The sequence below is a fragment of the Brachycentrus maculatus genome, unplaced genomic scaffold (assembly GCF_059751285.1).
Source record: "Brachycentrus maculatus isolate JH-2025_06_01 unplaced genomic scaffold, ASM5975128v1 h1tg000626l, whole genome shotgun sequence".
In the NCBI taxonomy this organism is placed as follows: domain Eukaryota; kingdom Metazoa; phylum Arthropoda; class Insecta; order Trichoptera; family Brachycentridae; genus Brachycentrus; species Brachycentrus maculatus.
In genome coordinates this window covers 401,209-473,297 of record NW_028281363.1, presented here as the reverse complement: position 1 = coordinate 473,297, position 72,089 = coordinate 401,209, and the positions used below count along the sequence as shown (strand labels likewise).

At 32.5% G+C, this 72,089-nt stretch overlaps 2 protein-coding genes across 2 annotated transcripts; both read right to left on the bottom strand.

Annotated features, from left to right (window-relative positions):
* Positions 1-23,099: 23,099 nt before the first annotated feature.
* LOC148300965 (trypsin Blo t 3-like) lies at positions 23,100-26,131 on the bottom strand. Its single transcript, XM_088274040.1, has 4 exons — positions 26,086-26,131; positions 24,948-25,137; positions 24,087-24,342; positions 23,100-23,423 (listed from the first exon to the last, which is right to left on the bottom strand). Exons 1-4 carry the CDS (start codon positions 26,129-26,131, stop codon positions 23,100-23,102), a joined length of 816 nt encoding a protein of 271 aa, XP_088130166.1.
* Positions 26,132-27,437: 1,306 nt separating this feature from the next.
* LOC148300964 (uncharacterized) lies at positions 27,438-69,913 on the bottom strand. The gene is made up of 33 exons (XM_088274039.1): positions 69,868-69,913; positions 69,388-69,574; positions 69,044-69,299; positions 68,348-68,637; positions 62,204-62,337; positions 61,338-61,527; positions 60,991-61,246; positions 60,621-60,910; positions 58,417-58,469; positions 56,939-57,128; positions 55,274-55,529; positions 54,192-54,440; positions 51,996-52,074; positions 50,992-51,181; positions 49,643-49,898; positions 48,196-48,486; positions 46,474-46,502; positions 45,103-45,155; positions 44,442-44,631; positions 44,095-44,350; positions 43,725-44,014; positions 43,219-43,223; positions 42,047-42,228; positions 40,600-40,890; positions 38,878-38,906; positions 37,507-37,559; positions 36,846-37,035; positions 36,499-36,754; positions 36,129-36,418; positions 33,240-33,310; positions 32,547-32,736; positions 28,690-28,945; positions 27,438-27,731 (listed from the first exon to the last, which is right to left on the bottom strand). The coding sequence occupies exons 1-33, from the start codon at positions 69,911-69,913 to the stop codon at positions 27,438-27,440; spliced, it is 6,138 nt and encodes a 2,045-aa protein (XP_088130165.1).
* Positions 69,914-72,089: the final 2,176 nt, after the last annotated feature.

Below are 72,089 nucleotides of genomic sequence, written 5' to 3'. Positions count from 1 at the left end.
ATGATAGTCAAGAGTCAGCCTTCTCCTTAGGAGTTTCCTTCAACCAAGTGAATAATAAGCATGTTAAATACAATCATGAACGCAACTCCCATAAAAAAAAACAAATGTTTACAATTGAAGGTTTTAATAAACTGATAATACCTTTAAAAAGTATTTTTTATAATTGATTAAATTTCAAATCATATAATTGACAAATTATATGATTTGAAATTTAATTCATACAAAATAAAAGACGTTTCAGTGAACGATTTACTTACATTCAGTTTATTGGTTGATACAACCTAAGGGAATATATACCTATTCCTTTCCATAGAGTAGTTTTGGCCACACCTGGTGATAAATAAATCTTTCCGTTCATTTTCAGTTGAGCCGAAACTCGTAAAAGGTTTTTAACGCGTAGCGTAATAAGGAATGTTCCGAAACCTACAGCCTTATTCTGATGTATCCTTGACGTAGCTTTCCTGACACGAGTCAAACAAATTGCAATATATACCTCGTGTATAAAAAATATTTTACAAAATACAACCGCGGAAGAATAGGGCTCAGGTACGATGTTTCATGTGTTTTCGCGACACAAGACGCTCTGTGGAGCGACTGGAAATTTACGTGGTAACAAAATTATATTACTTTTATATACCACCCATAAATATAAATCCTTGAGTGACGTCACCACATTCGTCAAGGGTCTTGAAATCCTCGCTAAGGAAGCATGGTTCGTGTACCTGGGCGGGTATGAGCTTAGATTTACTAATGTCGTAATATGTTAAGGTTAAAAGCTCTTACAAAAAAAGCTAAATTTAGAATGTTGGATACATCGACATAAATGAAAAAGAATATGGACGTCTAGGTATTTACAAGGCTAACGACCTATCAAAGATAAGTTTAAGTGATCACTTTATCTGCCTTTAATATTCATCAATTCTATCCATGGTTGACAACCATATTAATTACCATAACAATTATAGAGAACGTGGCGTTTCGTTATCCTCCACACAAAATCTGCATACTAGGGAGTCATGTAGTTCAATTTTTGTCATGTTATTCCTCAGTCTGCAGTGTCGTGTCAAGGTCCTGGTTAAGATCTTTATTTACGGAGCTTACGACCGTCTTAGGCTAGTTTAAGTGATCACTTTCACACGTGTAACATTCACCAATTCTACATATATTATATTATATTTCTATATATGTGTGATCTAATATTGAAACATTGTGTTTGAATCACTAAAATTTCACTAGAGACATCTATTGGTGAGATAAAAAAAACTTTTTATTAAGAAGAAACTCAAAACGTAAATGCTTAGACTTCCACATTTTTCTAAATCTATGTTTAGATGTCAAAAAAAATATACTCATAAAATATTTAACCTTTTTTATTATTGCTATGCAAAGAAATTCTAACACTGAATTTACTAATTACTGTAAGAGAACTTGCTCACTGCTGGATAAATTGTATTTTCCCTTATTTGGTCCAAAGAAACATAAATGTATCTTTACGAGATCAAATTACATCCAACCCTTAACGATTATTGAAACGCGGGTATGGGGAATCATATAAATGAACGGACATAACGTTAGTAGAGTCTAAGAAAACTCTCTCTAAGGATTCAGAGGAGTTAGTGGATAACCGGGGGAGCAGGGGTGTGTGGAGGTCTGCGGTCAGTAGATAATGCACGTCACGTACATAATAGCATTGTTATTAATCATACCCTTAATAAATGAATTTACTCAAATGAAAGGTCATAGACCGGAGAAATGTGGTCGGGATTCCGACAGTCATTTTCTATGGTGTATTATGTTTAATAAGCGACACGAATGACCTCTTTATGTTGTTTTTTGACATCTCATCAAAGATGAAGAAGAATATGGAAGTCATTTGCGGGGCTGTCGACCGTCATAGGCTGGTTTAAATATTTAAATACCTCTTTATGTGGTCACATATCATTACTAAATTGATAAAATAAATTATCGTATCTACTGTCTGCCTCTATAGTGTAATGGTTAGCGTGTATAGCCACCTTGCTGGAGGTCTCCGGTTCGATTTCCAGGAGGTGATTTTACACACTAATATTTATTTAGTTTTACCCTGGACTGAAGCGCAGGAGTGATCAACTTGCCTTCATCTAAGTCACAATCAAAGTAACACTGCGTAAATACGATGCAGTGCTTTATGCACCATTGGGTGCGGATAAGGGTAAGAAGAGTAATAGCTCGTATCTAAAGCGTAGTGCGTACCACTTGATGTCTCAAATTCGTTTCTTCACAAATTTTAGCAATATTTTATAAACATACAGATTTCTCAACTGATGGCTGCACTATCTGCAATAATATCAAATCTCAATAAAAACTAGTGTATGTAAATAATCCACAAGTATTGCATATGTAATGCATTAAAAAAATGCCATTATGGATATAGTGTTGAACGTTACACAAATGCAGAAAGTGATCACTTGAGCTAGCCAAATGCCGGGTAGAGAGCTCTGAAATTCTCAGACTTCCACATTCTTTCTTATGTTTCATCTCAAGTTGAGACACTTGTCATCTTTTATTTCAATTTCTGGGTAGAACGCTTTAGAAGGGTTAAACGTCATAGAAATATATTTTTACCATAATTTCAATTTATATAGATGCTCAAATTTCTGGATTCATTGGATAATTTTTATAATCCCTCAGATAGAAGCGTAAAGCATAAGACTGATCATTTATTCTTCATTTAATGATTAAAATATCACTGCAAAATTTTGAGTGTGTCCAATTACTTGTTCACAAATCTGGCTTATCTCCAATTATAGGAATTATTTTTTAATATTATTTTTTGACATCTCATCAAAGATAAAGCAGAATAGTGAAATCTGGGCATTTGCGGGGCTGACGACCATCATAGGCTGGTTTAAGTGATAAACCAGCCTATGTCGTCAGCCCCATAAATGCCCAGACTTTCATATTCTACTTCATATTTGATGAGATGTCAAAAAATAATATGAAAATAACTCCTGTAATTGGAGAAAATCCAGATTTTGTGAACAAGTATTTGGACACACTCAAAATGTTGTAAATTATTTTTTATTTTATTTTTTGACATCTCAACATGAAAGAAGTTGAATTGGTGAATTTTACACGATTGTAAAGTGATCACTTAAATGTCCCGTAAATGCCCAAACTTCCATTTTTCTTCATCTATGTTGAGACGTTAAAAAAGAATACACAATGTCACTGTATGGATCCAATGCAGTACTCTATGGACCATTGAGTGGAGATAAAGGAAAGAATAAAAAGTTTTTTAAAGTTTATCCAACAGACTACATAAACTTTTTATTTCTTAAGTTAAACCACAGGTTGTGGGTAAACGTAGCAAAAGTGGATTAGCCACCATATACGTCTGGGTTTATGCAGTTTATCGTGTTACGGTAACTGCAAATGGATAGAAGTAGTGAAGTATGAAACTGGCGATCACGTCGCGAGTTGCTAATGTATCCCCAGACGCCGACCAGCGACTGAGTTCAAGCACAACGATGCTGGATTAAAATCAGGGGAGCTGAGGACGATATATATAAATACTTTACTCGAGATACTCAAGATAGTCTGTGTAGAGGTGTGACTAACGGTTAACGGTTACCTTTCGTTTTCAAAATTATATTCATAACTTTCATCGGATTATATTTCATTCATTACCGTTATGGAGGTCCCGGGTTCGATTCCCAGAAGGAGGATCAAATAAATATTTCATTCTAATATTTATTCAATATTACCTTGGACTGGTACTTGAAGTGGAGGGCTGATCACCTTTCCTTCATGTGTTAACAACGTTCAAGATAACACTGCATTTATATGATGCAGTGCCCTATGCACCATTGGGGTGCGGATAAGGGTTTGAAGAATTGATTCGGCAGTCATTTTATGATAAATCTATCTATTTTAAACTTAAGTTATACTTGGCACTATTTCTCAATACCACTTTTTCTTAAAGTCATTATTTTCAAGTTATTTTACCATAATTGGTATGGTACAAAAACGTTTATCTATTTATTTTTCAATTTATTTATATTTTTCAATTCGATTTATATTTTTGAGATAGAGAGATCATGCAATGTCCACATTCAATCTTTATTCGAGGTTTCTTCGGAAATGAGTAAGAAATTTAAATATAAAATTAAGCGCTTCCATAATACCAATTTTTAAGCTTTAAATAGATATATTAATTTAGACATTACAGTTTTAAAAACTACTTACTGAACTTTGTGACAATTGTTTCGCCTTGTTATGGCATATTCAAACTAGTGTTGTTTCGCTTTTTCATTGCATTTTTAAACCTACTGAACTCATCAGCAAGAAAATTCGGAAAGTTTTTGTATCGAACAAGTGTTTAATTTTTATATTAAAACTATCATATTATTACACAAAATAAATGCCATATTAAAACATATTATGAGAAATAAATAATGTTTTATGTCTGTATTTTATGATTTATAGGTATATTGTAACCACTTTTTTAAACTTTTCTCTAAACGTTTTCGATAAGCACCTTGTCATTTTCAGGGATGAATATATACAAATCCATTCATCCATCCATCCTGAAGATGACAACGTGCTTGTTTAAAGCGGTTAGAAAAAGAACAAAAAATAAAAATGGTTAAAAACAATTTTATTTTGTTTTGGAAAAATTAAATAAGACTTAAATATTATTATCAGATGTACATTTTTCTTTTAATGATATGGCCACATTTAAAAAAAAACTGGTATTTAATGCCATCAGCGCTATAATATTAAACGTGTAATTTTCCTTGAAATATAGGAAGTCTGAAATCCAGTAAGGTCAATCACAATAATTGGATGAGGTGAACATTTCCCTAGGAAATACGAGGATGAGTGACGGCCGAGGGGACTCGGATGGAATATGAACCTTGTGGACCAATATTTATCAACAAGGCGTAATGGAAACACCTCTTTCTCATTGGAAACGTGTGTTTTACCTTAACTAACTTTCGTTATTTCAACAGAAAAACGTAATAATAATTAATATATTATTAGATTAAAACCTATATTTTTAGCTTTTCCACTTTATTGTAATTTGACCAGCGACCGGGTTTCGTCGTTACCGACATCATCAGACTGGTGGGAGGCTATACAAATTGTTATGTTATATATAAAACAAGGCAGGCGTTGATAACCATGATTTGATATAATTTATATATAACATAACATTTTGTATAGCCTCCCACCAGTCTGATGATGTCGGTTACGATGAAACCCGGTCGTTGCTCAAATTAAAATAAAGTGGAAAAGCTAAAAATATTGGTTTTAATCTAATAATATATTAAAAATGCAATTCCATCACGAAGTGTCAGTGGATAATATAAATCTACTAATAATATTTTACAACATTTTGAGTGTGTCACAAATCTAGTTTTCTTCTCTTAAGAGTTATTATATCAATATTGAAGTCAATTTAATGATAAAATGTATATTTTGAATATAAAGAATCACGCAATGTTATAATAATTGAGAATTCTTCGTTCGTGAGTAAGAAATTTAAATTTAAATAATTTTGAGAACTACAGAACTCTACAAACAGGCAATGAATTTAGGCGATCTAAGATTTTGCACAAGCAAACATTCACAAATAAAAATTTTAAGACATCTTTTAAATTTTTTTATACTTGTCTATTTATATTGTTAGAATTTTTTGTTGTTTTTACCGAATTTAAAATAATTTTCACATTTATATAAAACGTTCACTTTCGCATTAAATCGATACTCAGTAAGATGTATAATAAGCCGTAGTGTATGTATTGGTAAGCTTTCCATATTTTTAAAGATTCTTTTGTTTTCATTAGCAGTAAAACTTCTGTATCTTAACTTAAATGACAAAAAATACATCGAAAATCGGATATAATTTTTTCCTCATTCTATGTATGTAAATGGATATAATAATTTCACGATTTAATAAAACTTTACTAGACATAAAGATATAGTTTTTACCGAACCAATATGACTTAATTTCGAATTTTTGAGTAATGATTTTAACAGGCTACATAAAACCCCTTGCTTTAAAAACCCACACTATTTTTGTATAAAGTCATAAAATTGATCACTTATAATAGGTTCTGTGAAAAATGTTTTTCAGCGCAAGACAAATGATAATTTAACAGCCGTCGAGAATTACTTCTACGGTACGTTAGCGGGCTAAGGGTTGTGTTTTGTGCAAATGGCAATAAATCAGAAAATTAATGGTGAGTGTATCTACCAACAAAATAAACTGGTTAAGAGCGAAAGCAGTTTATTTCCATAATATGAAATACTATGACTACGATTAGAACTGAAATTGAAACTGAAATAATCCCAATATGAAAATTAACGATGTTGATAATTGGGAAATTCTGTCAATAATTCATTTAATTTCAAAATTTGTTGACAAAAGAATGAGGTAATTTAGAATGGCTAACAATTGTTATAAATATATCTCGAGTATTATTTTAGAAACATTTTAAGTGTGTCCAAATCGTTGTTCCGAAATTTGGGTATTCTCCACTTCAGAGTTGTTTTAAAATTGACATTATTTTTCTCAACATAGATCAAGTCAATTATATGAAAACGGAGTTATATTATATATTTAAAAAGGGCATCTGTAAATAAAAAGCTTTCTCAATCCAACATAGATAGCTCTCGTGAACTCATATGTACAACGTCATGAGATTAATGACATATGAAGAAATTCCAAAAAAGTTAGTAGTGTGGTTGTGAATCATAGGTAGAATAGTGAATGTGGCAAGTATGTTAAGTGATCACTTAACCAGCTTTTGACAGGTCTTAAGCTCTGTAAATAACTAGGTTTCCATATTATTCTTCAACTTTATTGTAAAAACATTATTATTTTATCGTTTTTTCTTTCTTTTTGCCAAATATAAAGGGTTTTATCTTAATGCTTTATTATGATCATGATTGAATCGTATGGATTTGTTTGTTGTAGTAATATATCTAATTTTATGTAGTTATAAAAGTTATTCGAATTTTTTCAAATATTAAACGATACAGAGTACTTTTAAACTCTTTATATTTGATGAGAACATCACTTGTTCCTTAAACTAGTCGAGTTTATAAACTCAACAGTGGTATTATGCAAGATTGATATTTGAAATATATTTTATCCATATATACTCGTCTTTCATTGAAAAAAAATCTTATCAAGTATTTCAGATGTAAACTAATAACAGCACAAATTTCTTCGCAAATCATTTCCTTAGTATAATCTGGCAAGAATAAAGAGTAATAAGCATTAATTGGTCATAATGAAACCAGTTTATCCAAGATGTTAACTGGTAATGAGGATATAACGGAACATTCATCTCGTCTGGACCAAAAAATATATATTCTTCTTCATAAGTTCTAGTCTCTTGCGATTTCTTGATTAATGTTTACATTCATCTCCACCCCACACTGTTTATACAAGATTTCTCCTGCGGGTAAAAGAGATATAAGTACTACAGATTGTAATACAATTGAAAAATATACCCCATTCATGAAGTTAAAAAACAAAGTTTTTCTCATACAAGCATAGTAAGAAACCAAAAAACACATTAAATAATAAAAACAATGAGCTTTTAATTTTGAATTCCTGTGTATAAGGTAAGGGATTATTAATAATATTTTTTACCATCCAAATATAATATACCTAATATGAACATATATCGATTACTTGATTTCTGTCAAACAGTCAATATTGAATGGATATGTAAATATATACGTACAATATTGTATACAATGAGTGTACATATACATACATACCTGTATATGTATACAATGTCCAAAATCCAAGAGATCAGAAAAAAACTCTTCTAAAGTATACGAAAAATTTCCTGCAACCCTTAAAAAATAGTTTTAAAAATAAACTTTTTAATACATACCCTTTTATTTAATCTATTTTTTGAAGACGTTTTAAGAAAAGGGTTGGAAATAATCTAAATGCCAAAAGTACGTAAGATATAAAGCCGTATTCCAATGAATGGTTTTTTATTAAGAATAAAAGGGTATATAGGAGAATTATTGTGTTCAGGAATATAAAAGGCTTTACTTTGATGGTTTGGACATATGTGAGGAATGATGAATGATGTTCTGACAAATTACGTCAAATTTCCAGAAGTTAGAACGGTCACAAATATCACAAAAAGCTTATATTCAGAGAGCTTTTTACTGTCGAAATTTGGTTATAAATCACCTTCAGATATTGAACGAACAACAAAAATTGCTTGTTATTTGTATAAATACGATCAGACCATAACATTTGTTTGTTATCTGTAAAACAACAATAATTTTTTATTTGTATGCTTATTAATAAACAACAATTAATTATTGTTTTTAAACATTTTGACATTAATTTTTAGGGTATTATGCGAATCGATACCAACAATTATATGATGAAATATTTTGACATATGACATTCACTACATTCAACTATTTTTTTGACAAATCGTCTGATCTCTGCCAAAAAAGCAAAAACGTTGGTCATAAGTTTAAACACAATATCCTTAAAACAAATAACTGAATATCCGACCATAAAATCAAAAAATCTTTTAAATTATATTCATTTACCGCATACACTAATGTTTAGGTACTCTAACATTCTGTATTTTTTAAATTATATGTTTAAATTTTTATTTTATTATTACGTTATAGGTCAAATGAAAGTGATATTTTGTGTTATTTTCATGACAAATAATAAAACAATTTATCAACGTATATGTTATCTTTTTGTCATTTATATGAAACGTGCACTTTTATATCACAAGAAAATATAGAGTTTTACGAATGTTCTAGTAAAGAATAGTGTATTATGTTGAGGAATAGAAGTGTCTCTTTTGAGAAGTCCAATTTGTCGAATTGTCCAACCATAATCGGATTACACACTGTAATTATGAATAATATTGAAGATAAACGAATGGGATTGCAGATTGTGTTAAAAACTAGCTGTTTAATTCATTATGAAATAGGAATTATTAAGTTTAATATGAATAAATCACTGAATTAAAAACATATTTGTGAAGTTCTTTGAAAAAAAATATGTGTGATTTATAGTCAAACTTTGCAAACCATAGCATTCAGTCAGCTTTTCTTTTTTTTCTTTAAAAAAATATAAATACAAAAAAAGATCCCACAAAGGCATGGCCTGTGTTTGGGTATACAATATAATTAAGGCCATAGTAAAAGGTATAACGGTATAGGTATTCTAAGTAGAACTAGAATAATAGTATTAGTATAAAATACAAAAAATACTTGACAATCAGAAAACAATTTTTTTTTCCAAGTTAACTTTTTTTTAATGCTTATTAATATTGAAATATATTAGTGTGATTTAAAAAATTACAGCATATTCACCGTTGAAAAAAGAGAAAAGAAAGTTTATTATTCTCAAGTGTCATATGAAAATAATTTGTTTCCCTCAATGCAGGGGTAACAAATAACTAACAAATCGAGCGCAAACTATTCTCACTCAAATATTTGCTCCTCTACTGAAGGTGCACGAGCAAGTTTATTAAGTCAACTTGGATGGAAGAAGTAAGGGAAGGAGAGTAGTAGTAACAAGTTTACAACTTAAATTTATGAAGCTGAAAACTGTAGTCACAGATTCGTGTATTTCCTTTGTAAATTTATCCTCTCACGGTCGGGCGAATTGGGCGCGAGGCGCGGAGATCGTCCATTGGTGGCGTGAATAAGATTTATTAGGAAAAAAATAAACGGACTGATCTATTTTTTTATCAAAGTGATAACTATTTTACATCATGAATTTCAAAGACCATTTCGATATTAGATTTTTAAAAATATCGCTTTAACCAATACACCTACATATGCCATCTCAATATATTATCTTAATTATAATATATATATATATATATATATATATATAATATATATATATATATATATATATATATATATAAATATATATATATATATATATATATATATATATATATATATATATATATATATATATATATATATATATATATATATATAAATATATATATATATATATATATATATATATATATATATATATATATTTATATATATATATATATATATATATATATATATATATATATATATATATATATATATATATATATATATATATACATATATATGTATATATATATATATATATATATATATATATATATATATATATATATATATATATATATATATATATATATATATATATATATTTATATGTATAAATGTATAAATATATTATTTAAACCAGATATACAAATGTATATACTTGGTAATCGACAATCAGAGTAAAACAAGAGTGAAACATTGTAAAACATAAAAAGATATTTGAAATTCGAGATCCAGTTCATTAGTGGGTGTAATTGCGAATTTTTTATAATGCGTGAAGCAATGATAGTTTATTAGCCCTATAAATGCCAGAAATAGTTACATCCACATTTCTTTACCGTGAAGTTTTTTTTTGTTTTTAATTATGATGAATTTGTTGATTGTGAACAGAACTATAACAATGATAAATTAATGAACCTGGGTAATATAACATATTTCATAATAAAGTAACATATTTCTTAAAAATCTGATACAAGTAAGTCAGTACAAAAAGGGTTCTTAGATTAATCCTTTTAGTCTTTTGTAATTTCTATTCTGATAAAAAAAACTAAAAAAGGATTTGTTTGCATGTACTAAAAGAATCAATTAAAAATATTCAGCTTATAATTAAAATAATTAATGTTGATAATTTATGTAGTGCATTTTTTGTAAAGTACTTCCTCAAGGGCGCTTAATATATCTCGCATTTTTTTTAAAGAGAAATATTTGTGTTTTTATTATTTATATTTCAATTTCATACTATTTCTGTGAGCCTAAGCGGCTCATTATTAGAAATAGGTATCAAATTGTGGTAGAATGGGTTTAAACCGAGATACTCTGAATTAAGAGTCCGCGACACTAACCACAGGATCACAACCCGACACAAAATGAAACAAAATATGTACAAATTTAATTAATGTGAAAACTGGGTATAATTAAAAAAAAGAATATCCCACAACCGCGACTTTTACAAATACGCCACTGTCAGACTAAAATAAGTTTAAAAAATTATATTTTAGACCCAGCAACGAATATTTCTCTTGAATTTGTTAATTTGACTGGCGTTTAACTAACTAACCATCACGCCGCTTCTTCACAAGGGTAAAAAGAGCGATTACAACGCTACACAAATGTCTTTGCTTAAAATCATTCGTTTCTTACACATTCATGTATCTCCTCATACATACCCGCCTATTATTCTGACTTCTGACCAGACTTATTTCAAGTATTTTAAATACTTGATCATGCCAAATTTTCTTCCATCATTCTCTGCCTCCATTCCCATGTATATTATCCTGATATTTTTGTTTAGGCGTTATTTCCTCACTCATTTGTTCCACACGTCCTTTCAACACCCATTTCTAAATTTTAGCGTCAATACACAGGCAAGGACAGGCGCCATGGCGTAGTCGTCTAGACGCTTTACTGTGAAACTAGCGCCACGGGCTCGATCTTCGCCATGTGCACAATAAATTCTAGAAAGTTTTTTTTTCAATTGGTCTGGGTGTTTGTGATGTATTTTTCACATTAACCTTCCCTATCCTCACTATCTTACCTGAAAAGTAGCCTCTAATAGAGGGTTTGCAGGTTATTCCTTTTTAAAATGCTTATCTCAGTTTCCTTATTTTACCATTCGAATATGGTTTTATCATTTTACCGCACATTCGTTTGAGTGCTCGCATTTCGACTGCATTCATTCTGCTTTCGTATTTCTTGTCCCAAACTCTTTGTATCCCTTGTTTGCGTTACGTTTTTTGAATGTTTGAAAAATTTTTGTTGTCTTTTACTAAATAAGTTAAATTTACTACTCACTAAGTTATATTTATTAATCTACGGCAATGCTCAGACGTCCATATATTTGGCAGTATCGCACGGCTGCAACTATGTTGCAATATAAACAGTGAACATATTTCTATAATGAAACTAAGATGTGGTCCCAAATGAAACCTTGTAACTGCTCTCACAAGCTCTCTAAGTGCAGTTGTTAGATTGAGAACGATTTTACGTTGCTTTGATTCGAGAAAGAGCAGTTACAAAACGAGGTCTTAATCTTTCTTGTATTTGGCTACAATGTTTAGGGGGTCGTTTGCGCGATGGACATGCACTGCACTAGACATATGTTAAACACAAAACATGGTCCACTTATTTAGTTGTTTTGATCTATATACCCAGTAATGGGGCATTTACACAGCTTGGAAATTAATTCTACAGCTTGGGTCAGGAGTCGTAATAATCGTCGGGTATGTGTGAAGAGATGCATGAATATAGAAGAGGCGAAGAATGTTTGCAAAGACAGAGTGGTCTGGCGTTCAATTCTCTCTGCCTACCCCTTCGGAGAAGCGGCGTGATGGTTAGTTAGTAGTTAGGAAATTAATTCATGCTGTTAAATTGCCACCTACTACAACAGAAAGCCAATTTATCCTTCAATTAAAAAAAAATATATTTAAGAAAATCATTTTATCCATACCTTACCATCACCATACCATACGATACCATCCCATAACATACCATACCACACCATACCGTACCACACCATCTTCGGACTTTTTTGTTTGCTTACACTTGCGACGAAAATAAAAGATGAATGAAAACTAACCATCGCGCCATTCCCTGTAGGGGAAGACAAAGAGAACGCCACAATAAATTGTTTTTCAAACAATCTTCGCTTCTTCCACATTCATGCCTTTTCATACATACCCGCCGAGTATTCTGTCTCCTGACTGACTTTTATTTTCAAGTATAAGAAATACTTGATTGTGGTAAATTTTCCTCGGTCTTATTCTACTACTATTTCTTACTACATTCAACGCATACATTTTGTTTTACTGTTTTTTTCACACATTCAATTCATATGCCCAAACCAACTGAATAATACACCTTTCTTTATTTGATCGATAATGCTTATCTCAACCCAGCATTTATTTGTTTCATCATCATTCGAACATCTATTATACAACGTTTTGTCGCACATTCTGATATCATATATCCTGAATACAAAGGTAACCCAAAGGTAAGTTTAAACGTACATATAAAATATTTTTAAATCTAGCGAAAGCACACCGTTTATCGCTGAACTTTAAGTGATAGACATTATTTTTCCATTCCGTCAACAAGCAGGCAGCGTTAGAAGTCAAGGTATGCTCACCTAGGAGTAAAATATTTTTAGAGCAGGAATATTGTTATCTTTCTAAAGTGGGAGTATATTGAAAATTTCTTTCAGGTTTTTATTTTTCTGAACACTTTCGTTTCCTGACGCCATTACATTTTTCACGCTAGACCTCCCATCGTAAAAGCTTGTCGTGATCGTTAAAACGAATCGAAAATAAATAAAATCCGAGTTAATAATACAAGTCTGCGATATAAATCGTTTATTGAATGGGGTATTTTAATTTTTTGCAAAAATTGAATTTTTCCGGGTAATTCACGTGTCTATTTAAATTGTCCGCCTCCGTAGTGTAATGGTCAGCACGCTCGGCTACCGTTCTGGAGGTCCCGGTTTTGATTCCCAGGGGGGGTCAAATAAATATAAGTGATTTTTTCACTGTAATATTTATTCAATATTACCCTGGACTGGTACCTGAAGCGGAGGGCTGATCACCTTTCCTTCATGTGTAAATGATCGAGATAACACTGCGTTTATATGAAGCAGTGCCCTATGCACCATTGGTGTGCGGTAAGAGTTTTATTATTATTATTATTTAAAGTACACAAATAATGAGAAATATAAAAATGGAATTAACCTCTTTGTGCGTACCGCCCCAACCGTGGGATAAAGTACCGGGTCAGATAGCGGGTGGCCCCATGTTTGGGGCATAGTCATTATTTAAAATTGACAATATTTAATTATTTTTGTGTGATGTTATTCAATATAAAATTTAGATTTCAAATAAAAAAATAAAATCGTATAAAATAATTCACTCGGCATGGTACAACTTATTCATTTATATCGTGCAATATTTTTTTAAATTAAACGCTTGTATAGTATCACTTAATGAATTTTATTTCATTTCACATGACTAGTTTTAAAAGCTTTAGTAGCTTACATTGACTATTTATTAGTGGTTTTACCATCAGTATTTTTTATTCATTCCACAAAGTTAATGCCGAATCAATAAATAATATCATACTTCTCGCGAGATTAAATTTAAATTTAATATCATAACAATTAAATATAACACATTTAAATTACTAAATCTTGACATCTCAACATGGACGAAGAAGAATATGGAAGACTTCTCTTTAATTCAGGAAGAATTTTACACACACTTCAAAAACGTCTCTTATAAATAAAAAGCTAACTCAACCATGCTTTTCTTTTTTATCACTCATGTTTTTAATTATACATATTAAAAAAAAAAGAAATACAAGTATATATTACTAACATTATCACAAATTTTTCAGTAAGTAGTTTTATTAGCTTATTCAACTGTTCTGAAATATCTTATTTATAAATCCATTTGTGTACTGTCAGATGAAATATATTTACTCGTATATGCATGTAGATAAAGCAAATTAATTTCATTCGTGTTGTTTTTGTTTGTAGCTATTCAGCTGTATATACAAATACACATACTGTCTCCCGTCATGTTTCTAAATCGATCTCTTTCCCCGATTAGCCACTACGCGAGACGTTTGTTTGCTTTTAGCAGAATCGCATTCCTGAGCACTATTTACGATACAAATAGCATAACTTAAATTCGGCGGATCTGCTAAAAGCAAAAGCACGTTTTAGCGAAGTATCAGAAAGTAGATCGAGACATGAGAGCTTATTTAGGAGCTTTGAAAGCCCGGCTGAGTCATTTTGAGTCACGAGTGCAGTTGTTACCAACAAAGTCTCGCCAGTCACTTTGCAAGGTGCATTCGAGGGCTTTTCGAAACAGAATCCAAAATGAGCTCTGCCGCGATGAGTTTAAGCAATAAATCACACTCGTTGAGACAGGTTGCGATTAATCAAGGCAGCTTTTATAATAAAGGAAAATGCAATTTATATTAAGCTTTCCAAAGATACTTAAGACTTTTCGACAGGTGAACGGAGAAAAGTTCTAATAATAATTTACAATATTATTATAAAGCAAAAAAGAGCATTGTTAATATTGTGGTATGGTAATACAAAACTCTCCTTAACATTCATCGTTGATTTTTTAAAATTCATTCATTCAAATTATCCGCGCCCCAATCGTGCATAGGACACTGCACCATATAAACGCAACGTTATCTTGATCGTTAACACATGAAGGAAAGGTAAAATTATAAGATTGAAAAAATCACTTATTTGACACCCCCCTCGTAATCCAACCTGGGGCCTCCAGAACGTTAGCCAAACGTGCTGACCATTACACTACGGAGGCGGAGAATGTAAACGGGCAACGGTGATTTCTTTTATGAATTTTAACTTATTTTTAAATATTATTTTACAGAATATATGTATATAAGCGGGCTAAACAGTTATTTTATCTAATATGACTAAAATAGACTAATGATATTGATCAAAATTTGAGGATTGTGAGAAGTTTTAAATTAGACGGCATTTTTCAAAGGCGATCGTTTTTTTTATTTTTTTATTTTATTAAATTGAAGGTTAGAAAAAATATTTATTTTAGACAGGCAAATTTTATTTAATTTTAAATAGCTAAAAATCTGTTTTACGATTTTCGTGAATAAACAAATTATTTAAATGCATTTTAAATTAGATTTATAAATTAAATGTTTCAGAATAGTCGAATAAGCGAATAAAAGTTATTTATTGTCAGTCTCGTTACAATGTTTGAAACGAAATCAGATATCTTTTTTAGTAAGTAAAAATAAGTATAATAGTTATAAAAAGAAAATCAAGGTTGAGTTTTCTTTTATTTAGCAGAGATCTTACAAAATAGGAAAAAGCCTTACATTCAATCAATTTTCATTATTTTTTCCTTCTTTGCATTAGGGTTGGAATTAGGACTCCGTTGTGTACTACCAGTTTACCATTTGTTGAAAGTATTATATTTGCTAAAACTGATTTCAGTGCACCATTCACTCTGTTCCCAGCATTCATTATTTTCTACGTCTTAATCAATCTTTCCATCCCTAGAAACATACTTCCTAAATGTAATCATCGAACTGTTGAATAATTTCCTTATTCACCAATATTTTATCCCCAGATCTACATTCATCTCTTAAAATAAACGTGATTTTGGATTAGCTAACATTCATCAGTTAATCACATTCCTTTCACACATTATACACTTTTGTCACCAACGCCCTACACGCATACATGTAAATATAGAACATTGTTTTATGTTGTGCAATAGATAGATACATATGTACAAACAGGATAATATTGTACAAATTAAGGCACACATTATTGTGAATTTGTATAGAATTGTTTTTGCTGAAGTTATGAAACTCAGGGGTGGAAGCATGATGAATTATATCAAAATACACTCTGAAAATAATATGGGTACTTACTCTACCTACATTGTAAATTGAAAAGGGAGCTAATTTTCCGTATGATCCGAGCTGAGCTTTTATATAATGTTGGTAAAGTGAGCTTTTGGTAGTGTGAGCGAGAAGGGTGCAATCCCTTCCGCTCCGTCCCTAAGCAATTTCCGGGATATGTATGTCGACAATACATTACGGCAATTACTCTCACTTCGTATTATTTATTCTGACCGTGTCTCGAGTACGTACAATATAGGACACTGGACAGATCCGTTCATATAGTAATATCATTTTACTTCATTCAAGTAACAAATTTGTATGAACGGTGAGTTACATCGGGAGTAAATATCGAATTTAATGTGAAGTACATTTTATTGCTTCGACGTATAATTTCCCCTACAAATATTTTCAAATCAGCGTCTTACTGAAAAATGATGTTCTAATACTGATTTTTCCCCACGTAATATGTTGTAATCTTTATTTAATAAATGACATGAGAAATTCTCACGATTAACACCTAAACACATCAAAAGTATGTTTACTTAAAAAACTACGGGATGATTCCAGTAAAATGTTTAGAATGTTGATCTACAAATTAACTTGAATTTAAAATATGTAACCAATATTTATATGGTGTTTACATTAAAGGTTTATACTCTTTATTTATAGGGCTTAGAATAAATAAAAATAAGTGTAAATATATTTTTCCCTAGTGTAATGGTCAGCACGCTCAGCTACCATTCTGGAGGTCCCGGTTTCGATTCCCACGGGGGGAAGTCAAATAAATATAAGCGATTTTTTCATCCTAATATTTATTCAATATTACCCTGGACTAGTACCTGAAGCGTAGGGCTGATAACCTTTCCTTCATGTGTTAACGAACAAAATAACAATGCGTTTATATGATGCAGTGCCCTTTGCACTATTGGGATGCGGATAATGCTTTGAAGAAGAAGAATATATATATTTTTTATATCATCTATAATTCAACTTCATTGAACTTTAAGTATGTATACTGGTATACTTTATGATGATTAATTTTATGTAATATTTTTTAATTGAATTTAAAAAAAAAACATTTATACCATACGAAGCTTGTCTATGCTGCAATTTCCACGGGTTTCTGTTTAAAACAAGGTTTTTTAAATCGGTATACGTTTCGACGTCTGCCTTTTCTTTTAATTGCTCCACGTAGCTTTTTTTATTTAACTCCTTCTTTTGATTAAGAAAATGATAAGGTCTCGAGTTGCAGGATATTCCCTATCGTCTTCTATTATTCATTGTCTATTGTTTCTATTTTTTCTTCGCTTTTTTAAAACGTCTTCAATTGTCTCACTTTTCATTCAGCCAACTCTTTATGTTCTTCTTCATCACCACAACTCAAACACTTCTAACTGTTTTCTATCCCTCTCAGTCTCTCTCAAGGTTACGCTATCATAGAGAGTTGTACTTTAGATATACATTTTAAATAAATTTATTTGTGAATACCGTAAAACGTATTAAGGCAGTAAAATTTAGTTATTTTTTATTGATTGCCTATTAAAATATACTTTTTCTAGTATTTCTGTATTTCAAATTCTTAAATTTTTGTAAAAATTACAGTGGTACTAGATAATCGATAAAAGTTAACGAAAAATCAATTGACTAACTTTAGTAAGAAGGAGTTAAAAAATAATGTAAACTTGTAACATATATAAAAGTATTTTTAAAACTCTTGTCCACATCCGATGGTGTATAGGGCACTACATCATATAAATGCAGAGTTATCTTAATCATTAACGCATGAAGGAAAGGTGATCAGCCCTCCGCTTCAGGTACCAATCCAGGGTAATATTGAATAAGTATTAGAGGTAAAAAATTACTTGTATTTATTTGAACCCCCCTGGGAATCGATCCTGGGACCTCCAGTGCTCTAGTCGAGCATGCTGACCATTACAATAGAGAGGCGGAAATTAATTAATTTAGTAATATTTAATTTTATTTAAAAATGAAATACATGTAATTCATAATTATAATACCTTACCATTTGATTACATCCTTTGACCCATTTAATTCTTTTGATATGTCTCTATTTTTTTGGTTTATTTTTTAACTCAGAAAAAAAATATTCAGAACTTGTTCAGTAGCAGAAGTCGGTAGAGTGGGATGTACTCGTGAATGTTGAAAGCTAAAAAAAACTGAAAAAGACAAAATTTTAATACGAACGACCCTCAATTAAAACGTCGCTAGAGGCAATACAGCCTTCGCTTTCCCTGGCTACCTGACACCCCACTCTCTACGTTCAATCTTGTACTCGGTGGTGAGCGACTGCAAAGATTTATTTTTATTTATTTTTATTAAAGAGAAATATTTGTGTTTTTATTATTTACAAAAATACTTAATTTTTCATACTATTTTTGTGAGCCTAAGCGGCTCATTATTAGAAACAGGTATCAAATTGTGGTAGAGTGGGTTTGAACCCAGAAACTCTGACTCAAGAGTCCGCGACACAAACCACGGGACCACAACCCAACACACATCATGTTTTTTTTTTTATAATTACTATCATTGTGATTTAACTTTTTTTAAATTATTATTTTTTCATTTTATGTTTATGTGTGAAAGATCATCTAAAAAGAAGCATCTTATAAAATACTCATTAGTGCCTTAGTTCATAACCAAAGTTAATAAAAACAACTCGTGAGATTTAATATATTTTGATCTGTGCAAACATTCTTCAGTTTTTTACATTCATGCATCTCTATATACATAATCGTCGATTATTCTGACTTCTGAACCAACCGTTTGCAAGTATTTGATATACCTGATGTATAATTATTTTTTACTCATTCGTTTCACATACCTAAACCATCTCAACACACCCTTCTCAATTTTTTTTTTTGAAAAAGGTTTTATCAGACTTGTATTCTTTATTTTTAATTTCACAGTTCGAATATCTAAAATACATTGTTTTACCATATATTTATCTGAAAAATCACAAATGACTGCATTCACTTAACACTTGTATAATAGCACTTTTGAGTTTATTATTCTAAGCGCAACTAATTTCGAGAATTACGGATGTTTTCATCAACGGGTCAAAATACAAACTGTTGATAAGAATTTCTGTAGGTCTCAAAACTTGTCGTGTTAACAATTATAAACTTCAAAGTGATACAACATTTTGAGTGTGTCCAAATACTTGTTCACAGAATCTAGATTATCTCCAATTACAATTTATTATCTCAAATTATAAGCTTAAATAATAAAAATTAAAATGATATTTTCTGGCGTTTCTCATATCTGTGATTATAATCCAGGATTCGGACCTCACATACTAATAGAAGAGTTTCTGCTCAATAAAAAGCTTCTTTTCATCTCACCAATAGATGTCTTCAATGAAGTTAGTCTAGTTATTCAAGAATGATGTTTCAAAATTGGTTCATGTATATATATAGGGCTTCCAAAAATTTGAGTAGAGTGGTTGTCAATAATGGGTAAAATTAGTGAATATAACACGTGTGTAAAGTGATCACTTAAACCAGCCTATGACGGTCGTCAGCCCCGTAAATGCCCAGACTTCCATATTCCTCTTCATATTTGATGAGATGTCATTTTTTTTAATAAAAGTGATATTTCAAAAGTAGTTTTAAAATATAACTAGTTGATTGCAAAATAATTTTATGACTTCTTGGCTACCGTGAAGATGAAGTACATACCTTTTTGTTCACCCTTCCTCATCTTCTGGGATATTCCAGACTATCTCCAATAATAAAGAACACCGCAGAACCAGGAGAAATTTCAATCAAGGGGTTTTTCAACTTTGTTAATTGAGATTGAGATTTTTGATAGCTAATAAACTTTATTTTCGGAAATTTTTAATTATAATCAACCCTTTCTTTCACTAAAAGTAATTCGAGGCGTTTGATTAGCATCTGATAGAAGTAACAAAATATTCAAAGAAAATATGATAAAATCGATAAAAAATTAAAACAAGAGAAAAGTAGAATTAAAGAACCACGAATTTTCGAAGGAACGCCAAGATATAAAATGAACTATAACTACATTTTAAAGGATATTATTTTACATCTTCTTATTTATTGAATGCACTTACATACATTTTATAATATATTTGATCAATGCTAAATAAGTGTAATAATTAAATGACAGATGCAACCATAAATGGTAGTCATATGTACCTTTTGAATACAAGCTTGCGTAAAGTTTTTATTAAGGCATAATAAAAAAAAAACAGAAATTCAAGTTATTATTTTTACTGACTTACTATTATGTCATTCACTAACCACATTGATTATCTTCATTCTTGTTATTTTAAAATTCAAATTCTATTTAATATTAGAATTTTTCACTAAAAAAAGGCCAGTTTAAGAGTCAAAATAATCGATGGGTATGTATGAGGAGATGCATGAGTGTGGAAGAGGCAAAGAAAGTTTCCAAAGTCAGAGTGGTGTAGCGATTTATTCTCTCTGCCTGCTAGGGAAATATGCGAGCTCGAAGATGTCGTTAGGTGGGGAAGGCAACGAAGGAGACAATGGTATGCACATGTGAGGAGAATGGAACCATCCAGACTCCCCAACATCGCACTGTACGGCCAACCCCATGATAGACGACTCTCGGGCAGACCACCAAAGAGATGGGCCGATAGCTGGTTATCGATATCGCAGGAGGCTAATCTCTCTTAAAAACAGGCCACAAGGTCTACAACAAGATAAAGAAGAAGAAGCAGAATATTTAAGTTTTTTATCAGAATTTAAGATAAATATGCAGATTATTATCTTTAAAGGAGAATTAAGTAATATTAAAACAGTTCTTGATAAAAAAATCAGATAATAATTTGTTTATATCGATATATTATTTATTTATCTATTATCTAGAATTCGAGATAAGACTTATTTTATAAATTAATATTTTTATTCACTATCAATTAATAATTTAAGTGATAAGTACGCGTGGCTTGTATCATGCAAAGGTAAAATGTATGTAGATAAAATTCATTCCATATAAATTTAGGTTAATACAATACTACAGTGGAACCTCACATAACAAGAAAATATCGTTCCAGAATCTTACTCATTACGGTGTGTGTTACTTGAGCCTAGTACAAAAAAATATATTTAGATCTGTATTTGGTCTACAATAATGAACGTATTGACATGATTCATTGTTTCCCTGACATATTGTAACAATACTTTCATTATTGTAAACCAAATACAAATTTAAATCTTTTTTGTACTGGGCTCAAGTAACACATCAAAGTTCAAGTAGCCAGCCCCGTTCTACGGTATGTGAAACATGATTTCAATAAAACCCATAAATCCCGTTAATGTATAAGAACTGTTAATTCAAATAATATGTATTTTAATTAAATTGTTCATCAATTTGAGAATATGGGAATATTCGTAATGTTACAATCACACATACTCTTGTTAAATGTATCGAAAAAATATTATTTAATCAGTGAAATAATAGATCAATCAATGGCTTAAGATATTGTTGTTTGTAAAGAATATATTTTCGTACAAAAACATATTTCCAAGTACAAAATCCTTTTATCAGATTACTCATTTAAGAAATCGATTGTTTTTTTGTAGAAATCATAAAAGATTATTATCTTTTTTCTTTCTATTTTTTTTATTAAAAAATAATCATTTATTCACATGGCATCGGAATAAAAATTATTTCTTAAATAGAAAAATGTAACAATAAATAATAAATGTGGTGTACAATTATTTTCTTATTTTAATTTTATGAAAATGTGTAGTTGTATTTAAAATATGGATGACCACACAAAACAAAACTTCATACTAAAGACACAATAATTTTTAGCAAAGACAGATGAAAGTAACATTCTTTTTTCTCTGCCCACCCCTGCGGAAAGCAACATGGTATAACAAAAGTTAAAGTGGCGAAGATTATTGGCAAATTATTTAAAAAATTAAATACTTTTGTAATACCACTTATAGAGTTTTATTTCATTACACAGGACAAGTTTCGGAAACTACAGTTGTTTTTTGACGTCTCAACAAAGATGAAGAAGAATACGGAAGTCTGGGCATTTACGGGGCTGACGACAGTCATGGGCTGGTTTCATTGTTCACTTTACACACGTGTAACATTTATCAATTCTACCCTTGATTGGCAACCACACAATCAAATTCTTGAAAATTCAATTTATATATGGTTCAATTTCAAAACATAGTGCTTGAATCACTAGAATTTCACTAGAGACATCTATTGGTGAGTTAAAAGAATCTTTTTCTTAGGCAGAAACTCTATTATTTGTATGGGAGGTCTTATGATCTATGTTGAGGTGTCAAAAAATAATAAGAAAAATAACTCTTATAATTGAAGATATTTCAGATTTTTGAACAAGTATTTAGACACACTCAAAATGTTATAAATTACAGTTGATTTCATTGATCGTTTGCAAAGATAAGTATTTGGAAACACTCAAAATGTTTTAAACTATAGTTGTTTTTATCAACAGGTAATTTCATTGATTGTTTGCAAGGACAGATGGGTAAAGCATTATATTCTCTCTGTCATCCCACGAGAAGAATCGGCGATGTGGTTAGTGAGTTTTAGTTGGAAACAATCTTCGGGTCCGTTCCCCACATCTGTCCCCAGATCCAGTAGACGAACGATGGCACTCTGGTGAAGACGCCTGGATAGCCGGGCAATCCACAGTCCTTTCCCCAAGAGGTGAGTCCGATGATTTGTCCTTGAATGACGAACGGTCCACCGGAGTCACCCTGGCAAGCGTCCTTACCGCCTTCTTCCAAATAACCGCCGCAAACCATGTTGATAGTGATGTTACCGATACCTTCATAAGCAGCAGCACACACTCTCTGGTCCACGACAGGAATAACCACTTTACGAAGGACATCTGTCATAGGACCTCCAAACTGAAAAGAAAAACTAAAAATTAATCGCAAGATTCTTCGAACCCTTACGCGCACCCAGAGGCGTGCACAGAGAATTAATTAGGGTAGGCAGCAGAGGTAGGTAAGCAGGTACTACTTAGTAAGGTAAGGTAGGTACTAGTTGCGTTTTAATATGTCACTTTTCTGGCACTTTTCTGAAGCCACGCCCCTGCATGCACACAATGGTCTTATAGAAGTCTCGTTATGTAAAAATGTTGACCAACCTTCGCTTCCTGTACCAGTCAATGGTAATATTTAATGAATATCAGAGTGGAATATCACGAATATTCATGTAGACCCTCCTGAGACCTGTGAATCTAAGCTGCTTCCATAGTTTTGTGGTTAGCTCATGTGTCTAGCATGCTGAAGGTTCCTATGGTATTTATATTTTAAAAAACATTTAAAATAGAGTCACTGTCTCTCAAACATTTCTAATTCAGTGCTTCCTTGAAAAATTTATGATTTATTAACTCCTTATTCCAAAATTTTCATTGGTGACAAACCGAGAAGAATTTGGCAAAGTTGTGTACTTTTTTGACAGTGCAAATAAAGACTTCAGCCCCCTCTGAGACGTTTTCGGGGTGCTGTGGACCACGTCTACTTTAGCTTGTCTATGTTGTGTACATGTATATACTCATAACTTACGAAAGTGGATCCCCATCCGGTGACGAGAGCTTCAGCTCCTGTATCAATGTCCTGGCCTTGAGCTGGGAGTCTTATTACTAAGGTATTAATATTGTCTATGGTGATGGGAGACGATAGTCCAATGACTCCAATATCGAAGTTCAGAGAAGCAGAAGTGTATGCCTCGTGTGTTACGACTTTTAAAGCTGTGTGTGTAGTACCACCAGAATCATGGCGGTTGGAGCCTACACGAACCTGCCAATTTGTCGCGCTAGTTCTAAAAAAATAAATATGTAATTATTCAAACATAATTTTCTATCAATCAAAAATGGATGTTTGGTTGAAATAATGACAACCGTAAGTCATGGATAATTAACAACAAAGGTATATTTGTAACACGTTCATATTGTTATTTAAAAAAAAAAAACCTTGAGTAAAGCTCAGTCTGGGAAAATAGAAAAGAAAAAAAATAGAAAGCACATATTTCTAATGTTTCATAATGAAAATATTTAAAATCTATGAAAAACAGACAATTAATTAAATTGGAAATGCCAAGTGACGAAAACTATAAAGAAGCATGCAGTCCACCATGAGTAATATTTAACAAAGCATTGCATTTGTTGCCATTACGTTTAAAATATGCCGCTGCCATAGCAATAAAGCTGTTTTTTTGTTTATAAAAGGGATATAATCAAAGTGTTCGTAATCCTGGAAACCAACTTTTGATTTATCTGCGAAAATCTCATACCAATGGGGTTCCCGTCAGCCTTTAGCTGGCATGTTTAGTGGACAAATACATATTTTTGTATGAAAAAATATTTGTCGAACTTTATAATTAATTCATATTTTATATTGATTGATTTGGAAAATCACATATCTTACTCAAAAATGCAATGTGCAGCGGTCAACACGAGGGTGGGACTGATGATGCATCCACCGCAACGGAGGCTGAAGGAGGTTCCAGAGGAAGAATATTGGAGAGCCACTTGCCATGGAGCATCAGTGATATCGGCTTCCTCTCCTCCTACAATTGGAGGCTGGCCAATACCACGGATTGGTCCAAAAGAGGCTCCTGTCAATGGTACAGTTTTAAAGTAATATCGATCAAGATGATGTCACGCAACTCTTTATTTTTCTCTAAAACTACAATAATTAAAAATGTCTTACAACATTCACCAATTCTATTCTTGATTGACAACTACACTACTCAAATTCTTGGAAGTTCTTTATATGCATATGATCCAATTTCGAAACATTGCACTTGAATCACTAGAATTTTTACTAGAGACATTTATGTTGAGATGTCAAAAAATAATATGAAAAATAACTCCTTTAAATGGAGATAATCCAGATTTGTAAACAAGTATTTCGACATACCTTTAAAAAATGTTGTAAATAAATTAATTGGTCGAATTATAAGCTAAAATTATTAAAAAATATATATATATATTTTCTAGCTTCTCTCATGTGTGTGATTGTAATCCAGGGACCTCACATACAAATGAAAGAGTTTCTGCTCTATGAAAAACTTCTTTATCTCACTAATAGATGTCTCTAGTGAATTTCTAGTGATTTTAGGATTATGTTTCAAAATTGAACCATATATATAGAAGTTCCAAGAGTTGAGTAGTGTGGTTGTCAGTCATGGGTAGAATTGGTGAATGATCTTCAAACCCTTATCCGCACCCCAATGGGCACTGCATCATATAAACGCTGTGTTATCTCGATCACTTATATTAATCAAGATTTAACTGCGTTTATAATAAATATTCACTTGTATTTATTTAACCCCCCCCCCATAGGAATCGAACCCGGGATCTCCAGAACGGTAGCAGAGCGTGCTGACCATTATACTACGGAGGCGGACAATCACTCGGTAAACGTTACACATGTGTAAAGTGATTACATAGACCAGCCTTTGATGGTGGTAAGCCCCGTAAATGCCCAGACTTCCGTTTCCTTCTTAATCTAAATTTAATATGTTGAGATGTAAAAAAAAATAATATGAAAAATGTCTTACCTTGAATCACCACAAAGAGAGAAGACAATATCACAAAGCTGAGCATTTTGATAGTGGTATCTGAATTTAGTAAACAAAACAATTTATATCACTTTCGTTGTGATTTTAAGCGAATTTTTTATCTTCGAGTTAGTTTTTATTCATATAAACAGATAAAAAATTGACGATAAAATTTACTGTGATCGATTTATTAATCCCTCATCCTTTAAAAAACGTTTGATATAAATGCGCTGAGGAAAATGGTGCTAGTTGTTAATTCCATTCGTTTATCTTCAAACCTCATATTACAATGTCATTATTTGAATCAGATGTTTACTTCAACGGTTTTGTTTCAGAATTATAAGATTTTATTTGCAAAACATGCAAATTCATAATAACACTTGTATGGCGCACGTTTAACAAAGGTACGAAGATATAAATGAACTTACAAAAATTGAATATAATATATACTGATGTATGTTTCATACTTCCCCACACACATATTTATTTGCTTATATATTTTAATATATTTAGATAAACAAGTTTTACCTTAATACGTATCGAAGGAAAAATATTTATAACAAATTTAAGTTAATACAATCCTCTTATTGTCATTCATCGATCGATGAATGATTAGGATAGTGTTTTATTTCCATACCACAAAGTTAAGAATGCTTTTAATATACAAAACATATTTAATACAATCGATCACTAATCGATGTTAGTAAGAATCTCATAGCGATTAAAAATTAATCATCTTTTACTTTAAATACGGTAAATAAATAATGACATTTTTTAGGTGCAATTAAAAAAATGTAGGCAAGAAAAAAGTTGATATGTTATCCCGTTTTTAAGTATGTAATATTTTGTTACAGAGTTTTTTTTTTAAATGTGTTTATTTGTTAACTTATTAGGTATTTATAAAGATATTAATTTAAACTATTTACGTAGACGTAAGTGGAGCCTTCATAAAAATATAAATCATGTTGATGTAAAAGGGGCTTGAACCTAGGAACTATGTGCAGGACAGTAACCATAGAACGAAAACAAGCCTCACAATTGTTGCTTTATTTAAAAATAAAAATTAGGTTTTTTTTATTGCAATTATGTATTTTATTAGCCTAGAAACTACGACCTAAACTCAAAAGGACTGTAATGATAGAAGCAATACAAGACTCACATTTGTCGCATTATTTAAAAATAAAAATAAAGATTGTTTTTTTCTGCAATTATTTTATTAACCTAGAAACAATGACCTAAAGTATGTAACGGGCTCTTACCATATGACCAAAACAAGACTCACACTTGTTGCATTATTCAAAAATAAAAACAATGATTGTTTTTTTAGAAATTATTTTATTTTGTCAATTTTATTAAAGCTGTCCTCTGATCCAGTTGACGAAAGATGGGACTCTGACCCAAACACCGGGGTATGTAGGCATCGCGCAGCCATTTCCCCATGAAGTGATTCCTATGATCTGCTTTTTGATAACGAACGGGCCACCGGAGTCGCCCTGGCAGGCGCCCTTTCCACCCTCGTCCGCCAGACCACCGCAAATCAAGTTGATAGTGATGATGCTAACGTTTTCGTAAGCTTTAGCACAATCCTCTTGATCTGTTACGGGAATGATCACCTTACGGAGCGAATCAGTGACTGTACCGCCCATCTACAAAAAAATACATATATTTATATTATAAGACATAATTAATTAATATATAAATAATATTATAAAATGTATAGGAAAGCTAAACTTGCTCGCAAACGAAGTCACACCCTTGGAGGACCATTACTAATACATAGTTAATATTAACTACTGAAACATAATTAATAAATACATAATCAATATTATAAAAATAAATAAGACAGCTAAACTGGCAGTAGATTTTGTATGAAGGATAACGAAACACCAATTCACATTCTCTATAATGTTGACGCCCTCCCTCGCAAACGAAGTCACATCCTTGGAGGACCACTACTAGACTCAGAGAAGGTGAAGCTCTTATCACAAAGACAGGTCGTGAGCTACATGACTCATGTAGGTCTTGAGAGTTAGCTTTGATACAGAGGGAGGTCACAATAGATTCATTATGGTCGCAGTGACATAAAATAAAAAATAAAAATCCCTTGACCTTGAAATAAAAAATAAAAATAAAAACTGTCAGTACAAAACGGAGTCCTGGTTCCAACCCTAATGCATGGAGGTGAAGCATGGAGTTGGCAAAGGAAGGATGAAAGTAGACTTAATACAGTCGAAATGCGATCTCTCAGAAGAACGTACGGCAAAACGAAGTATGATAGATGTTCGAATGGAGAAATACACAATGAAGGAATGCAAAGCTGAGATAAGCACTATCGATAAAATTAAGAAAGGTGCGTTGAGATGATTTGGACATGTGGAACGAATGAGTAAGTAATGAACGGTAAAACAAATGTATGACGCTAATGTAGTTGGATAAAAAAGAAGAGGAAGACCGAGAAAAACTTGGTGTGTGAACGATCAAGATAACACTGCGTTTATATGATGCAGTGCCCAATGCACCAATGGCGTGCGGATAAGTGAAGAAGAAGAAGAAGAATTTTATCAGGAGCTATAATTGCGTTTCCATAGTTAGTGTTATGCTTACAGATATCGGCCCCCATCCCGTGACGAGGCCTTCGGACCCCGTCTCGACCAGCTGGGCTTGAAGCGGAAGTCCGATGACCCTGGTGGAAATGTCGTCGATGATGATGGGGGTGTTGAGGCCGAGGACACCGATATCGAAGTTCAGTGGTGCACTCAAGTACCCGTCATGTGTAACAATTTTGGAAACTGTATGCGTGGTACCCCCCGAAGCGTGTTGGCTGGACCCAACACGAACCTGCCAACTGGTGATGCTTGTCCTGAACAAATAAAGAGTTATGTTAATATTGCTGTGTTTTTTTTGTAGGAACTATTCCAAGAAAAATATTGAAATAAAAGTATTAAAAAAAAACATTTTTTTTACAATAAGCCACATATACTTATTTCTAAAACTACAAAGTATAATAAAAAGTACTTATTAAATGTTTAATTTAATAAATAAATGTATTTTTAAACACTAGCAATGCTTAAAGGCGTATTATTGTTATTAATAAATATTTATTAAAATATTCCACTATGTGGCAAATAAAAAAGTTAAAAATACAAAAAAAAGACATATAATTTTTTTATATCTTTGTTTTAATTTGACGTATTGTTTTGAACCTTTTAGTATAATAATTGTTAAATTGTCTATATAAAGTCCGTGAATCCAAAAGTGCGTTTTAAGAAAACGCATTTCGATAACGAGATGTTAAAAACTTGGTGTCTGGCATCATCAGATTTTTAAAAAGAAAAACAGTGCCTCCTATATGAGAAATGCAAGCCTAACCAAGCAATGCCTATCCTTAGCATTAATATATCGTCGACCATGGTCGATGATATATTGATGCTTAGATACGACATCAGACGGTCGTAAAAAAGGTCGCAGGTTTCCATCACATTATGTATGTATGTAATATGTGTTGATATTATGTATATAATATATATTTTTAAATGGCAAAGTGTATTTTTAATAGGGCGAATGATTACTACAATATATATATCGGGTAAAGGCAACTGCCTACTCGTGAACTCAATCCTGGGACATAGAAATAAGCAATTTTAAACTGTAACGTATTAAAAGACGATATACGAAATAAGGTACTGCAAAATAAACATAAGTAATAATTTTTGAGTCTACTTAGTTGTATTTTATTGTTAAAAAACCGCATAAAACTCAATTTAGTGACAATGGTTTCTCCTAGTTATGGCATTTTCAAACAAATGTCGTCAAGACGAAGTGTAAAGTGATCACTAAGCCAGCCTATGATAGTAAGTACCCTGATTTTGGAATTCTTTGTCCATGTCAAAATTGTAATTATTTCTCCCTTAAAATGATTAAAGAAACACTTGTTTTAAACCACTTAAGTTTATCAATGACTACTAGTTTCGGAAGCTAAACTTCCAAACGTCCGGTCTGAATAATAGTTATTATTCACGACGATGGAAGTTTAGCTTCCGAAACTAGTAGTCATTAATAAACTCAAGTCGTATAAAAACAAGTGTTTCCTTAATCATTTTAACATGTCTTACCACAAAGTAAATTTCGAAACAATAAATAAAATATTTCTGCCTTCACTTAGTCATGCCGTATTTTTTATTATTATTTTTGCTATCAATATAATTTTTATGAAAATATTATTCACGCTTATATTATACGCTTGAAAATATTATACGCTTCATTTAAAACAGACAATTTTAACAAGTAAAGGATCCTTTACCCAAGTTAAAATATTGTTTACATACATACGCTCATGACCTTTGAAATAGCGAATGAAACAAAATAAAAACGACTGAATATAAAGCACCTGGCTCCGATATGAAATCAAATATTTAATTGAATATTTTGGTTTGCTTACGTTTGACTGTTAAAGTATTGATAAAAGATCAAACAAATCTGTACGATTTTTTTTTAAACCCACATATTCTTCTCAAGGGAGAGGATATATCGCTCACTCCTTTCAAGAACGTCACAAATCAAAAAACTTGATTTTTCAGGAGAACGTTTTTAATGTTAAAACACAATGTATTAAAAATATATATCAAGCCACTTACTGAACGTTTAACTGTGCAACAGATCTTTTTAAGTAAAACCTGAAGGTTTTTTCTCCAGTTGAAAAATATTTAGTATATTTAAAAAAAATAATTAAAAAATACCTTTCCTTCAAAATGCAAAAACAACACTTTCTGCCCTGTAATGGGTGAATATTAAGTTAAAAATATGCCTCTTTTGCTGTGATATAGTACATTTTCTGGGCATTCCGAAAACATGCACAACTTAAAATTGACAATTTATGATTTATGACGTTCTTGAAAGTAGTGAGCGTTATGAAGCAAATAAAAAAATATATAGAAAACAAAATTAGTATGTTTGGGGTGAAATATTTATTATATTTTTATCATCGTGTATAATATATTGATATGCATATCCATAATACATATATACATGTAAAAGTATTTTTTGCAAATATTTACAGAATACATGTGAAATTATATTAAAACATAGGTTTCTTGAAGGGGTATTACAAACCCCCTCCTCCCCCTGTTAGCACTAAAAAGATTTTTCGCAGGATACTTGAGACCTTTGGAGATAGAATGGAGGGTTGATAAGTGGGCAATATATTTAAAATCCACTGACGAGAGAACATTATTGAATATGAGAGAACATTGTCGAAATTTCGTTTAAGAAATATTTTAGCAGGGATGTGAGACAACAAAAGTTTGAGAACCTGTCATAGAAGAAAGTTTTTTATTCTTTCATCCTGTAAAAAATATCTCCTTTAATATTCTCAATATAATAAAAACATCATACTATAACTTTTCGGATGTTATGTAATCTGTTATCTAAGCAAAGTGTGAGATATGTACTGAAGTACAATATGTATATTTTATTTTCGGTAGCAAGTTGAAAACTAACTATCACGCCGCTTTCTCAAATAGGTAAGTAGAGAGAGAAAAGAATGCCACTCCACTATCTTTTTATAAGCGATCATTGCCTCTTCCAGACTCATGCATCTCCTCCTACATACTCGTCAAGTATTCCAACTCTTACCTGACTACTTTCAAGTATTTGAAATACTTGATCATGCCAAGTTTTTCTATGCTTTTTTTACTCGTATTTTCATCTACTCGTACATTCGCCTCATAAATTCGCTCCACAAGCCCAAGTCACACACAATCTTAACACACCTTTCTTAATTTTGTCGATAACACACACACACACACACACACACACACACACACACGCACACACTCACACACGCACACACGCACACACACACACACACACACACACACACACACACACACACACACTCACCCCAACCAACATAACTATCATAAGAATAGCATTATCGGAGGATTTTTTTAATTGGATATAGTTTTGTTAATTAATGTTGTATAATATATTGTTTTGGCTGTAAAAATCCCAAATAAAATATAATAAAATAAAATAAAATTAAAATAATGCCTTGCATTGTTTCCTTATTTCACCACTTAAACATCGAATGCATATTTTCGCTAATTGATTCGGCAGTTACTTTGTATGAATATTTATCCATGTTTAATTAAAGTTTTAATTATCAAATACCACTATTTCTTAAAATCTATTGTGACACATGTTGCCGTGCATTCTGTATCATTTTCAAACACCGTACGGTGTTTGAAAATGCACACAATGATGCTGAATGCATTGAAACATGTATCCCAATAGATTTATAGAAATGGTGGTTTTTACCAAGTAAAACTTAAATTTAAAATCAAATACGAGTAGGTACATCATGTTGGGTACATTTGGACTGTATTTAGTCTACTTTCATCCTTCTTTTGTCAACTTTATGACTCACTTCCATTTGTTAAGTTATTCTGAAATTTATTCCTTACCCATAAATACAGTGACCAGCAGTCAAGATGATGGTGGGACTAATGATAGATCCACCACAACGCAGGCTGTAGGAGGTTCCAGACGGAGAGTATCGGAGGGCTGCTTGCCATGGAGCGTCGGTGATGTCGGCATCTTCTCCTCCCACTATACGAGCTTGCCGATCCCGGGGGACTGGACCAAGAACACCCCCTAAAGAATGCAAACAAAACATGTATCAAAGATCCTACCACAAATCAACCTCTTATTCTTCTTCTACTTTATTAAGGACCATGTCCTGTCACTCTCCGGTCCACTTCTGGAAAGTGGAAGACCAGCTATCTCTCCATCGTTTAGGTGGTCTTCTTGGAGTTATGATCCCGCTTATGCTGCTGTCGGTTGCTATCCTCACCACTCGATCCGAACTCGCTCATCATAGAACAAGTTATCCGAGTATCTGGGTGTCAAAGTGTCCACCAGAAATAACCTCTACAATGAAGTAAGAGAGCTAGCAAACTAGGCTTTTGCTGTAGCTGGATGCTTGAAAAAAATTGTATGGGGAAATAAACAGATGCTAAAAGAGAGTAAGGTGAGAATTTATAAGACCTGCGTAAGACCGATCATGACACACGGCACAAATCAACCCTGTGGAAAAATATATTAAATTCCAGTTAATTTTCGTTATATTTCTATTTAAATTTATAAAGATAGCTTACCTTGGACATAAGCCAGGAGAGAAGCTAATATCACGAACCGAAGCATTTTGTCAGTGATATGATATTGGAATCTGATGTACAAAACAATTTATTTATTATCTTTTTTATTTTATTTTTATTGTTTTTATCTATTATTATAGAAACATTGATAGAGATCTTTGATAAAATTTTCGCTCGTCACTTTGTTTTTGAAATGAATCATTTCAAATAAAATGTTACATAAATTTACTGTTTTTATTTTTGTGAATGCTGTCCCTATACAAGCATTATCTTGAAGAGATGGATATCTTATTATATATTTTTTTTTGACATCTAAACACAGGTGAAGAAGAATATGTATGTGTGTGATTATAATCCAAGATTCGGACCTCACATACCAATGAAAGAAATTTCACTCGATAAAAAGCTTCTTTCGTTTCACCAATAGATGAATATTGTGAAATTATAATGATTCAAGCACTATGTTTCGAAATTGAACCATATATAATATTATATACAGAAATGTAAAAAAATTATATAGTGTGATTGTCAAGCATGAGTAGAATTGATGTATGTTACACGTGTGTAAAGTGATAACTTAAACTAGCCTATGACGGTCGTAAGCCCCGTAAATGTCCAAACTTTCATATTCTTCTTCACATATTATGAGATGTCAAAAAAATATTTATTTTGTTATTAAATAATATTTTTTTATGTTTTTTTCGTTCTTGAATGAACGGATCTTAATGACTCGTTCAGAAACACTGACTGAGTGACCGGTTCTTGACTGATCAATTTTTAATGAATCTTCAAATAAGGTTTTAAAATATACTGAGCCATTTAAAAGTGTCAAATTGTTCATTCAAGATGGCAACAGTATGATAAAAACCAAAAAATTACCTTTCCATACAACGACCTTTTTTATACATTTATTATTTACTAGTTGCTGTGGCTCAGTCCAGTTAAATGAAAAAAAAATATATTAAAAAGAAAACTCGCAGATATAACATTTAATTTAATAATAATAAATCACGATGCTTGTGGGTCTTTTAGCAGCTGGCAAAAACATGCTCTCCGTCATAAAAATATTACTTTTGCATTTATTTATTTTACTTGGACAGATGGCGCTGCCATTACCAATGCCATTACCAAAAAAATCGCCGTAAAAAATAATCATCACTGGTTACCTATTTATATTCATAAAAAAAAAACACACGCGTATTTGACTGTCTCAAAATTTCAAGGCAACTGGTTAATATCTTACTTTTTGACATCTCATCAAAGATGAAGAAAAATATGGAAGTCTGGGCATTTACGGGGCTGACGACCGTCATCGGCTGGTTTAAGTGATCACATTACACACGTGTAACATTCACCAATTCTACCCATTATTGACAACCACACTACTCAAATTCTTGGAATTTGAGTAGTGTGGTTGTCAATAATGGGTAGAATTGGTGAATGTTACACGTGTGTAAAGTGATCACTTAAACCAGCCGATGACGGTCGTCAGCCCCGTAAATGCCCAGACTTCCATATTCTTCTTCATCTTTGATGAGATGTCAAAAAATAATATAAAAATAACTCCTGTAATTGGAGATAATCCAGATTTTGTGAACAAGTATTTGGACACACTCAAAATGTTGGTTAATATCTAATGGGATAAATTGATGAGATAAGATTTAATATAAACAATTACTATTTTTTTTAAATATTTTTCGCTGATACTTTGTGGCATAAAACTAAGAGTATTTCAATGTTTTAGAATGTTTTAGAATTACATAAACCATGATGATGACAAGGCTCTTGTCGAAACCGATTGGAAAAAGTGTACCAATAAAAAGTGGTTAAAAACAAAGTTGTTTTATTTTATAAAATTTACTATTTTATTTTTATAGTGAATTCTATGCGCTGAAGATTTTTTTGCTATCCTAATGTGATATTAATTTTAACTGTTAAAAAAATTAACTATCTATCACACCGCTTCTTTGCAGGGGTAGGCAGAGATAATTGAACAACACTGCCTTTCAAAAAGTCTTCTCCTCTTCCATATTTATGCATCTCTTCACATATACCCATCGATTATTCCGATTCCTGAACTGCCCATTTCTTAGTCAAAGGAAGTTTCCTTATTCATCATTAATTATCTGGTTATTTTATAAATAACCTTCACTCATATAAGATTAACTTTAATATTAGCATTTTATACGTTTACCATTATTTTTTAATTGCAGAATAAAAATCGTCTGTCATGTTTAAAAACATTTTAGATATTACCCAGTTCATTGAGAATACTTTATTTGAGATATTCATGATCTCCCAGTTGAATAAAAAAGAATCCTTAATTAAAAACCAAAACATATGCGAAATATGTTTTTCATATATTTTTACAGCAATGAAATACGAAACCTATATCAACAGATTCGAACTATTAGTATTAGTTCAAAAGTGCATTTTAGACCTCGGCCATAAGTGCATGTTATTCTGCATTCCTTAGTGCATGTTGGTGCTTGACCAAAAATGCATGTAATTAATATTTTGTGAAGTTATAATGTGATAAGTGTTATAGGAGTGACGTGTAATGTTGTTAGCATGCTGATGAAGTGATTGTCCTGACGAAGAGACTGGCACGTCTCGAAGCACCGGCTTCGAGACGTGCCAGTAGATATTAGATATTAGTCTACCGAGACTCAAAATTCGGTGATTGGTTATATTAGTACAAACACACAGATTCTTAATATTAAGAAGTAAAGTTTAACAGAAACAGGTTATTTATAATTTAGTCAGTTTATTCAGATTTTATAAAAGAAAATGTTTTGGATTCACAAGTTTTTGGTGATATCTGTAGTAAAAAACATGGCAGTAGTGAAATGTAAGTAAAAGTTCTCGTAAAGAAGTTTAACTCTTTACATGTTAGTTTCGATCCAAGTGACGAAGAATGGAATTCTAGCCCAGACTCCGGGGTAGCCGGGTCTTGCGCAGCCATTTCCCCAGGAGGTGACTCCGATGATCTTTCCATCGACAACGAATGGGCCGCCAGAGTCTCCCTGGCAAGCGTCCTTGCCGCCTTCTTGCAACAGACCACCACAGATCATCCTGTCGGTGATGGGGTTGAATCCTTGGTAAGCGGTAGCACACACTGCCTGGTCTACAACGGGGATGACGACCTTACGGAGGACAGCCACGACGGAACCTCCGGACTGTGGACAAACAATACGATGTTGAAATTAATAACGATGTCTCTTAATCAATGCATTTAAAATATTTTAGAGATACTTACGGAGGTGCTTCCCCATCCGGTGACGAGAGCGGGAGATCCAGCAGCAACAGCTTCTCCTTGGGCTGGGAGAGGGATGACCTGGGTGTTGGTGTTATCGATGCTGAGAGCTGAAGACATGAAGATCAAAGCAACATCGTAGTCGATTCTTGCCGAAGAGTAACTTGGATGAGTAAGGACCCTGGAAGCGGAGCGAGTGGTTCCTCCGGAAGCGTGGTTGCTAGACCCAGCACGTACCTGCCAGCTGGAGGCGCTTGTTCTGAAATAAATTTATATGAGTAGTTAGCTTCTTCACAGACACAGTTTTATTTTACCGTAAGAGATTTTTTAAAAAGGATTTTTCTTCTTACCCAGTTGTGCAATGTCCAGCGGTCAAGATGACAGTTGGGCTGATGATGTTTCCACCGCAACGGAGACTGAAGGAGGTTCCAGAGGAAGAATATTGAAGAGCCACTTGCCATGGAGCATCTTGGATGGTGGCTTGCTCACCTCCCACAATGGGAGCCTGGCCAATTCCAAGGATTGGACCAAGGGTAGCCCCTAAAATGTGAAAATCAAAGTTTTTTAGCATTGTCGTGAATATAACCACTAAACGCTAGAAAAACTTGTAAAATTCAAATTTCTGTTTTTAATATAATGTTAATATTTTCACCCCATGACGCCCGTGATTCAGAATTATTATTTTGGAATTTTTACGAATTTCAACTTTTTTACTAAGATTTTTTATTATTTCATATTTCAAAAAATTCAAATAGCTATTGTTCCATTTGTTCAACATAAAAAATATTTAAGTGAATGTCAATCAAATGATACTTTTGATTTCGGCAAAAAGAATTATTTTTAATAAAAATGACAAAACAAAAATGTACTGATATGCTGAAATTTAATAAAGTTTACTTCATTGCAAATTTTGCAAAACCATTACAACCAACATGGAATCTTAATCATTAAAATATATGTAAAGTACCAGAATCATTAAAAAATTATATTATCTACAAAAAAATCACTTACCATGGGCAAGAACCAAGAAAGAAGCCAATACCACGAAGCGGAACATCTTGTTACTGATGCCTGGTACAGTTTGGTCTTAATTATTTATACTATTTGCAACTATGCCTAATCACTCCGATTAAATTGTAATCTTGAAACTTTAATTATTTTTTATATATTAATCTCAAAAAACTTATCGTTGGGTTTTTCTGTTGTAACTTGAAGATCTTAATCAAAAGCTGTTTTCGGATTCATATTATTATATTAGACAATCATTGAGAAGATAAAATTAGTAATCCAGCTAATCAAAACTATAACAACGTGTCAAAACCGTCATAGTAAAAAACCGATTCGTTTTTTTTCTTCGTTTTTGTTCTTATTTACTCCCTTACTAGAGTGAAAAGAATTTAATTTTTAATTTAAACTTGACTTGGTAAATATGTACCATTATTTTTCAATATTTATTATGACACGTGTTTTGATGCATTCCGTATCATTTATACACTACATGTGGAAAAAAAAATCATTGTATAAATAAAGTTGTTTCTTTTTAATTTTTTATGTTTTTTCTTTGAGTTTTGAGTTTTGAGTATTTTATATAAAAATATAAAATATAACTCAAAGAAAAAACATCAAAAATTAAAAAGAAACAACTTTATATGTAAAATGATTTTTTTCCACATGTTGTGTATAAATGATACGGAATGCATCAAAACACGTGTCATAATAAATTAAAAAAAAATAATGGTACATATTTACCAAGTAAAATTTAAATTAAAAATTCAATTCTTTTCACTCTAGTAAGGGAGTAAATAAGAATAAAAACAGTATATTTTTCATAACCCTTATTGAAAAATACATAAAGAAATATTTTTGACATTCCTAGTATGAAGTTGAAATTACCTTTATCGGGACAATGTCATTAAATGTACCTACAAACATTACAAGTTAGAGTAAAGTAAAAGGAAAAAAGATTAAAATCCAGGATTTGGACCTCACATACTAATATAAGAGTTTCTGCTTAATAAAGAGCTTCTTTACATCTCACCAATAGATGTCTCTAGTGAAGTTCTAGTGATTCAAGAACAAGGTTTCTAAATTGGTTCATATATATAGAACTTCCAAGAATTTGAGTAGTGTGGTTGTCAATAATGGGTAGAATTGGTGAATGTTACACGTGTGTAAAGTGATCACTTAAACCAGCCTATGACGGTCGTCAGCCCCGTAAATGCCCAGACTTCCATATTTTTCTTCATCTTTGATGAGATGTCAAAAAATAATATCATTTAACATAATTTTTATTTGATGTATATAATTGAATTATAATCATTATTGATCATTGATATTATGTTTTTTTTTTCATATTATTTTTTTATGTCAACACATACGAACCTTTCATAAGCAGCAGTTCTCACGGGTCTCTGTTAATATATTGTTTATTCGTCACCAAACTTGGTAATTCCTATTTTTTTTTTACATCTCATCAAAAATGAAGAAGAATATGGAAGTCTGGGCATTTACGGGGCTGACGACCGTCATCGGCTGGTTTAAGTGATCACTTTACACACGTGTAACATTCACCAATTCCACCCATTATTGACAACCACACTACTTCAATTCTTGGAAGTTCTTTATATATGAACCAATTTAGAAACCTTGTTCTTGAATCACTAGAACTTCACTAGAGACATCTATTGGTGAGATGTAAAGAAGCTTTTTTTTAAAGCCCAGACTTCCATATTCTTCTTCATCTTTGATGAGATGTCAAAAAATAATATGAAAATAACTCCTGTAATTGGAGATAATCCAGATTTTGTGAACAAGTATTTGGACACACTCAAAATGTTGTTGCTAATTCCTATTTTATTTTTAATGATTTTCCTAATAATTCTGTGATTTGAATTAATTACGATTTTTGAACCATTTGTAAGTAAAAGTGATAAGACGTCACCACAAAATGTCTCTCATTTAGTGTGGGTACGTCCAATTTCTGAAAAAAAAATTCGAATTGGAAACAGAATGTGCAAAAAAAAGGTATGCAATCGCCAAAAAAATATGAGTGAAGATCTTTTAGATTAATTCGTGTCTTATTTAGACGATGACGAGACGAATTAGACATATAAATTAACTTTGTGAGAAATCTTGATTGAAGATATTTATCCATCGTGTCTATTGTATTATTGCATGTATTGTATTGTTTTAAGGGATCAACCTAGTGCATTTATTAATAACTTTACACATTCACACCATTTTTAAAACAAATAAACTAATATTCTCAATATTATTAATATTTAAAGCATTTACTTTGTGGTTAGTCATTTTTACTTTTTTATTTTTTTTACAAAAATGTTAATAAAATTAGTATATAACCACTCACCGAGATTTTTAGGTCTACCGGTTTCGAGACGTACCCGTCTCTTCTTCAGGACAATCACTAACGCAGCATGCAAACAATACTACCCTTCACCACCATAGCACCATTTACACGCTCAATTATTTTGTGTAGTTTTGAGTGTGTAAATGGTGCTGTGGTGGTGAAGGGTAGTATTGTTTGCATGCTGTGTTAGTGATTGTCCTGACGAAGAGACGGGTACGTCTCGAAACCGGTAGACGTAAAAATCTCGGTGAGTGGTTATTTACTAATTTTATTAACATTTTTTGTAAAAAAAAAAATAAGTAAAAATAAACTAAATTTGCTATAAATCCTTATTATAGGCAACGAGAATTTTTTAAGGCAGGGAATATATTTTTTTTAAGTGTAAATGTGGAGATCCTAACCAAAAAGTTGCATTTCCAATATTGCAAAAAAAAATCTCAAAATGCAAATCTGTTCTGTTAACTGTATTTTATCAAAATCATAATTAAAATTGCGAAAAAACTTTACCAATCCTATGTTAAATCAATATGAAATCATTAAATCGTACCAAAACGTAACAATTTTACAAGCATTCCTGATTACTTAAAATCATTCATAATGGATATGTAACGTTTTGGTGAGGACCTCCACAAGTGTACTCTCTGTTTTGTATGATATGCAATAAAAAAGGCGATTTTTTGTTGTATTTCACTTTATTAAGATTTTTTAAATGTACACAGAGTGATGAATTCTTATGCGATTATGTTCTCCACCCAGTCCACGAGGGCTGGAACTCTAGCCCAGACTCCTGGGAATCCTGGTCTTGCGCAGCCATTTCCCCAGGATGTGATTCCAATAAGTTGTCCGTCAACGACGAACGGGCCGCCTGAGTCTCCCTGGCAGGCGTCCTTACCGCCCTCTTCCAACAGACCACCGCAGATCATCCTGTCGGTGATGGCGTTGATTCCTGAGTAAGCGGATGTACAGACTGCTTGGTCCACCACGGGGATAACCACCTTATGCAGGACAGCAGTGATGGGACCTCCTGACTAAACACAAAAAATGACATTTCAACAAAGAAGAAGAAAAATATGGAAGTTTGGGTATTTACAGAGCTTACGACCATCATAAGCTTAATAAAGTGATCACTTTACCCACGTGTAACGTTAACCAATTTTACCCATGATTGACAACCAGACTTCTCAATTTTTTAAGACATCTAGATATATTTTTCAAACTTACACCGTATGCGCGAGTTCACAATATCTATGGTGGGATGAGGAAAGCTTTTCTTAAGTAGAGACTATTTCCATTTGTTATGCTCTTGTTCATCTATATTGACATATTATGGATACTCCAATCAGTAGACTAAAATTAGTGATGTAACCATGTCCCAATAACTTACCAATTAGAGCAACTTCACAACTGAATGCTCCGAATAAGAATATATTAAATACTACTAACACTTCCATCAAGCCGTTTTCCTGCAATAGTAAGCAGAGAGGATGGAACGACACACCTCTCTGTCCTGATATAACATACACTTCTAGCTTCTTCTACATCTATACTACTTGTCGTACATGCACATCGGTTACTTAAACTTTTGACATGACCAGATTTTAGGTTCTGATTTTTTGTTTATTTTTTCTTCATTTAAAATTCTTTTGCATTTCATGATAAATTCAAATACAAAAAAATATGAATAAAATAAAAATATAAATACAAAAAAAAAGATCCCACAAAGGCATGACCTGTGTGTGGGTATACAATATAATTTAGGTCATAGTAAAGGGTATAAGAGTATAGGTATTATAAGTAGAACTAGAATAATAGTGTTATATAAAATACTAAAAATACTTGACTGTCAGAAAACAATATTTTTTAAAATAAAATTAAAAACTTAAAAACATAAAAAGATGAAAAATTAAAAAATAAAAAGTTAGCAAGAATGTACTACAAGAGTAAAAAGAGCTTAAATCTGTCTCTTCAGTAAACAATCTAGGCAAAATTTTAAATTTATTGATTCCATACATAAAACAAATTTGACTGTTTAAAAAAAAAAAACTTCATTCCCAAAATTTACGAAAGACATGTAACCAATTTCAGTAAACATACGTGACAGTATTTTCATATACAAATGCATTAATATATCCAAAAAAGGGTACGTAAGAATACATCCATCTGAAAGGCTTTCCAAGTACTTACGGAAGTGCTTCCCCATCCGGTAATGAGCGCATCAGATCCAGCAGGGACGAAATGTCCTTCAGCTGGTAGAGGGATAATCTTTACGTTAACATCATCGATAACAAGGGCTGAAGACAGAAAGATTACTGCGATATCGTAATCAATCGTAGATGATGAATAACTTGGATGTGTCACGACCAATTCTTGGAATTTGAGTAGTGTGGTTGTCAATAATGGGTAGAATTGGTGAATGTTACACGTGTGTAAAGTGATCACTTAAACCAGCCGATGACGGTCGTCAGCCCCGTAAATGCCCAGACTTCCATATTCTTCTTCATCTTTGATGAGATGTCAAAAAATAATATAAAAATAACTCCTGTAATTGGAGATAATCCAGATTTTGTGAACAAGTATTTGGACACACTCAAAATGTTGGTTAATATCTAATGGGATAAATTGATGAGATAAGATTTAATATAAACAATTACTATTTTTTTTAAATATTTTTCGCTGATACTTTGTGGCATAAAACTAAGAGTATTTCAATGTTTTAGAATGTTTTAGAATTACATAAACCATGATGATGACAAGGCTCTTGTCGAAACCGATTGGAAAAAGTGTACCAATAAAAAGTGGTTAAAAACAAAGTTGTTTTATTTTATAAAATTTACTATTTTATTTTTATAGTGAATTCTATGCGCTGAAGATTTTTTTGCTATCCTAATGTGATATTAATTTTAACTGTTAAAAAAATTAACTATCTATCACACCGCTTCTTTGCAGGGGTAGGCAGAGATAATTGAACAACACTGCCTTTCAAAAAGTCTTCTCCTCTTCCATATTTATGCATCTCTTCACATATACCCATCGATTATTCCGATTCCTGAACTGCCCATTTCTTAGTCAAAGGAAGTTTCCTTATTCATCATTAATTATCTGGTTATTTTATAAATAACCTTCACTCATATAAGATTAACTTTAATATTAGCATTTTATACGTTTACCATTATTTTTTAATTGCAGAATAAAAATCGTCTGTCATGTTTAAAAACATTTTAGATATTACCCAGTTCATTGAGAATACTTTATTTGAGATATTCATGATCTCCCAGTTGAATAAAAAAGAATCCTTAATTAAAAACCAAAACATATGCGAAATATGTTTTTCATATATTTTTACAGCAATGAAATACGAAACCTATATCAACAGATTCGAACTATTAGTATTAGTTCAAAAGTGCATTTTAGACCTCGGCCATAAGTGCATGTTATTCTGCATTCCTTAGTGCATGTTGGTGCTTGACCAAAAATGCATGTAATTAATATTTTGTGAAGTTATAATGTGATAAGTGTTATAGGAGTGACGTGTAATGTTGTTAGCATGCTGATGAAGTGATTGTCCTGACGAAGAGACTGGCACGTCTCGAAGCACCGGCTTCGAGACGTGCCAGTAGATATTAGATATTAGTCTACCGAGACTCAAAATTCGGTGATTGGTTATATTAGTACAAACACACAGATTCTTAATATTAAGAAGTAAAGTTTAACAGAAACAGGTTATTTATAATTTAGTCAGTTTATTCAGATTTTATAAAAGAAAATGTTTTGGATTCACAAGTTTTTGGTGATATCTGTAGTAAAAAACATGGCAGTAGTGAAATGTAAGTAAAAGTTCTCGTAAAGAAGTTTAACTCTTTACATGTTAGTTTCGATCCAAGTGACGAAGAATGGAATTCTAGCCCAGACTCCGGGGTAGCCGGGTCTTGCGCAGCCATTTCCCCAGGAGGTGACTCCGATGATCTTTCCATCGACAACGAATGGGCCGCCAGAGTCTCCCTGGCAAGCGTCCTTGCCGCCTTCTTGCAACAGACCACCACAGATCATCCTGTCGGTGATGGGGTTGAATCCTTGGTAAGCGGTAGCACACACTGCCTGGTCTACAACGGGGATGACGACCTTACGGAGGACAGCCACGACGGAACCTCCGGACTGTGGACAAACAATACGATGTTGAAATTAATAACGATGTCTCTTAATCAATGCATTTAAAATATTTTAGAGATACTTACGGAGGTGCTTCCCCATCCGGTGACGAGAGCGGGAGATCCAGCAGCAACAGCTTCTCCTTGGGCTGGGAGAGGGATGACCTGGGTGTTGGTGTTATCGATGCTGAGAGCTGAAGACATGAAGATCAAAGCAACATCGTAGTCGATTCTTGCCGAAGAGTAACTTGGATGAGTAAGGACCCTGGAAGCGGAGCGAGTGGTTCCTCCGGAAGCGTGGTTGCTAGACCCAGCACGTACCTGCCAGCTGGAGGCGCTTGTTCTGAAATAAATTTATATGAGTAGTTAGCTTCTTCACAGACACAGTTTTATTTTACCGTAAGAGATTTTTTAAAAAGGATTTTTCTTCTTACCCAGTTGTGCAATGTCCAGCGGTCAAGATGACAGTTGGGCTGATGATGTTTCCACCGCAACGGAGACTGAAGGAGGTTCCAGAGGAAGAATATTGAAGAGCCACTTGCCATGGAGCATCTTGGATGGTGGCTTGCTCACCTCCCACAATGGGAGCCTGGCCAATTCCAAGGATTGGACCAAGGGTAGCCCCTAAAATGTGAAAATCAAAGTTTTTTAGCATTGTCGTGAATATAACCACTAAACGCTAGAAAAACTTGTAAAATTCAAATTTCTGTTTTTAATATAATGTTAATATTTTCACCCCATGACGCCCGTGATTCAGAATTATTATTTTGGAATTTTTACGAATTTCAACTTTTTTACTAAGATTTTTTATTATTTCATATTTCAAAAAATTCAAATAGCTATTGTTCCATTTGTTCAACATAAAAAATATTTAAGTGAATGTCAATCAAATGATACTTTTGATTTCGGCAAAAAGAATTATTTTTAATAAAAATGACAAAACAAAAATGTACTGATATGCTGAAATTTAATAAAGTTTACTTCATTGCAAATTTTGCAAAACCATTACAACCAACATGGAATCTTAATCATTAAAATATATGTAAAGTACCAGAATCATTAAAAAATTATATTATCTACAAAAAAATCACTTACCATGGGCAAGAACCAAGAAAGAAGCCAATACCACGAAGCGGAACATCTTGTTACTGATGCCTGGTACAGTTTGGTCTTAATTATTTATACTATTTGCAACTATGCCTAATCACTCCGATTAAATTGTAATCTTGAAACTTTAATTATTTTTTATATATTAATCTCAAAAAACTTATCGTTGGGTTTTTCTGTTGTAACTTGAAGATCTTAATCAAAAGCTGTTTTCGGATTCATATTATTATATTAGACAATCATTGAGAAGATAAAATTAGTAATCCAGCTAATCAAAACTATAACAACGTGTCAAAACCGTCATAGTAAAAAACCGATTCGTTTTTTTTCTTCGTTTTTGTTCTTATTTACTCCCTTACTAGAGTGAAAAGAATTTAATTTTTAATTTAAACTTGACTTGGTAAATATGTACCATTATTTTTCAATATTTATTATGACACGTGTTTTGATGCATTCCGTATCATTTATACACTACATGTGGAAAAAAAAATCATTGTATAAATAAAGTTGTTTCTTTTTAATTTTTTATGTTTTTTCTTTGAGTTTTGAGTTTTGAGTATTTTATATAAAAATATAAAATATAACTCAAAGAAAAAACATCAAAAATTAAAAAGAAACAACTTTATATGTAAAATGATTTTTTTCCACATGTTGTGTATAAATGATACGGAATGCATCAAAACACGTGTCATAATAAATTAAAAAAAAATAATGGTACATATTTACCAAGTAAAATTTAAATTAAAAATTCAATTCTTTTCACTCTAGTAAGGGAGTAAATAAGAATAAAAACAGTATATTTTTCATAACCCTTATTGAAAAATACATAAAGAAATATTTTTGACATTCCTAGTATGAAGTTGAAATTACCTTTATCGGGACAATGTCATTAAATGTACCTACAAACATTACAAGTTAGAGTAAAGTAAAAGGAAAAAAGATTAAAATCCAGGATTTGGACCTCACATACTAATATAAGAGTTTCTGCTTAATAAAGAGCTTCTTTACATCTCACCAATAGATGTCTCTAGTGAAGTTCTAGTGATTCAAGAACAAGGTTTCTAAATTGGTTCATATATATAGAACTTCCAAGAATTTGAGTAGTGTGGTTGTCAATAATGGGTAGAATTGGTGAATGTTACACGTGTGTAAAGTGATCACTTAAACCAGCCTATGACGGTCGTCAGCCCCGTAAATGCCCAGACTTCCATATTTTTCTTCATCTTTGATGAGATGTCAAAAAATAATATCATTTAACATAATTTTTATTTGATGTATATAATTGAATTATAATCATTATTGATCATTGATATTATGTTTTTTTTTTCATATTATTTTTTTATGTCAACACATACGAACCTTTCATAAGCAGCAGTTCTCACGGGTCTCTGTTAATATATTGTTTATTCGTCACCAAACTTGGTAATTCCTATTTTTTTTTTACATCTCATCAAAAATGAAGAAGAATATGGAAGTCTGGGCATTTACGGGGCTGACGACCGTCATCGGCTGGTTTAAGTGATCACTTTACACACGTGTAACATTCACCAATTCCACCCATTATTGACAACCACACTACTTCAATTCTTGGAAGTTCTTTATATATGAACCAATTTAGAAACCTTGTTCTTGAATCACTAGAACTTCACTAGAGACATCTATTGGTGAGATGTAAAGAAGCTTTTTTTTAAAGCCCAGACTTCCATATTCTTCTTCATCTTTGATGAGATGTCAAAAAATAATATGAAAATAACTCCTGTAATTGGAGATAATCCAGATTTTGTGAACAAGTATTTGGACACACTCAAAATGTTGTTGCTAATTCCTATTTTATTTTTAATGATTTTCCTAATAATTCTGTGATTTGAATTAATTACGATTTTTGAACCATTTGTAAGTAAAAGTGATAAGACGTCACCACAAAATGTCTCTCATTTAGTGTGGGTACGTCCAATTTCTGAAAAAAAAATTCGAATTGGAAACAGAATGTGCAAAAAAAAGGTATGCAATCGCCAAAAAAATATGAGTGAAGATCTTTTAGATTAATTCGTGTCTTATTTAGACGATGACGAGACGAATTAGACATATAAATTAACTTTGTGAGAAATCTTGATTGAAGATATTTATCCATCGTGTCTATTGTATTATTGCATGTATTGTATTGTTTTAAGGGATCAACCTAGTGCATTTATTAATAACTTTACACATTCACACCATTTTTAAAACAAATAAACTAATATTCTCAATATTATTAATATTTAAAGCATTTACTTTGTGGTTAGTCATTTTTACTTTTTTATTTTTTTTACAAAAATGTTAATAAAATTAGTATATAACCACTCACCGAGATTTTTAGGTCTACCGGTTTCGAGACGTACCCGTCTCTTCTTCAGGACAATCACTAACGCAGCATGCAAACAATACTACCCTTCACCACCATAGCACCATTTACACGCTCAATTATTTTGTGTAGTTTTGAGTGTGTAAATGGTGCTGTGGTGGTGAAGGGTAGTATTGTTTGCATGCTGTGTTAGTGATTGTCCTGACGAAGAGACGGGTACGTCTCGAAACCGGTAGACGTAAAAATCTCGGTGAGTGGTTATTTACTAATTTTATTAACATTTTTTGTAAAAAAAAAAATAAGTAAAAATAAACTAAATTTGCTATAAATCCTTATTATAGGCAACGAGAATTTTTTAAGGCAGGGAATATATTTTTTTTAAGTGTAAATGTGGAGATCCTAACCAAAAAGTTGCATTTCCAATATTGCAAAAAAAAATCTCAAAATGCAAATCTGTTCTGTTAACTGTATTTTATCAAAATCATAATTAAAATTGCGAAAAAACTTTACCAATCCTATGTTAAATCAATATGAAATCATTAAATCGTACCAAAACGTAACAATTTTACAAGCATTCCTGATTACTTAAAATCATTCATAATGGATATGTAACGTTTTGGTGAGGACCTCCACAAGTGTACTCTCTGTTTTGTATGATATGCAATAAAAAAGGCGATTTTTTGTTGTATTTCACTTTATTAAGATTTTTTAAATGTACACAGAGTGATGAATTCTTATGCGATTATGTTCTCCACCCAGTCCACGAGGGCTGGAACTCTAGCCCAGACTCCTGGGAATCCTGGTCTTGCGCAGCCATTTCCCCAGGATGTGATTCCAATAAGTTGTCCGTCAACGACGAACGGGCCGCCTGAGTCTCCCTGGCAGGCGTCCTTACCGCCCTCTTCCAACAGACCACCGCAGATCATCCTGTCGGTGATGGCGTTGATTCCTGAGTAAGCGGATGTACAGACTGCTTGGTCCACCACGGGGATAACCACCTTATGCAGGACAGCAGTGATGGGACCTCCTGACTAAACACAAAAAATGACATTTCAACAAAGAAGAAGAAAAATATGGAAGTTTGGGTATTTACAGAGCTTACGACCATCATAAGCTTAATAAAGTGATCACTTTACCCACGTGTAACGTTAACCAATTTTACCCATGATTGACAACCAGACTTCTCAATTTTTTAAGACATCTAGATATATTTTTCAAACTTACACCGTATGCGCGAGTTCACAATATCTATGGTGGGATGAGGAAAGCTTTTCTTAAGTAGAGACTCTTTCCATTTGTTATGCTCTTGTTCATCTATATTGACATATTATGGATACTCCAATCAGTAGACTAAAATTAGTGATGTAACCATGTCCCAATAACTTACCAATTAGAGCAACTTCACAACTGAATGCTCCGAATAAGAATATATTAAATACTACTAACACTTCCATCAAGCCGTTTTCCTGCAATAGTAAGCAGAGAGGATGGAACGACACACCTCTCTGTCCTGATATAACATACACTTCTAGCTTCTTCTACATCTATACTACTTGTCGTACATGCACATCGGTTACTTAAACTTTTGACATGACCAGATTTTAGGTTCTGATTTTTTGTTTATTTTTTCTTCATTTAAAATTCTTTTGCATTTCATGATAAATTCAAATACAAAAAAATATGAATAAAATAAAAATATAAATACAAAAAAAAAGATCCCACAAAGGCATGACCTGTGTGTGGGTATACAATATAATTTAGGTCATAGTAAAGGGTATAAGAGTATAGGTATTATAAGTAGAACTAGAATAATAGTGTTATATAAAATACTAAAAATACTTGACTGTCAGAAAACAATATTTTTTAAAATAAAATTAAAAACTTAAAAACATAAAAAGATGAAAAATTAAAAAATAAAAAGTTAGCAAGAATGTACTACAAGAGTAAAAAGAGCTTAAATCTGTCTCTTCAGTAAACAATCTAGGCAAAATTTTAAATTTATTGATTCCATACATAAAACAAATTTGACTGTTTAAAAAAAAAAAACTTCATTCCCAAAATTTACGAAAGACATGTAACCAATTTCAGTAAACATACGTGACAGTATTTTCATATACAAATGCATTAATATATCCAAAAAAGGGTACGTAAGAATACATCCATCTGAAAGGCTTTCCAAGTACTTACGGAAGTGCTTCCCCATCCGGTAATGAGCGCATCAGATCCAGCAGGGACGAAATGTCCTTCAGCTGGTAGAGGGATAATCTTTACGTTAACATCATCGATAACAAGGGCTGAAGACAGAAAGATTACTGCGATATCGTAATCAATCGTAGATGATGAATAACTTGGATGTGTCACGACCCTGGAAACGGAGCGAGTTATTCCGCCAGAAGCGTGGTTGCTAGATCCAGCACGAACCTGCCAGTTTGTGGGGCTGGTTCTGAAATTATCAAATAAATATTTAAATACGTATTTATATAAATATAAACATGTAAATATATATATAGTGGAACTGGGCATATCAAGTTTATTTATTTATTGGAAAACCATCAGAATATATATTTTAAATAACAAAATGTAATAAAAAATATTTTATTTATTGTTTCGGCATTAACATTGTGGTAAGACATGTAACAATGATTAAATAAAGCACTTGTTTTTTACCACTTGAGTTTTATTATAGACTAAATGTTTCATACCACTTATTTATTAAAGACTACATGTTTCAAAAGTTAAACTTCCATCATTAAGTTATGTGAAATAACATTAATGATTAAAGAAAACACTTGTTTTATACCACTTGAGTTTTATTAAACACTACATGTTTCAGAAGTTAAACTTCCATCATTCAGGTCTGTATAATACAATGGTTAAATAAAACACTTGTTTTTTACCACTTGAGTTTTATTAAAGACTACATATTTCAGAAGTTAAACTTCCATCATTCAGGTCTGAATAATAACTGGTTATTATGGTAGGCCCCAGAAAAGAGATCGTCCGATGACACAATTCTGTTTCCAATTAAAATCGTTCTTTGTAAAAAAAAAATACTTATTCATCATATTAATTTAAAAAATCTTACTTAAGAGAGGTTAAGTCCAAATGTTATAAAATTACTCTATGATAAAGTATTTATATTATTTTTGACATCTCATCAAAATGAGGAAGAATATGGAAGTCTGGGCATTTATGGGGCTGACGACCTTCATAGGCTGGTTTAGGTGATCACTTTACACGCGTGTAACATTTACCAATTCTACCTATTATTGACAACCACACTACTCAAATTCTTGGAAGTTCTATACATAATATATGAACCAATTTTCGAAACATTGTTCTTGAATCACTGAAACTTCACTAGAGACATCTATTGGTGAGATGAAAAGAAGCTTTTTATTGTGCAGAAACTCTTTTATTAGTATGTGAGTTCCGAATCCTGGATTATAATCACATACATGAGAAACGCCAGAAAATATGACTTTAATTTTTATTATTTAAGCTTATAATTTGACCAGATTATTTTTTTTTCTTACCCAGCAGTGCAATGTCCAGCGGTTAAGATAACGTTAGAAGTTATGATGTTTCCACCACAGCGAAGACTGAATGTGGATCCTATTGGAGAGTATTGGAGAGCCACTTGCCATGGAGCATCCTTGATATCAGCGACCTCACCTCCCACTATGGGAGGCTGGCCAATACCGAGGATTGGTCCCAAAGAAGCACCTGAAAAATTTATACCTCAAAACGATTAAAATCCTTCTTAGTAAAATTATAACCATAAATCAAAACCTCAAAGTTTTAAAAATCCTGGTTAGTAAAATCAAAAGCTTAAATAAGAACCTCAAAGCATCAAAATCCTACTTGATAAAATAAATCTTTGAATCAAAACCTCTTGGCCATTTAAATACTGCTTGATAAAATTGAAATCTTTATTTAAAACCTCAAAGCCTTTAAAAAAAAGATAGAATAATTACAATTTTTTTTAAATAACTTTGGCATATGACATATTAAATCAATTTTTTTTAACATGCTTTAAAAACGAGGGTTTCCATTTAATTATAGAAACTCACAATATTTTAAGTGTCTAAATGAGAAAAATAAAATGAATCCTGGGAATCGATTCCGGGATCTTTAGTATGGTAGCATGAAGTATAGTAGGTAAAAACGATATATTGATAAATTCAAATTCGTATATGTTTACATTAGTATAAGAATTTTAATATTTTGAAATACATACTTTAAATATTTTTAATACTTTTAATATTTTGAAATACATAGATCAATAATGTTTATTTAACTACTGTTTATTAATATTTATTCAGAATTAATTTAAAATGAAGTCAGTTTATTATCCTCTAGTTGGTGTAGCTGATTCTGAGTCGAAATTTCGTTTCCTTCCTGATTAAAACAAATATGTCTTGATGTAAAACGTGCTATAAAGTACAGAACTTTTAATTAAAATTAATAAAATAGTACTTGAATGAGTTAAAAAAGAATTAAAATATTTTTGTAATAGTTTAATTGGAAAATAACTCACCTTTGGCAAGAATCAGAAAAGAAGCTAGTACTACGAGGCGAAACATCTTGTTACTGATACTTGGTGCAGTTTTTTCTTCCTTAAAACATCATCAATTGCAAAAAAGCTAATCGCTTCGATAAAAATTAATACTAACAAAAGATAAGTAATTTTATCTTTGCCACATTGAATCATAATTATAAAATTTTTCATTAAAATCTTCTTCTTCTTCTTCTTCTTTTTCTTCTTCTTCTTCTTCTTCTTTTAGGACTAGGTCCTGTCATTCTCGGGTCGCTCCTGGGAGGTGGAAGACCATCCATTCCATTGTTTAGGTGGTCTTCCTCGGGGTCTGATCCCGCCTATGCTGCTGTCCGCTGCCACCCTCACCACTCGATCCGAACTCGCTCTTCTCACATGATCTCTCCAGAAACGTCTTCTTTCTCTTCCCCATCGCACAACATCTTCAACATCGCAAATTTTTCTTATATCTGAGTTTCTTACTCTGTCGCGAAGTGTTAGGCCTCCAATGGGTCGTAGAGTCTTCATTTCGGATGTCCTAAGAAGGCTTTTTGTTCTCGCGGTGTCGGCTCTTGTTTCCGTGCCGTATGTCAGGATCGGTCTTACGCAAAAATATTAAAATGTTATTTCTTTATGTGAATTAAATAAAAACAGCTAATAAAAAAGTTTAAATAAAAGAAAACCATGAATGAAATAAATACTTTACTATTGTTAATTCTGTCAGAAACTGGATAATTCACCCTATAGATCAGGCATGTCAAGTATTTTTCACGCGGCCCGCGGATACCCACTGTTATATTTTTCATATATTTTAATTCTTCATTGATTTTTTTTTTGTACGGGAACATTTGATATTCTTTTACAAAATCATAAAATTGGATTTACTGTACCTCATGTGACTGTCTTTGATTATAAATTATTCATTTAAAGTTAGATAAAAATGAAAATGAGATTTTTGAGTTTTTAGATGCGGCCCGCAAAAATACCTCGTGCGGCCCTTGGTGCCTTTTGAGTTTGACACCTCTGCTATAGATGACTTATAAATGTTGAAACTGTCTCTACTTGAAATCTATCGCTAGATTTGTAAGATAGAAGTCTCTTTAAAAAAATTATCTTCTTTCATATAAAATGAAAGGTATTTTATTATTTAATTTGAGATACCTTTAATATTGAAACAAATTTATCAATAAATGTTTCAATATTGATTAATATCAAATTAAATTAAAAAAATACTAAAATACAGTGAAATCTCGATTTAAATTATCACTTTACCCACATTTAACATTCACCATTCTACCCATGATTGACAACCACACTACTCAAATCTAGAGTTACTAATTTATTATCAATTTCATAAGGGCCCATAATTAAGTTCACAACAGGTATCTATGATGGAATTTAGTAAGCTTTTATTTAGCAGAGACTCTTTTATTGGTATCCATGATCCAAATCCAGATTTTACATACTGGTATGACAGGTTGTTAGCCCTGTAAGTACCCAGACTTACATATACTTCTTCATCTTTGTTGAGATGTCAAAAAAAAATGACAGGTGGCGTAATTCCGTCAATTACAATATAAATTCAAGAAAGAATTATTTTCAATCAGTTTGAGTGTTTGTGATGCATTTTTCACATTAACCTTATCTATTCTTAATATCCTACCAGCAGACAAGCCTCTAAAATTAGAGGCTTTGCGGGTTATTCCATTTTTTTTTTAAAGTAACTAACTAACTAACTAACTAACTAACCATCACGCCGCTTCCCCGCAGGGGTAGGCAGAGATAATAGAGCGCCACACCACTCTGTCCTTACAAACATTATTCGCCTCTTCCACGTTCATGCATCTCCTCATACATACCCGCCTATTGTTACGACTTTTGGTGGTTTTTAAAGTGGCATTTCAAATTTCATATTTTCTCCTGTATCACCATTATAAGGCTTTGTTTCAGTATACTAAATACCCTGTTTGTAGATTTTAAATATGAATACTTACAACCCTTGCACATATTGAGGTGGAATTAAAAAAAAAACTCAAATTTTTGCAATTTTGAAATTTTATTCACATTATACAACAACAAAAAATGTTATACCATTGATGCTTTCTGTAATAAAAAGTGGATGTAATGGTATGTCTAGTAAAGATCTTTGACCCTTCACATATTTGACTCGATCCAGGTAACGAAGAATGGAACCCTAGCCCAGACGCCAGGGTAGCCGGGTCTTGCGCAGCCATTTCCCCAGGAGGTGACTCCGATGAGTTCTCCGTCAACCACGAACGGGCCGCCAGAGTCTCCCTGGCAAGCGTCCTTGCCGCCTTCATCCATTATACCACCACAGATCATCCTGTCGGTAACAGGGTTCAGTCCTACGTAGGCTGCTGCACAAACTGCCTGCTCCACGACGGGCAGGATCACTTTACGGAGGACAGGGGTGATAGGTCCTCCAGACTGTTAACAAAATTTAAAATTGATTCAATCTTAAGAGTAGTGGTATTTTCCTTTAGTATTTTTGACGTCAATATTTTTTATTATTCTCAATATGATTAATATTTAAAGCATTTACATACTTTACGGTTAGTCATTTTATTTTTTGAATGTTATCCGCATATACTTTGTGGCACTTTTTATACTATCTTTATAAAATTAATTAACTTTGTTTTTACATTTTTTTAAATACAATTTAACTTACCGGTTTTGACAATAACATGTCATCAAAAGGGTTTATTTTAAATCAAAAACAGTTAAAACATTAAAATATACTCAACAAAAGCTTCCACACACTCCATAAAAATCCTAAATGTTATTTTAATTTGCAATAAATAATACAAATAACATTTAGGATTTTTATGGAGCGTGTGGAAGTTTTTGGTGAGAGTATTTTAATGTTTTTGAATTAAAATAAACCCCGATGATGACAAGGTATTGTCGAAACTGGTAGGTTAAATTTTATTAGTAAAAAACGTGATGAAAACAAAGTCAATTAATTTCTTAAAGATATTAGTCATTTTATTTAAGTATATAACCACTCAACGAGATTTTTATGTCTACCGGTTTGAAAACTTATTTTTTTGTATTTATTTTTTGACATATCTCCAAGAATATGGAAGTCTGGGCATTGACAGGGCTAACGACTATTTTAGGCTTGGTTACGTGATCACTTTATACACCTGTAAACCAGCCTATGATGGTCGCAAGCCCCGTAAATGCCCAGACTTCCATATTCTTCTTCACCTATGTTGAGATGTCAAAAATATATGAATATTTAATTTAGAGTTACATACGGTAGTGCTTCCCCATCCAGTGACGAGAGCATCAGATCCATCAGCAACATCCTGTCCTTGAGCTGGAAGAGGGATGACCTTCATATCTATATCATCCAGAGGAAGAGGTGATGACATGACGATCAGAGCAACATCGTAGTCGATTCTTGCCGAAGAATAACTTTCGTGAGTGATGACTCCGGAAGCAGACCGAGTGATTCCACCGGAAGCGTGGTGAGTGGAACCAGCACGAATCTGCCAGCTTGAGGCTTGAGTTCTAAAATAGAAATATCACATGTATTACGTTAATTATTTAATTTTGTTCATTTGAGTAAAAAATATACCGTATTTTTTGGCCTAAAGGCGCATACTATTTTATTGAAAAGAATTGAGTTGAGTCTTGGTCCCGTGGTTAGTGTCGCGGACTTTTAAGTCAGAGTTTCTCTGTTCGAACCCACTTTACCTAAATTTGATACCTATTTCCAATAATGAGCCACTTAGGCTCACCGAAATAGTATGAAATTGAAATATTTGTGTAAATAATAAAAACACAAATGTTTCTTTAAAAAAATATTTTTTCACTATTTTTAATTATAAGATTGCAGTACCATATTAAAAAATACGATTCCCATCACTACAATGTTGCTAGAGATAGTTTTCCAGTGGCATCAAATATATGGCTATTTTTGACTGTCAGGAATTAAAAACTCTGGATATTTTCGTATTAATTTTGAATATAAGACGCATCTGAATTTTGAAAGCATTTTTTCGAAGAAAAAAGTCCGTCTTTCAGTCCGAAAAATACTTTATGGGTTGGATTGTGTCCGATAAGTTTCTGTGATCTCGAGATTCAGTGTACTCTCCATAAAGTAGGTTTATTTTTACTAGTGTGCTTTGCTGGGAGGTGCTTTCTTGCGATATGTGAGAATAATTCTAAATCATGCATTCGAAACGATTATTTAAGCTTATAGTTTTTTTTAATTTCTTTGGCAGTCACCCAGTGGAAGGATGTTGTATTTACAAATAAAATAAAAGAATAATTAAAGAATACTAACAGTTAATAAAAAGTTCATAGGTTTAATGCGTTAAACTTTATCATTTTAGAAATTATGACCGAATTTATAGAATCAGGTTCAGAAAAAAGGGTGGATACTAGGGTGGGGAGTTGGATTCCTGTCTATGTAAAGATATTTAGAAAGTTTTCCTTCTCTGTTGTGAGCGGACACTAAAGGGGAGATGGTTTGCTTTTCCTATTTCTCGTCCATATTTGCAGTACAGTGATGTATTCAAACCCTTATCCGCACCTCAATGGTGCATAGGGTACTGTATTATAAAAACGCAGTGTTATCTTGATCGTTAAGACACAAAGGTAAGGTGATCAGCCTTACGCTTCAGGTACCAGTCCAGGGTGATATTAAATAAATATTAGACTGAAAAAATCACTTATATTTATTTGACCCCCCCTGGGAATCGAACCCGGGACCTCCAGAACGGTAGCCGAGCGTGCTGACCATTACACTACGGAGGCGGACAAAAGTGATGTAACTTTATCTTATATGTTAGAGATGCATAGGCATTGAGCAGTGCCCAGACCTTAGGCGACATAACATCCAGATGGAAGATCTAGACAATATTCTTTGACAACTGTTTGACAATAAGTTGTCTTAATACTGACAAAAAACTCACCCAGATGTGCAATGCGCAGCAGTCAGGATGACAGTGGAGCTGATGATGTTTCCACCGCAACGGAGACTATGGGAGGTTCCAGAGGAAGAGTACAAGAGAGCCACTTGCCATGGAGCTTCGCTGATATCGGCTTGCTCGCCACCCACAATGGGAGGTTGGCCAATACCGGGAATCGGCCCAAGGGTTGCCCCTGAAATATGGTCATGAAAGTAAGTGGATAAAATGAGTGAAAGTCTAGGCATTTACGGGGCTTACGACCATCATAACCTGATTTAAACGATCACTTTACACACGTGTAACATTCACCAATTCTACCCATGATTGACAACCACCCATTTCATGTACTTGGAACTTCTAAATATATTGTTCAAATTCGAAACATAGTGCTTCGAATTCACTAGAATTTCACTAGAGACATCTATGGTGATGATCTTTCATGATTCCTCTCCTTTCCTTCTCCTTCCTGCTAAATTTACTATTTTTTATAATACCCTTTTTTTGTTTAATCTCTGAATGTTTTTTAATAGTTTTATAACATAAATGTGGAATTGTTCAATTGGCTTTTTTTTTAACGTAACTATTTTTTGTTAATGTAATGTAATGATTATTATTGTTAATGTAACTATTGTTAATGATATCATTTTTTATATGTAAGCTGTAGATCTCCCGAATAAATAAAATAAATAAAATAAAATAATGATGAGAGAAGCTTTTTCATAATCCAGATTTGTGAACAAGTATTTGGACACACTCAAAATGTTGTTAATATTTTTTTATTCCTTAAATAGCATTATTTATTAAGTGAACTATCGGACAGACAAAACGGGGGCGACTGAAGGCGTATGTGATGTGGTGCTACAGGCGCATGTTGGAGATTCATTTACCGGAATATGTAGGGAATAATGAGGTATTAATCAGAGGTGGGGAATCTAGATGCTTACTTAATAAATTAACTCAACTTATATTACAAGAAGACACACAGGTCTTCTTCTCACGATCGCGAAAGGTATGTGTGAATGCAAAAAGTACAGAAGATGACCCTGTTTAACCTACATGGCGCAAATTATCTCCAACATGCGTTGCAGCGTATACGCCGCGTTGAAGTGACGAACGAAGGATAGAGGCGGATGAAGATTGACAAAAAAGTAGCAAACCAATTATCATTCTCATTGTAACCCACGAAGAAAATAAAATGCGATCTCGTAGACGGATGAGCGGCAAATCGACGTGTTAAAGATACACGTCGATTTGCTAACTACCTAACTAACTAACTACCTAACCATCATGCCACTTCCCCGCAGGGACAAATATAATTAATAAAACGCCAATCCAATTTGTTTTTGCAAATAATCCACATACATGCATCTCCTCAAACTTACCCACTTTCAAGAAAGTTACTTATTTAGAAGATTGCGGTACCGTTTAAGTTCATATTTAAGGAATTACATATTTTTAAGTCAAGCAAAACTTTTTTTTACCTTGAGCGAGAACCAGGAACGATGCCAATACCACGAACGCGTGCATTTTATTACTGAGACCTACTACAGTTCAGTTAAAATTATTTATACATTTTTTTTTAAATTTGTCCTATCGATTTTATAATCCACAGATTAATTAAGAACGAAAATATTCTTATCATTTCACTTTTTTTTTCATTATGATTAAATCGTTTTAATCTTTATCTGGAATCTTTCGTTTTCCACTGCACATTAGAGATAGCGTGTCATTGCTTTATTTCTGGTCAATAAGTCAGGTTTAAATGGTAGTAGAAATGACAACTTCACGCATCCACACATACTAATTAGGCTTTGTACACAACACATGGAAAGTAATTATAAATATATTTTTATATGATTATAATCTTAAATATGTGATCTGAACCTTATTTGAAAGAAATATGATAAGTGAAGAGAAGAGGAGATGACCTGTTGCTGCAGCTAGTTGATCAGTCTAGAGTTCTTGTGCCTAACATTTGAAAACACCAAATGCTGAACCGTCTTCTTGTGGAATCGAAGGCCTGTTGACGACAGTCAACCGTCCGGCTTCCCCTAAAGAGTTTTACGTGTTTTTTTTAACAGCAATGAGCAAATTCTAAGAAATTTCTGATTAGCCCACACTAGTTTATCCTTCTCATTCTCAACACAGATTAAGATAAAACATGTTTTAGTTAGAACAACCAAAAATCCATTAATTGATCTTTAAACCTTGTACAAGTACGGTAAATAGTAAATGCAACTCCCATCTAAAATAAAAATTATAATGTATTGGCAGTCTGGATAGTCAAAAGCTGTTTTTATCGTAAAATCTTAGTGTATTTATAAGTGGGTTTGTGTGTGATGGGAGCGACTAGTAGAATTTCTTAGATTAAGGCAGATAAAAAAATAATATTGGATGCTTTTTTCTCTGCACAATCTCAGTAGGATGCATCTTAAGGGTGTGTGATAATATTTTGTTAATATTTTGTTAAGTCCACAAACATTTTTCAACGTACTGCATTGTGTGCATCTTTGGAATAAATGAATCAACTAATCAGAGAGCTAGAATCAATATCAAACCAAAATATTCATAATTCCAATTGCATTTGTACTCAAGTAAAATGTAATTTAATGTTTATAATTCTGTCGTAATAAATAGTAATACCACATGACTTGATTGAGTAAATTGATGCTGCCTTGCATTTACACGTCAAATGATTCCGAGCGTCAAAAAATGTCGTACCTGAAATACATATATCCTTAAATTCAAAATATTATTACGTTTGAATGCCTACACTTTTAGCGACAATTATAACATAAATGGAATCAAAGTAAATTATACTAAATATTCATAAATCTTTACTTTGTTGCGGGTAGGTGCCTAATTTTGTAAAATGGAAATAAACTTATAAGAAAAATTGGGGTCAATACAGCCCCAACTAGTCGAGCCCTTAAAATTACATATAAGGGGGGGTCTCACATTTCTCGGCAGTCAACAATCTCGATTCATCCTTACTGGCTCCATCTCTGCTCTTTTCAAGATCAAGATTCGACTTGATGCCATGTTTTTTTCTCCGAGCCTCTACTCACAGAAATAACTACATGGATTCTATCTGCTCTTCTTGTTGAACAATGAAAATCAGTCGAATAAATCTTCGAAACTGAGCTGCTGTTTCGTTGTCCCCTCATCATCATTGTGTGCTTCCGGCTCCATTAAAAGATACGAGTAGTCTTACACAAGTGCTTTAATTTGTATTTGCATAAACAGATCATAGTGGCCAGGCACCCAAATGGCTGCTGTTATACATACTGCTTGATATTTTTCTTAATCAGGATTCTGCACTCTTTTAAACAAATCATTGAATAATTATCGTATACCACGACCTAGTATAGCACAACATATGGTCGTGATATGCATTGTAACTTAAGAACATTACAAATATTTTTTTGTATAGTAATAAAGATTTTTAATAACCTTACCTATTACCCTCATTTGATATTTATTTGCATACGAAATATTAAGTACTCAAAACTTTAAAATGTTGAAATAAAGTAACAAAAAAAACATAATTATGTAAAATTAAGCCAGTTTATTCAGATTTTATAAAAAATGTTTCAAATGCATCATTTTGGAATGTTTTCTGTTAAAAAAAAATATGCTTGTAGTAGAAAAGTGTAAGATCTCGTAAAGAAGTTTAACTCTTTACATGTTAGTTTCGATCCAGGTAACGAAGAATGGAATTCTAGCCCAGACTCCGGGGTAGCCGGGTCTTGCGCAGCCATTTCCCCAAGAGGTGACTCCGATGATCTTTCCATCGACAACGAATGGGCCGCCAGAGTCTCCCTGGCAAGCGTCCTTGCCGCCTTCTTGCAACAGACCACCACAGATCATCCTGTCGGTGATGGGGTTGAATCCTTGGTAAGCGGTAGCACACACTGCCTGGTCTACAACGGGGATGACGACCTTACGGAGGACAGCCACGACGGAACCTCCGGACTGTGGACAAACAATATGATGTTGAAATCAATGACGATGACTCTTTCTCAATCCATTTAACATATTTTAGAGATACTTACGGAAGTGCTTCCCCATCCGGTGACGAGAGCGGGAGATCCAGCAGCAACAGCTTCTCCTTGGGCTGGGAGAGGGATGACCTGGGTGTTGGTGTTATCGATGCTGAGAGCTGAAGACATGAAGATCAAAGCAACATCGTAGTCGATTCTTGCCGAAGAGTAACTTGGATGAGTAAGGACCCTGGAAGCGGAGCGAGTGGTACCTCCGGAAGCGTGGTTGCTAGACCCAGCACGTACCTGCCAGCTTGAGGCGCTTGTTCTGAAATAAATTTATATGACTCGTTAGCTTCTTCACAGACACAGTTTTATTTTACCGTAAGAGATTTTTTAAAAAGGATTTTTCTTCTTACCCAGTTGTGCAATGTCCAGCGGTCAAGATGACAGTTGGGCTGATGATGTTTCCACCGCAACGGAGACTGAAGGAGGTTCCAGAGGAAGAATATTGAAGAGCCACTTGCCATGGAGCATCTTGGATGGTGGCTTGCTCACCTCCCACAATGGGAGCCTGGCCAATTCCAAGGATTGGACCAAGGGTAGCCCCTGAAATGTGGAAAATAGTTTTCTTTTTTCGTTTTTGTGAACATAACTACCATACCCCAAAATCATTACGGAAAAATTAAGTTTTATTTCAATTTAAAATGTTTAATTTTTGTGAAAAATTTAGTTTTATTTTATTTTATTTTTATCAATATATTTTGTGTTTTTTAGAATATCAAAGACATTTTTGTTGTCGATTTTGTTGTTTTCATTTTTTCAGTTCAATAATAGTTGCCTTATTTTATCGACATATAAATAATATGTTGTTTAACTACGTTAATTAATTAAAACTTTTGAATTTGGTGAAGAAGTATTAAGAACCATCTATCTCCTCATCAATAAAATATTTTATAATTGATGAACTTTTTATGTTTGTAATTAAAAAAATTACAAAAATTAACGGAGAACCGTTTCTTGGAAAAACTATTTGTCATGTTAAACTCACTGTTTAACAATTTATTTAAAGTACCAGAATCATTCAATAAAAAAATAAACGAAATCACAAATAAGAACAAAAATATTGATATCGGTATGTATCTCATAGTATATTGAAATTTAAAAAAATCATTAGCATTGTTAAACTCAAAAACTTATCTAGCAAGAAAGTATGTTTGAAAATTGTCCAGAGAAAAGTAAGAAAATTAAACAACAAATTTAAATTCCTCAAAAAATCACTTACCATGGGCAAGAACCAAGAAAGAAGCCAATACCACGAAGCGGAACATCTTGTTACTGATGCCTGGTACAGTTTGGTCTAAATTATTTATACTATTTGCAACTATGCCTAATCGCTCCGATTGAATAATCGTAAATCTAATTATAAATTTATAATCTATGTAAACTTTTATCGCTAAGTTTTACTTTGTTAAAATTAAGATCACAATCTTAAGCTGTTAACATAAATAGTATTATATAAAATGTAAACAGCTTAAGATTCTTCTTCTTCTTCTTGGTGTAGGCCTTGCGGCCTTTTTTATTAATAGGGATTAGCCTCCTGCGATGTCGATTCCCAGTTTTCGATCGATCTCTTCGGTGGTCCACCCGGGAGTCGTCTACCATGGGATTGGCCGTACAGTGCGATGTGAAGGAGTCTGGATGGTTCCATTTTCCTCACATGCGCATACCATTAGGCACAGCATAGCTTAAGATTGTGATACGTTAATAGTTTACAAAAATAGAATTATAATATTATTATTGGATTTTAGTAGTTATGTATAAGGCGTTTTTTAAGAGGTATACAAATTCAAATTGATGGTGGCACCCACCGTGTGGCACGTTGCACCACCTTGAAACAACAGCTCTTTCACATCAATGCTATTCAAATGAGGTATGAAGAATCATGGTTCTGTAGGGCTTTCCATTGACCGTAACATTCTGACATCGTCTTGAAAATATGGGCCAATGATCCTACCTGTCTATAAAAGCACACCAAACAGAGACTTTTAATAGATGTAAGGGCGTCTCGACAAAGGCTTCTGGGTTTTCTCCACTTTTAATTCAGAAATTCTGCTTATTGACATAATGATTATTTAGTCTATAAAAATTATTTGACAAACAAACGCATTTTTTATTATTATTTTTTTCTAAAACTCATCTCATTCTCACTATTTCTAATGGAACATACCATGCCATCGGACCCGCTACAACAAAAACCCGGTCGTGTATTTAGTATGCCTGTCGTGAGCTGAAAAGATCACCCCTTACCCACGACAGTTGTAGCTGACCGAAGAATGACCAGTTAATTCGTCTGGAATGCACTAAAAAAAAGGAATAACCCGCAAAGAATAGTAAGGAAAGGGAAGGCGTAGAATAGTTAGGAAAGGGAAGGTAAATATGAAAAATACATCACAAACACCCAGACCTATTGAAGATAAATCTTTCTTGAAATAATTTTGCAATGGGCAGGAATCGAACCCGCGACGCCAGTTTCTTAATGATGAACCGAATCTCGAACCCTACGACGCCACGGCATCCAATAATATCATGATATTTTATTTACTCTGGAGTCGTATTATGAACTGATTTACACATAAACAGATATTATTTATGCTCTACCTCTCGGGAAATTGCAGTTCGTGAAGCCTTTGAGTCATATGTCGGTCTCTAAGGACAATAGTTCTTCTTTCGTAATAGTAATTCAGGCTGATTAGTTCAAATTTTTATCATTTATTGTAAGATTTTTATCTTTCCATTGCGAATTATCATTACAAAGCCATATTATTGAAATTATTGATCACATAAATTAATTTCATACTTTCTTATCGGTTGTCAAGTCTACAATATTTTTTTAATGATTATTTTCTTTTCCTTTTTCTTTTCCTAGCTGTACCTGGCAACAAGTTGTCAAGGCAAGTCTGGTTAAATAAAATTAATAGAAAATATAAATTTCACTTATCTAATATGTTTCATTTCACAATCCATGAAAGCTGTTGTTGAGAATCAAGCTGTACGCCTTGAGAACTAAGACATTAAAATTATGTTTTCCAGAGAATTTTTAGGTTTTGATATTTCAACATAGATGAAGAATAATATCAATGTCTGAGTACTTACAGGGCTTTCGAACTGTCGTAAGCTGATTTTAAACCAACCCATTATAGTTCGCTAGCCCTGTTACTGACTTGAAATTTCAAAATGTCACCTAAGTGGAAAAACCCATATTTGTGAACAAGGATTTGGCCACACCAAAAATGTTGTTTCGAGGTGTTGTTTGCTTATAACAATTACTAAGTCTGTAAGTGTAATGTGTAAATATATGTATATGCATTTTAAAACCAGTGTCTCTTGAAAAAACAATGCACCATTATTATACTATTGTATATTAAAGAAATGGAACTTATTTTTCTGAGGATTTTTATATATATTTTTATCGAAATCATAATGCGTACCTACTTTTTTTATTTTTCAACATTTATCATTTGGTTTTTCCTTATTTGTTGAAAAAATAAATGCTTTAATCTGCATAATTAATCTGATTCATTTACATTTGAATGATTGTTCACAATTATGTTAATTGTAAAATTTTATCGCAAAAATTAATTTCATTTATTTAACAATAGTTGTGGAAATTCGTTAATAAATTTTTATAGTTTATGGCTTTCTCCAACTCGTCGATTTGCATTAAAATTGAGACATTCTTCAGGCTACCGATCAAAACCAGTCGTTCCAGGCTATCCTCTTTGCCACGCGCAACGTGTCCAAAGAACTAAAGAATTCGTCTTGTACAGACATTGGCCAGAGTCGAGCCATCCAAGTGTAACTCCTGACGAATGGACTCGTTGGTGTGTCTAGCTGTCCAGGGAATTCGGATCATGCCCTTTTTGCAGTTTATTTATTTATTGTATGAGGCGTTGAGCATTTAATGTCTGATAAAATAAATAAAAATGAATTTAATGACTAAATGCAACACACTGCAATATATAGAGTGCAATGACCATTGTCACCCATTTTTTACATAAAAAAAATCCTAGGATTTTTTAGTCAGCAAATAAGAACGATAATTTTGATATCTTTACATCAAATTAAAGTCATGTATTATTAAAATAAAGACTGAATGATTGATAATAAGATAACATTGTTACTTATTAAAGATCATTGATTTCACTGTTTATTTTTCCATACTGCTTTTGGATAATCGCCTTAGATTTTCATGGCCGTTCATTAACTGATACCGTTTTATTGACAGAAAAATTAATTTAAAAAAAATATTTATTATACCTTATTCCAAAGAACTTCTTTTGATTTTATTTGGTGGGTTTACTTTGACTTTTTACATTGATGGAATCACTTTTTACTTTCTAAATTGAGTGATCGGTTTCTAGATTCTCAATAATAGAGCTTTGCCAGGATTATGCATTTATTTAAGAAAATAAATAGTAAATTTACTTAGTTCTCAATGGATGGCAGTTCCAATTGGAAAACAAATATTGTTGCTACAATATTGCATATGTGTCGCCCACTTTCAAAATCCGTCAGACCCAATTTTATAAGATTTTATATTAAATACTCTATCCGAATTCCAATTGAGAGGGTTTTATTGTTTAAAATATTTATAAACTTGAAAACTCTGCTAAAAATACTTAAAAACAGCGTTGTATTTCAAATTCCGCTATATTCATGGAACTTGCCTTCTGACCCATATCGGCCAATCACAGAGGGATAGGTCTAATATTAAGCTGACGTCATTATCGGTTTGTGTCTCGTGTTTTTTTTTTATTCTGAAAAAATTCTAAATAAATAAGAAAAATATTCATAATATTTTACCGAAAGATAAACAAATCTTTGAAACATAAATGTTATGTCGAGAATTTTGCATTTTTTCGACTTACACGAATCTGGCGCATTTTTAAAGTAGGCGACACATTTATACAACTATAATAAAAGAGAGAATATGGATATTCTATAACAAGCAATATGACATGGCGTATAGTGTGATTTAAAATATTTTATATTTCCTCTACTTCAAATTCGCACCCAATTTGCATACGGAACTCCTTCTTACAGAGGTAGTACTTGATCATTTTACACATGACGGAAAGGTGATCAGCTCCGCGTAGGTTTCTGGATTCGACCTCACTCTATCATAACTTACTTCTTATTTTTAATAGTTGTCTGCTTAAGCCTAAGAAAATAATGTGAAATATTTTTTTTTTGTACACATAATGAAATATTTACCATTATTAAAAAAAAAGCAAAGTGTTATATAATATTATTCTTCTTCAAACCCTTTTTCGTTTCCAATAAAGCATAGAGCACCGCATTGTGTTGATGCAGTTTTATCTTGATCGTTACTTACATAAATGCAAGATGATCACTTAAGATCTACCAGTACAAAGTAATATCAAATAAATATTACCTATATTAGAGGAAAAAACGACTAAAATTTTTTTGACCCCTGATCCGGGACCTCTAGCATGGTAGCCAAATGTACTAACCACTTCACCATCGAGACGGATAATGACTCAAGTCATAACGCTACTGATATTATTTTTAAGATCTATGATTGAGTGTTTCCGGTACTTGGATCAAATGATAAATAATCTCACCATAGATAAAGTATGTGGCTACTAACTGTGGATGTGATTATTTTATTAAGTATCACATATCATTGTTTGCTTTTGTAAGGTGGAAATGATTACTTAAGTTTCGGATTAAGAGATTTACTAACTGAATTATAAAATTATTGTAACTCGGTACTTACATAAAGAAAATAATTTGTTTTACAAACATTCACAATGTGTCCCTACTGTTCTGAGGGCACATTAAAAAATGTTTAAAAAAATATGAATAGAAATTTGTCGTTGTCTTGCGATCATTATGACATAGCCGAATAATGCGATCTATTTTCAAGTCTACCCACCTCCACTATCAAATCACTTTATATATTATATATGGCTCTTTTATGCAATAAATATGTAGTGTCCTTATTGAGTGATATTATGGATAAGGAAGCAGGATAAAATTGGTTTAGGAAAATTTCGATGAACAAGAAAGATACATCCACCATTTGTCGAATGAGGATGGGTCATTGCTGTACGAGAGAGCACCTCGCGAGGATTGGTGTCTTTGACTCCCCCATTTGCGAGTGTCGTTTCGAAGAGGAAGAGGAGGAAAAAACCACATAATCTTTGTTTGCCCAATAAATGACCAAATGCCAATTTTTTTTAAATCTCTGGCCCCGCTTATTCCCCTTCCTACAGATATCCATCTCATCCTGGCGAGCAGGAACCCAATTTTGTACAGACTGTTAGTTGTTTTTCTGAAATTAAATGCAATAAATTTATAGTTTATCTTTAAAATTTATAGTCTTTCATATTTTATAATTAAGAATTCAATTACCTTGACATTGGTAAATGCATTGTATTACATGTGCAACGCCATTCCATATTAAAAAAAGTAGGTTAAAGTTTTTTTTGTATTATATTCAAAGTTCCTTTGATCAAACGAGCTGTGTTATTTTTCATATCTCATCAAAGATGAAGAAGAATATGGAAGTCTGGGCATTTATGGGGCTGACGACCGTCATAGGCTGGTTTAAGTGATCACTTTACACACGTGTAACATTCACCAATACTACTTATTTTTGACAACCACACTACTCAAATTCTTGATGCCCAGACTTCCATATTCTTCTTCATCTTTAATGAGATGTTAAAAAATAATATAAAAAATAACTCCTATAATTGGAGATAATTCAGATTTGTGAACAAGTATTTGGACATACTCAAAATGTCGTGTTATTTTGTTTGATGTGTATCAGTATCAATCCATTTCTTTTAATAGTTTATGCTTTTTCAAAGACTGTCATCACTCCATGTGTTTTCTCGGAAAAGTAGTAGGTACAGTGTCATCCTCAAAACTTATGATCGAACCGTCATTGTGTAAATTACAAAGATCATTCATATTTATTAAAACTTAAATTGGAAAATGGTTTAGAGTATTGCGTTGTAAAATGGTTTTTATGATGCAATGCCCTACACACCATTGCATAAAAATAAGAGTTAACAAAACTTTTTTACGCCCACTAATTGGCTATTTTTGTTGTAAAATAAGTATCAATAGTGAATATGATAAAGTGATTGGGATGGTATTGAAATAGATACGATTGTATTTTTTTAATATTATATTTAATTTAAAGCATATGTATTAAATTTAGTTATATTGAAAATGGGTTAACAATATCATGCGAAAAACAGTGCATATATGAACTTGTTAAATGAATGAATGATAATGATAATCGAGTTTGATTTATAACAAGTTTTGTCAGAAACACTTTATGAATGTATAACAATAACAAAAAACAACAACAAAGGAAAGATTGCTTCACATATTGGACTCGATCCAATCAACAAAATATGGAACCCTCGTCCATACTCCAGGGTAGCCAGGTCTTGCGCATCCATTGCCCCAAGAGGTGATACCAATTATTTGACCATCAACGACAAATGGTCCACCTGAGTCTCCCTGGCAAGCGTCCTTACCACCTTCTTCCAAAAGACCACCGCAAATCATCCTGTCGGTAATGGGGTTGAATCCTGTGTAGGCTGCGACACATGCTGCCTGGTCTACAACTGGGATGACCACCTTACGGAGAACAGCGGGAATGGAACCTCCAGACTGTAGAAAAATAATAAAAATTAAAACCTGAACAAAAAATCTATAGGAGCAAATCTGGCAAGAGTCTACGAGATAGAATAAGGAACAAGTATGAGAGAAATATTTGAGATACAAGATATCGTTAGGTAGAGAAGGCAAAAATAAGACAGTGGTATACATGTGTGAGGAGAATGAACCATACAGACTCCCCCACATTGCCTTGCACGACCAAGCCCAAGATAGACAGCTGGAAATCGAGACTGTAAGACCTAATCTATCTTAAAAACAAGGCTAAACCAAAAATAATATGAAGAATCGTTGCTTCAGCAATCTCTACCTGATATTCATAAATCACTAATTGATTATAAAAAAATATCTTTATATTGATGCCATTAATTGGTACTCGAAAAATTGTTTTATAACTCACGGATGTAGTTCCCCATCCAGTGACAAGAGCATCAGATCCAGCAGCGACATCCTGTCCTTGATCCGGGAGAGGTATAGCCTTGGTGTTCAAGTTGTCTATATTGATGGCAGAAGGTAGGATGATCACAGCAACATCGTAGTCAAGGTTTGCAGCAGAATAACTGGCGTGAGTAACTACTCGAGAGGGCGTATGAGTAGTACCTCCTGAAGCATGGTTACTTGATCCAGCACGCACTCTCCAACGGCTGGCTGAAGTTCTGTGAGAAAGATACTTGTGATATAACGACACTATGAAAGTAAACAGAAGTTATTTTTTGGAAATAAATAACAAGAAATAAAACAAACCCTGTAGTGCAATGTCCAGCTGTCAAAATAACGGTGGGGCTTATGATCGAGCCACCACAACGCAGGCTGTAGACGATAAGAGATTGGTATTCGAGGGCCACTTGCCATGGAGCATCTTGGATACTGGCTTGCTCACCACCCACAATGGGCCCTTGACCAATACCGCGAATAGGTCCAAGGGTAGCCCCTAAAAAAATCGTCAAAGACAGTATGTCAATTAAGCTTCCTCAGGAATGTAGGTTTTTTTTTAATATTACAATATTTTGAGTGTGTTAAGTTCCTAAATTTGGGTTTTTTTCACATAGGAGTTAATTTAATTTTTTTGTCATCTCAACATGGATGATCATCTATATTGAGATGTCAAAAAATGTGTTCAAATATTCTCAGCATGCTCTGAAGTATGTTTTAGACATGTTTTTCAATCAATCTTGATTTTATGATTTCACACTTATTTCTATACGTAAATAAAAATGGTTTTACCTTGGGCAATAGCCAGGAGAGAAGCCAATACTACGAATCGGAACATCTTGAATGTGATAGAGGTTTTTGATCTCGATTATCCATTTATAGTAGATTTTGCTTATCCATTATCTCATATTGTAATATAATCTTTAGGTTTTAACAGAAATAATGTAATGATAACATTATTTCATTTCAACGAGGGAAAAAACGCTGACGTTAAAACTCAATAATTAAAAATTAAATGAAAATCACAGTCATTTTTCAAATGAGTAACAAGGAAAAAATATTTTTCTTATTTTTATCCACTATTCGAAAATGGTGCATAGAGCACTGCATAGGGTCAAAGTGGTGTTATTTTGATGTTGATAATTATATGAAATCAAGATTACCAGAAATATCCTTCAGGCCTGAGAAAGTTATGGAATTTTTGACAAGATGAATGCAAATGATAGGTATGTAGGCAGGAATTTAAAACCATACGACATTACTAATATAATGCATAAGAAAAAAAGACAAATACAATTGAAAACAAATAAACTATGCCTGAGAACACAAGTCTTAAAAAAGGAATAAAAATCAGATAGCAAAATGGGTTATGCTATTATGATATAAGAGGTCCCGGGTTCGATTCTCAGATGTGTGAAAAAAAATGTTTGTACGTGAAATGAATAATATTGACCATTGAAATAAAATCAAATATTATGGACTATTAAGTGAGGATACGTATGAAAAAATTAAGCAGAAGTATATTTACTGATCTGGACTATTAAAATATACATATGTATCTGCGCCTATTATCTATTTTTGTAAATAAAGGACTAATTTAACTATTCTTTTGTTGTATTTTTAACTAACTTATAACTAATTTTCACACCACTTTCTAGCAGGGGTAGGCAGAGAAAGTAGAACACGACACCAATCTGTCTTTGCAAGCAATCTTCGCATCTTCCACATTCATACATCTCTTCACACATACCCGCCGATTATTCCGATTCATGACCTGACCACTTTCAAGTATTTTAAATACTCAATAATGCCAACTTTTCTCTTCTTCTATTACCTACACTACATTCATTCATGATAAACATTTTCCATGTCAATTTGCTGTTCTTTCTACACTCATTCAGTTCACAGGCCAAACCATTTAAACCTTTCTTAACTGTATTTGAAAAAAGGATAATATTATTGTTTGAACCTGTTAGTAAGTATTGTGTACTTTGAGTGATTCTGTACTTTGGGCAGTACATATATGTATTTAATGATGATGCAAATTGCGATGGGTATTTCATGAATATAGTCATAGTCGTCTGATTTATGTACTGATTATTGTGATAACACTGTTTTAACAAAACTGATCGAGATATGATCACTTCTTCTGAGTATAATGTAAATAAGTGATAAATCGAATTTAAAAATAGTCTGGTTTTCCCGTAGTACGATGATTTATTTTAGAAGATTTCTATCAAAATTACCCTGATAAACAAATTATTTACTGACTCTTTGCGTATATGTATATATCAAATGATGTATTGTTTTTAATAAAATAAAAATTAAATCGTAATTTAAATGTTTTTAATGTATATAATCATATCATCCTTGGCTCTACCCGACCGAGATTCTCCAGGGTATGCTTGGCTACAATAGTTTAGAGACTAGAAGGAATGTGTATTTAATTACTCATTTTTATCGATTGTTGCGCGGCATGGTCGATAATCTTGAAATTATCAGAAGCATTGATCTGTATGTTCCCGATAGTTACCTAAGACATTGTCGGTATAGATTGTTTCACATTTCTATATACAGGACCAATCTGCCGATGGTTATGCCTGTAGGAAGAGCTACCACCATGTTGAGCAATATCACATTAGATATTGATCTGTTCCATTTGTCTGAAAGAGTTTTCCGAGCGGGATACTTCTGTTTATATTGTTTGCAATGTTTGCATATATTGTTTGCAATGTTTATTTATATATATTTTTTAATCAACATAAAATTAAAATTGAAATCATCAATATCTTTGAAAAAAATAAATTGTGTGTGTGTATGTGTGTGTGTGTGTGTGTTTGTATTTTTAAATATCATTTAGGTAAAATATAAGCATGAAATTATTTTCAAAACGATAAAAAGATTTTTTTTACTAAAGGCGATTATTCAGTTTACTTGGCCATGTACTCCACATGCCTCCCGACAGCTTTAACTAAGCTTACCTCTTTTACGAGGCATCAGGTTCGCGCCGCCCA

What these genes read in the sequence shown, in the direction of transcription:
- LOC148300965 (XM_088274040.1), bottom strand. Translation starts at nt 26,131, where the DNA reads ATGCTCAGCTTTGTGATATTGTCTTCTCTCTTTGTGGTGATTCAAG. An exon ending in TCTCTTTGTGGTGATTCAAG is followed by an intron (nt 25,138 to 26,085) that starts GTAAGACATTTT and finishes TACCATTGACAG; the next exon opens with GAGCCTCTTTTGGACCAATC. An exon ending in GCTGCACATTGCATTTTTGA is followed by an intron (nt 24,343 to 24,947) that starts GTAAGATATGTG and finishes TTATTTTTTTAG; the next exon opens with AACTAGCGCGACAAATTGGC.
- LOC148300964 (XM_088274039.1), bottom strand. Translation starts at nt 69,913, where the DNA reads ATGTTCCGATTCGTAGTATTGGCTTCTCTCCTGGCTATTGCCCAAG. An exon ending in GCTGGACATTGCACAACTGG is followed by an intron (nt 61,247 to 61,337) that starts GTAAGAAGAAAA and finishes AATTTATTTCAG; the next exon opens with AACAAGCGCCTCAAGCTGGC. An exon ending in CTGGATGGGGAAGCACTACC is followed by an intron (nt 54,441 to 55,273) that starts GTATGTAACTCT and finishes TTTTGTTAACAG; the next exon opens with TCTGGAGGACCTATCACCCC.